This window comes from Talpa europaea, assembly GCF_964194135.1.
Source record: "Talpa europaea genome assembly, chromosome: 9".
Classification (NCBI taxonomy): domain Eukaryota; kingdom Metazoa; phylum Chordata; class Mammalia; order Eulipotyphla; family Talpidae; genus Talpa; species Talpa europaea.
Window position 1 is genome coordinate 101,069,744 of NC_140076.1, and position 72,089 is coordinate 101,141,832.

At 37.2% G+C, this 72,089-nt stretch overlaps 1 protein-coding gene across 3 annotated transcripts; it reads left to right on the forward strand.

Moving 5' to 3' along the window:
* Nucleotides 1-36,793: 36,793 nt before the first annotated feature.
* Nucleotides 36,794-54,565, forward strand: VCAM1 (vascular cell adhesion molecule 1; the record flags this gene model as incomplete). 3 transcript variants are annotated; one of them, XM_084243511.1, is made up of 9 exons in its annotated part: nt 36,794-36,863; nt 37,403-37,678; nt 40,182-40,502; nt 41,727-41,993; nt 45,766-46,041; nt 48,053-48,373; nt 49,246-49,512; nt 50,880-51,146; nt 54,377-54,565. In XM_084243511.1, 9 exons carry the CDS (start codon nt 36,800-36,802, stop codon nt 54,535-54,537), a joined length of 2,220 nt encoding a protein of 739 aa, XP_084099637.1. In that variant the 3' UTR covers nt 54,538-54,565. The 3 variants fall into 3 exon arrangements, with proteins under 3 accessions (XP_084099637.1, XP_084099635.1, XP_084099636.1); XM_084243509.1 differs by having other exon boundaries at nt 36,800-36,863; nt 37,403-37,492; XM_084243510.1 differs by lacking the exon at nt 45,766-46,041 and having other exon boundaries at nt 36,800-36,863.
* Nucleotides 54,566-72,089: the final 17,524 nt, after the last annotated feature.

Sequence of the window (72,089 nt, forward strand, 5' to 3'; positions counted from 1 at the left end):
TCTTTTCTTTCTGAATAGGAGGGGTAATTGGACATTCTGTTGGCTTCAAAATAATCTTAATTTCTCTCCCTCTTACCCCATATTCTTACTCCAAATCTTCCGCCAAATGGGCTTCTCATTTATTAAGTCTGTGCTAAAAACGGGAACTAGATTTGCTTTTTTCTTAAATTTCTCCCTAATAATTCTGATACATAGTCAAGCTGGGGAACTACCATATGTCTAAATAACCATGATGATGTCACATGAAAATAGGAGAAATTGTTGGAAGGTAGTAGACAAAATTTCTCGAATCATCTTACCTCACATCTTGCTGTTGTTAGAATTTTGGTTTAGAATATAAGATTAATAATATCCTCTCTAAATCTCTATGACTATCTAGATAAGACTGTCCTGTGAGCTTCTAGGTGATCTTTGCTTTTGTAAATTACTGAATTAATATTCAACTGAGGTTCTTTCTTTTGTTCTCAATTAAAATCATCTTCTTGTGAAAATAATGCTGCTTTTTATTGTTCAACTGGTTGGTGCAACTCTTTCACAGTTTCACAATGTGCCATGCTTTCTAGCCTCTGGGCTTTTGCATATGCTATTCTCTTCCCCATTTATTGACTTATATTCAAGTATCAAGTGTGGAAAAATAATATCTATGCACATAAAGCCTTGAAATAATTTTTATGTACACAAAGCCTTGTAACTTCCATGCATCTTGTCTTAGGAAGCTACTGGGGAAGGGTAAGACAAGAAAGAGGAAGACAGCACTTGGAAAACAGCTAACTAAGGGATAGCAGTCTAGGGAAGGAAGTCCCAGAATGATGCTTTGGAGAAAATACAGAAATCCAGAAGGTAGAGCTGCAGAGGAAAGTATGGAAAATGACCTCTTGAAACATTTGAAAGATACAATGGACTAATTGCTAGTCACAGAGCAAACTCTTTAAATGAAAAAAAAGGCAAAACAAAAGGTTGTTGATGAAGGAAAATGTAGTCCTTGCACACTTTTTGGCATACCTAGTGGGTAATATTTACATATCACTGTTATATAGCTCAGTCATTTCTTTTATCACAAACTGTGATATGACTTTATTGGGATGAGGAGAGAGGGGGACCAGTATGTGAACAATGGTGGTCTAAGAGCATGCAATCCTTTACTGTTGCCAAAATTAAAAAGGCGGAGATGTAAACTAAATTGAAAGGTAAGATTCATATGGGAAAGTAATATGGAAAAAATATACCAGCGGAAATGGCTGGTAAAATTCAAAATAGTTACCTAAATCAAGGATGGATGGAGAAGAGGGGATGTGTTCAGAGAATTTTATTATTATTATTATTTTAAGATTTATTTATTTATACAAGAACTGCGGTACAATCAGAGACACGGGAAGGTGAGAGAACCCACCAGAGACAGAGCAGGTAGCAGAACAGGCAGACAGACGGAAGACACTGCTGAGGGGAGCAGCGGGCGAGGCAGGAGAGGTCTGCTACGCCATATGGATTTCCCTCTGGCCGGTTGGGAATCGAACCTGCACTGCAGAGGCTATGTACAGCTTCATAGCATGGCGTTCAACCCGCTGCACCATTGGGGAGGCCCAGGGAATTATATTATTACCCTGTTTTTAATGAAAGTCTTGTAGACATTTACAATATTTTTGCCATCACTGGTGTTTGAATATCATGTTTGTTATCATTGTTGTTTGAAATATTTCTTGGTGAAAAACACCATATCATTATATACGTATTGAGCAACTACCATGTGCATGGCAAAATGTTTAATTCTACCCATTCTATATGTTATAAATCCTGGTTCTGACACCCCAGGACCCTAAGTCACTTTGGAGGATGTAATGTGCAACTCATATATATAAAGTAGTTAAAGAAATAAGAACCCAAGACCTTTGTATTCAAATTATATGTACCTTCATGCTTCCAAAAGTGTGCAAGACAAAAAGCAATTGCGAATTTGTAATATTTCCTCCTTAAAAATTTATTCCTCTGTTCCCACCCAACTCTGTCTCTGGTGAATCCTTTCACCTCCCCGCACCTCTGGTCTATACCCCAGTTCTTGTAGGCATAAATAAATAAAATAAATCTTTTTAAAAAATTACTCTGTCTCAGTTCCTCTACAAAGGTTTAAAATCCAGCCTTATTGAAGCCTTCCTGAAAGAAAGGCATATAGAAAGAGAAAAGTTTACATTGTCATTCCAACAGCTGCTTTTGCAGTCCTCAATCTTGACTCAATTTTTAAACAAAACAAAAAATAGTCCTTAAGTGTTTACTTTATAGGAGGCACATTGTTCTTAGTTGATGAGCCTTGAGTTCATGTTCCCTTTTACCCAATAACAATCTAAAGGATGCTACAGAGATGACTAAAGAATAAGCAAGTTAGAAAATCAAAACAAGGTCAGAGGAATAGAGGACAAAAGAGGGGGAAAAAAAGAATACAAATAGTGCGTCTGTCAGGATTTTGGGGGCAGTTTCACAAATGTAATTTTTGCCAAGGTTGCATATTTTACTTGAACATCCTGTCACTTCCCCTGTGCCCTGTGTGACAGAAATATTTGTTAGGAAGGTTAAAATTACTGAAGAAGTTGTTTATGTGATATGCTCCCCGGCCAGAAATTAATCTTCTGATGCCCTGGAAAATGTTTAATTATGCCAGACAATTAAGCCTACTCACGTTAGAAGGTATTGAATTTCTTGAATTTTTTTTAAAAGAAATCTCTGAACTAAAGAGGTATTGCAGAAATGTATTACTGTGTACAATCTGAGCTTTCTCCCCCAAAGTTAGTAAAACCACATTCTCAAAGCCTGAGAATTATTTCTTTAGAGTAGCATATTTTAAAGCAATATATACTTATAAAGTACATTTTAGAAGGAGACAAGTATACAGAAAGCACCCATCTCTTGGGATTACACTGCTTAGACTAGATGGCTATTAATTTTTTGTGACATGAATGTATATAAAGATCATATTTATGTGAAAAGGTATCATACCATGTATATAATATTCGGTTTGCTATCATGTTTTGTTCCACTGGCATTCTGATCACTCTTTTGTGGGTTTGCTGGATCAAACACTGCTATCAATTTGGGGGTACTTATTCAGGCCCGAAAGGAACCAGACAGTCTTAAAGAAACCTGGTTAGTTTTCATCTAGACCTGGAAATCTGAGGGCTTCAGTCTCTATTGGAGTTGAAGTCAATGTGGAGACAAATTAATCTGTAGTAATTCATTTAAATAAAGTAGATAAAGATATTCCATACGTTCTCCTTTAAGATGTTCGTTATTGAGATAATGTTGGTTTACAGCACTCCATAGGAATAAATTCATACCTTTTTGGGTGTGTCTCACCACATCACGCCCACCACCGAAGCACCCATGGTCCTCCACCAAAGTCTGTTGGGATACATATATTTAAAATAATGAAAAGTTAGGTGCTTTCTAATTACATATGACTTTTTCTAGAAGGGTTTATGACTGGTAAATATCTATTTTTTTTACACAGGACTAAACATCTTCATGAGCACATTATCTTTTTATTGTAAAAAATATAACCTACAATTTATCATTTTACCATTTTTAAGTTTACATTTCTCACCACTATCCACATGCCAAGCTTTTTCATCTTCTCCAGAACTTTGTACCCATTAAATATCAACTTCCTGTTCCCCTTCTCCAGTGTTCTAGCATTGACCATGCTACTTTATTTCTATGAACTTGACTCTACTCCAGGTACCTCATAGAAGGGGAATCATATGACATTTGTTCTTGTGTGATTGGCATATTTCATTTAGCACAACATTTTCAAAGTTCCTCCATGTGTTGGTATATGTTAGAATTTCCTTCCTTATATATAATATTCCATGTTATATATATATATATATATATATATATATGTATCTCACATTTTGTCCATTCAACTGTTGAAGGAAAAAGTTAAAAATGATCAATTATGAGTTTGAATTTGTCTTTCCTTGGTTTCTGTGGCAGAGTTGGTGGGGTGATAACTGTTTGGGGTCCCTTTCCATGGTATAGAGTTGCTGGGCAGCAGCTCCCAGACAGGGACTAAATTTCCCAGTCCCCTTTACGTCTAGTGAGTGCACGCCAGAGAATGAGGCTGATGTGGGAAGCTATGAATCTTATATTCCAGGGTGTTTCTCGCCTCTGAATCATTACTGAAACGGTCCCTTCTTCCAGAATGCCAGAGAATATCTACTCATCTTACTCATCTTGCATGTCTCAGCTCGTGAAATTTTTCCTGACAAGCTCCTCACCTCCTATTATCTGTTCCTTTGTGTCTTCTCCTAGTCTGAGCAGTGGTGAGAGGCAGAAAAACTTAGGTTTTTCCATCATGGGGTCCGTGTCCCTTGGCAGAGTGAGAACAGTTATTACAATGTCATCATTAGAAAGGAAGTTATACACTCTGATTGCACTGCATGCTGCTCTGTGCCTTATGCCCACAGAGCTGGTTGGTAATTACTCCCTACTGAAGCCTGAGACTGCAGCACATGGAGGCTGGGGAACAGGCCTGTCTTATGGGCTGAACACAAGAGTTTGAATGTCTGCTTTGAGCAGAGGAATGCCCATTTATCTTTTCCTCTTCCTGAATCTCCTTCTTCATTTGGGTGCAATCAATCATCCTTTTGTTAGGAAAAATAAATTAAATGCCTTCTAGTGAGTTTACCTGCAATCGGAGCGTAGAAGATTGTTCTTGTGCAGGAAATCTCTTTGCCATTCAAGATGTGACCCAAGGATCTATCTACCTTGAAAGTGGTTGGGCTGAATACTTAATGTTAAAGCTCTTTTTGACGAGTACACTTGAAGAACCTCACCACCTGCTCTATGGCCTGTGCTTAATAAATAGAATCTAGGTCTCAGGGCAGCAGACTTGCATCAATCATCCCTCTTCATTGAAGGTAAATGTAATTAATAGAATAACTTTGAGATGCCTGAGTTTAATTCTACTAAACTTTCTTTTATAGTGAAGACCTTAGGAGTTTTTTGTTCTTTGCCCCTTTTCCTAATCAAAGAAGTAATCACTGCACTTCCTTTTATGACAACGTAGCTTGGTGGGGGGGTCTCTTCTGGGTGTAGGTTTTTCAGAGAACATGTCTACTTTACCTCAGAATCTAATCTTAGAGTGAAGATGAAGTCATCCTCTTCTTGTCTGTCAATTTTCCTCCTCTCTCTCCTTGATATCTCAGTCCTCAAATATCCCTAGTTCACTCCATTAGGCTTTAGAATTTACAACCATGAAAATTTTCCATATGTGTACTATTCAATTTTGGCTTTTTTCTCCTAAAAAACTCCTCTGTAATCTCTCCAATCATCTTGCCCCCTTTAGTGGCATCACCACAATCCCAAGGTCATGTAGATTTTCACCTAAGTTATCTAGGCTTTTTATAGTTTTGGGTTTTATATTTAGGTTTAGGTCTATGATCCATTTTGAGCAATTTTTGTGAAATACTTATTTTTTCTTTTGTATATGGATGTCCATTTTTTCCAGCAACATTTGTTGAAAAGCCTACCTTTGTTCAATTGTATTGTCTTTGCTTATGTGTAAAAGTTAAATTGACTATATGTATGGTGGTCTATTACTGGTCTCTCTATTTCATTGATATATTTGTCAATTCTTTTCTCAATACCACACTGTTTTGATTACTGTTGCTTTATAGTAAGTCTTGAAATGGGTTTTGTCAGTCCTCCAAATTAATTCTTCTCCCCCTTTGTTCTCTTGACTTCTTGATTTTTTAAAAATTTATTTATTTATGCATACAAGAACTGGGGTACAGGCCAGAGGTGGGGGGCAGTAGAGGATTCACCAGAGACAGAGTGGGGAACAGAACAGGAGGATTGGCTGAAATACACTGCTGAGGGGAGCAGTGGGCAAGGCAGGAGAGGTCTGCTGCGCCAAGTGGGTAGCTCCCTGGCTGGGGAGCAAACTTGTGCTGCAGAGGCTGCAGAGAACTTCATAGGTTGTGTCTTAACCCCTTGCGCCACTAGGGAGGCCTTTAACTTCTTTATTTTTAAGGATTCTATTGCTATATCCTCTAGCTCAGACACTCTTTCTTTAGTCATGGTCTATGTACTAATAAGCCCATCAAAAATATCTTCATTTCTGGGACAATGTCTTTTTAATTTTCTTTTTTATTTCTACCATTTGATTTTGATTCTTTCTTAGAATTGCCATCTCTCTGCTAACATTGCCTATCTGTGTTTGCGAACTATCTACTTTATCCATTGTCCCCCTTAGCATCTTGATCATAGTTATTTTAAATTTCCAGTCTGATAAGTCCACTATCTCTGTCATAGCTGAGTCTGGTTCTAATACTTGCTATGTCTTTCTTCAAATTGTGTGTGATTTCTTTGTTGTTGTTGTTGTGTGTGTGTGTGTGGGTGTGTCTGTGCATCAAAAGCAATCGCAATTCTGTCTTGATAGTTGGACATAATGTATAACTGCTATAAATAGGCCCTTAGTGCTGTGGTAAGGTGCTGGGGAAGAGGACGTGTGTGACAGTCTTATGATTAGACCTTTATACAGTGAACCTCTAACTTCACAAGGTTGCTCAGTCCCCCTCCTTAGCAGGACCTGGGTTGCTAGAGTGGGCTAAACCTAAGGATTTCCCTTCATTCACAGGAAGACTGGAGCTGGCTAGACGTGGCTATTTCCTTTCATCAGCTAAAGCGCTGTTAACTAGTTTCCCCTGAATAAAGCCTGGCTAAGAGTAACAAGGTATTCTGGCATATTTAAAATATTTTCCTGGGCCTCCCTGGTGGCGCAGGCAGTTGAACTCAGCGCTGTGAAGCTGTCCGCGGCCACTGCACTTAGTTTGATCCCTGGCCAGCCAGGGAGCTACCCACATGGCACAGCAGACCTCTCCTGACTCACCCACTGCTCCCCTCAGCAGTGCATTTCAGTCAGTCTGCCTTTTCTGTTCCCCACTCTGTCTCTGGAGAATCCTCTCACCCTCCCGCATATCTAGCCTGTACCCCGGTTCTTGTATGCATGAATTAAATAAATCTCAAAAAAATTTTTTCCTTTCACTGAACTCCTATCTGAAGCAAGAAGGCATTTTTTCTATGAGGACTTGGTTGAGCCTCTGGAGGTAAATTTTACAATATTGTGCCCAGCCTCCCAATATCCCCCACTCCCTATCCACCAATGATTGTGTTCCTCTGGAGTTTTTAACTCCCAGAGCTGTCTTTGCTGAGCCTTTAGCAATTCATCATTTTCAGGTTAGGTTTCCCTATCCCAGAATTGGTTCCCCCGGTGGTTTCTGCTGGTAAGTTGTTGATCTCAGAGGCCAGGACTCACAGTCTCGGGGACTTCACTGTGTCTTTCCCCTGCTAATGGGTTGAAGAAGAGTTGTTGATTTTTTTTTCTGTCTGTTCAGTTTTTTGCTTTTTACAATGGATGGATTCACAACTTCTAAAGTGCTCACATGCTGGACTAGAAACCAAAATACCCCTCACCCCTCCATCCATCATTCTTTATTTTTACAGAGCTATCCCTGGGACTTCACAGAATAAATTTTGACAATGCCTAAATTTTCCTTCACCTCTTTTCCTCCCAAAGACAAATTCATTCACTCATCATGTACTGAACATTTGGACCGAGGGGGTGGTCAATATATCTGAATTACTGCTCTCTCTCTCTCTCTCTCTCTCTCTCTCTCTCTCTCTCTCTTCCTGCACTCATGTGCATGGAAGACAGCATTCTTCTTAGCCTTGGAAACTCCACACAGCTCACAGAAGCAACTTACCACTAAGTTGTTAAAACTTTTATACTCTTTTACATGCTGAACACTGAGTGTACAAACGTGAGCCATAGAGCCAAACACAATCAAAATTACTACATGCTAGTGGGCAAAAGAAAGCAACAGAGCGTTACCTCCATTCCATCCCAACCACACTTTCTGTCTTATAGAAATTCACAATGTGAATCATTTTCACTTTTATGGTTAAAGGTAAAAACTCTAACACAATTTATATTTTTTGTCTTACCTTTTGCTAAAAGGTCTAAATGAAATGCATTATTTAGTTATAAAATCACATAATTTGTGTTTTCTTCCTAGTTCTAGTTTAATTTCTTCTGTCCTAAAAATAGCAGAGCTGCATACTTCGCTGGGAAAAGATTTTATAATTTCCTCTTTGTGGTTGCTAAAACAGCCCACCTACCCTTAATGGGAATTTCCCCCCCTCCCCCATTGATAAGGTAACCACAAAATTTCCTCACCTAGTAAACCATGAGATTTAGAGCATACAGCTGGCAAGTGAAAGGAAATTGCCCACACTTTTGCCTGCAGTTCTAGGAGTAAGTCAGCTGGCCTCAACTCAAGGTTTCATAGGCCTGGAAGGACCCCCAGCTTTTTCCATACAAAACTCTTTCTCAGTGCCTTTTTTTTTTTTAAAGATTTATTTATTTATGCAAACAAGAGCTGGGGTACAGGCCAGAGGTGTGGGGGGTGAGAGGATTCACCAGAGACAGAGTGGAGAACAGAACAGGCAGACTGACTGAAATACACTGCTGAGGGGAGCAGCAGGGGAGTCAGGAGAGGTCTGCTGCGCCATGTGGGTAGCTCCCAGGTCAGCCGGCCGGGGATTGAACTCGTGCTGCAGAGGCTGCGGACTGCTTCATAGTGCGGTGCTTAACCCCTTGAGCCACCAGGGAGGCCAGCAAAACTCTTTCTCTTTCTCCCCAAAATTGCTTTGAAGCTGTGACTGAATTTGTCAACAATTAGAGATGAAGCTTGAAAAATAAAGAGGAAACAAGAGAAAGTTGGTCAGGAAGGAGAAGGGGAAATAGGCCTTCCTCAGCAAGAAGTTTCTGAAATAATGCAGATGGGGAATGAGGAGGACTTATAGCAGGGTCCTCATAAACATCTAAGTCTTGCCTTTCATTAACACTGACAGAAGGTACTCTGCTGATGCCAGGGGTATCTTTCAAACACCTCCACCACTGAGACTCTATTGTCCTGTTTCCATTGCGCATAGATGGCTCTTTCTTGCCCAGAAAACTAATGGGTTGTTGGATGCCTTATATAAACCAGGACAGAACAGAGCTCAGGGGTTCAGCTGCTTCTACTCCTGCTAAGAAAGACTGTTCCTTTGCGTCTGCATCTGGTTTCACTTGGCGCTTTCTGAGAAGGTTCCATGTGGGGCGGGGGATGCTGGGAGCAAGGAAGAAAACATCCACAAGCATTTCTTCTGAAGCAAAGCATTGTGTGGAATGGCTGACATCGTAAGGGCTTTCTGTACCATTCTCGGCTGCCATTGGCTGAGGTCTCAAGGAAGTAGATGCCTCACTTCATTTATGACCCTGCAGTTTCTCTCCTGCTCTAAGGTGCCATGAAAGCTGACCGCTGCTCTAATTACTTCCTTTCTTCCTCCACACCTCTTTAAGGACTAAAGGGCCATTTCCTCTTCTAGTTGTAGCGAAGAATTTCAGTGCATATTCACTATTTGGTTAGTAACTGCAAGCAGGAAAATTGATACCATTTGTAGAAAAGAGTATCAGACTTATACTTACATAATCACTTAGGAAACTACTTAAATGCAATAGAAAACTAAATATCCTTTTAGGATATTTTAAAAAATATTAACACTGACAGAAGGTACTCTGCTGTCAGTTTTAATATTTTAAAAAATTTTTTTAAAAAGGATATTTTAAAAAATATCCTAAAAATATCCTTTTTTAAAAAATATGTATTTTCTTACCATTTTGTACTTTATTAGCCATACTGCTAATAGTTTTAAATGTTACTTATATATAATAAGTGAGAATAGTACTATATTTTAATGTTGGTTCAGGATGATATGAGTTCAACATAGTGTCTTAAATCATCTAGCTAGATGACTGTGTTCAAGTTTCATGGCCTCTCTGAATAATAGCTTCATCATCTGTAAAGTTGTTTATTGTTTTCATCAATTTTTAAAAATTTTCTGATATCATTTCCTCAAATATTTTTTCTGTTGCACACTCTCTCTCCTCTCCCAAGGAGAAGTATTCCTTTTGCATGTATGTTCAGCATCTTCAAGTTGCCCTTACTGCTCACTGGTGTTTCATTAATATTTTCTACGTCTTGAAAACAATTGTTTTATATATTTTGTCCAAATCTGTGTCTGACGGGAGCATAAATCTAATCCTGGTTACTCCATCTTGTTTGGAATCAGATGTCACAGTGACTCAGTCTACCTTAGTAAATATTTATCTTTCTAACAAATCAAATTCAGCAGAAATGAGATTCCTGAATGATAATTCTGCATAGATCTCTTGCATTTCATCATATCTCCCAAGCAGAGGCAGTGACTACATTGTTTCAGGCTAACTTTAGAAGGGTATTTCTATAATGAACTGATGTAGAGGATAGAATAGTACCTCTCTATGAAACAAGGGAAAACTTGCTTAAAGACTTGGAAAATAGAGGTAGTGTCTCTTTCTAGAGCAAAGGACGAGCATGCTTATTATACAGTATAATATATTTGGGTTTCCTGCACTCAATGCTCCTCTTCTGTAAAGCAACCCAATATGTAAAAAGTTGTCTCTTGGCCTTCTTTACATCATTCTATGTGAATTGGGTCTTGGGAAATCAATGGAAGAAAATTCTAATTTTCTATCTTCTGCTATTGGAATGAATTATGTACTATCTCTTATCTCTGATCCAGGAGTCTTGCACCTTTTGCCAGCATTAATGAAACTCTGGCCGACTAATTTATTATCTTACAAGGAAGATAAAAATATCATACCCTTCATAGCTCTTGAAAGATGAGAATGGAATAGGCTAGATTAAAAAGCAATACAACTTGTTCGTGGTTTCTCCATTGAGGCATATGCCTTGGGAGTCCTGAGTCAACCTGTCACATGTTTGGCTGTCTTGGAGCCACTGTGCAGGAAAGATCATGAGGAAAGTCTCCATTACAACATCTTCAGAGATATTAAAGTAGCTCCAGTTTTTTCTAATCTGTACCTGGTTGAGTCTTTTCAGTCCACCTACTAGTGATAAGAGGGACTGGGCCTCCAGTTGATTCTAAACACCAGCCTTTGAGCCATACTGCTAAATAGATCAGCAAGAACTGTTTGCATAGCTCTGCCTGATTTGCAGTTTAGTTAGCAAAATAAATGCTGTTGCTATTTTAAATCACTAAGGTATGGCGTGATTTAATATGTGGTACTAGGTAATTGAAACACCATGTATTTTAAAGCACCCTTCAGGATTTCTTGCTTTTCTTGCTGGAGTACTGTCTTCAAAAGATTTTTAAAGAGGTTTTTGTGTAGTAAACTTCACTACCAATCATAGTGTTTCCCTTGTTTGTTTTCCGTATATCAGTATTATTATCATGCACTATGTGATTCCATAAAAGGATATTATGCCTAAAAGGATATTTAGTTTTCTATTGCATTTAAATAGTTTCCTAAATTATTATGTAAGTATAAGTCTGATATTCTTTTCTACAAATGGTATCAATTTTCTTGCTTGCAGTTACTATTGTAAAAATCTGATGGTGGTTTGATACTGATTTCTTTCTTGGTATTTTGCAACAACATTTTAGATGTCTTTCTGCCCTTTAATTTTTTAATTACCTTACTATAGGTTGTTAAGTGCACTTTTTAAAAAAATATGTATTTTCTTACCATTTTGTACTTTATGGACCTTTCGTTTTCAGACCTTATATCTTTTTCAAATCTGGGAAATTCTTGTCTTACACCTTCAAATATCCCTTAAATTTTTATAATTTTTCTCTCTCATTCTGTAACTCCTATGTGAATGTTGGCTTTTCTAATTCTATCTTTCACATCTCTATAAAGATTTACATTTTCCACAACTTTCTTTCTTCTTAGTGCATTCACAGAGTTCTTTACTCTCATCTTCCAGTTCTCACACTTGTTGTTCAACTGAATCTACTCTTCTATCATACAATGCATTTAGCTCTTGATTTCAAAATTCATATATATCTTATACTTGTGGTTAAATGACATTCCTCAGGTATAGATTTTAAATTATTTTTAATTCTGTTATTAGATATCCTTTTCAGTGTGCCTGTGCACCCATATTATCTTAAGAATATTAACTAACTTTTATAAAATGGCTAAATTTCAGGCTGTGGTCTTCATAGTAAATAAAGTGGGGAATTCTTAGTGGGAGAACCATGACCTCTCTTGCCGTCACCTTCCCCACAACCAGTTGATCCTCTTTCCCAGCAATTTCTTCATGCATTCACTAGGGGAGTGCCCTTTCTGAAATATTTTTCATTTGCTTTTAATATGTTACATCTCTGTTCATGTACACATAATCAATTGAAGGAAACCAATCTATTTCTGTTTTTTTTTTTTTTTTAGGGATTTTTTTTTTTAAATGAGGGTTTAAGCCTACAGACTTGAAATATGTGGAAAAAAAGTCTTTGCAAGGCTTTTGTCTTTATTTCTGATACTAGAGGTTAAAGTCTGTAGGGAAGTCAGTCAGAAAGAAAAGATAGGTATTAAGTCAGAGGAAGCAAGAAGTGGAACATGTGAGCATGAGTCAGAATGATGGACTGGAACCTTCAACCTTAAGGCAGTGAGAAACTGGAACACTTCATTTTGGAGATAAACACATCTAGTCCATGAGTCAGAAAAAGTTGAAGAAGGTTCTAGGGAGTTTGGGTCATTTGCATATCCATGAAGTAACCTAGCAAAATGACAATGGGCATGGGTTTAAAGTATTTCTGTTTAACTTGCTCTGATATCTGAATATAAAACAATAACAACAAAACACTCCCAGTACTGCACACAAAAAAGTCTTTAACTGAAACTACAGAGATAAGAGTTCTTGGAAATGTTGTACATCCTAACCAAGGTCAACACAAACTCAGTATGTGGAAGAAAGGAAGGCAAGGGTAGAGGAACTCTTGGGAACTGCTATTCTGTCTGAATCTGTTGTGACTACTTCTCCAACTAGATTCTGGCAACACCTGTTGTTTCTGTCTATTGGCAGGCTTTATGCCCTACAACAAGTGGCAATGTGGCAAACAGAAGCAGCCCTTCTAATGCAGTAAGAATGGAGAGAAAAGAGCACAACTCCCATCTCTCCTACAGCTTAGTTCTCAGCCATATTTCCCAGCTCCCTTCAACCCTTGACTGATGCCTCCATTTTCACTCCCCAACCACCATCATATCTTTTGCTACAATACAACTGCCTTCCAACTGGGCCTTCTCCTAATCCTTAGATTAGTGTTTTATCTCCATCTTCTTCTCTATCACATAGATGGTAACATTAAGGCTGGTGTGGGGTGGGGAAGCTACCAATCCATGTATTTACTATGCCATCAGCCGGTCCAATATTCAAAATGTAGATTTTTGGATTATCCTATAAGAAATTATTAGGGTAATACAGAGAAAATGATATAAGAAATTACTGTTTTTGTTTGTTATGTTACTTAACTTTTCTGGAGATTTGGCACAATTCTCTCTCTGTTGACAGATCTTTCAGATAGAAATGGGGTGCTTATAATTATGCTTTGGATCACAGGATTTTAAAAGAGTTGTACATTTTTGGCTTAGATGTCAAAGTAGAAATGCATTTAAAGAAAGCTTATTGCCTCCATTGCTCCTAAAGATGACAAAGGAAGGTTCTACCAGGACCAACATCTGCTCTTAATATTTTGCAGCATCATTCATCATGCCAATTCTTCCCTTTGGCTCCATAAATTACAGAAGTAGTTCCTTAGAAATCAAAAGGAAAAATACCCTTCCTCTGTCTCTAATTTATGACTGTGACTGCTCAGCAACTAGAGCATCCAACTTGGCCAATGCATTGCTATGTGTCCCTGAAATTAATTTTCCATACCCGGAAATACTAAGTCACAGGAAATCCAGACAAACAATATAGATTAAATTTCATTCTCATTTAAGCATCATAATAGAATTTAAACTCTCACAAATGACTAAAATTAAATCCAACCACTTAATGCAATATCCCAGAAATAATGGTGTCTTCAAATTGTTTATTTTCTGAGAAACTGACAACTCAATATCTGGATCTTTCTTGGAAAGCCTACATTATTCTGGTAAAATAATTACTATAGAAGAGAGAGAGAGAGAGAGAGAGAGAGAGAGAGAGAGAGAGAGAGAGAGAGAGAATATATAGACAATATCTATACTCTATTTTTTAATGCTCTTTCTGTAAACTATTTTTGGAAGATAAACCTCCTGAGGGCAGACCAGATACTATGCTTTCCATTGCCTTTCAAAATCCAGGAGACTGAATAATCAAGATCGAGCAAAGAACAAGAAGTGTGTCTGCAACACTTTAAACTTCACAAAGAAGTTACCAACCAGAATGGGACAAGTGCAGTGACTGATCTTCCTGACAAAATGACAACGTCTTGACAATGGCTATGAAAGCTTGATGACCCTTAACATCTCACGGAACAAAAGAGTCAGTAAAACAAGGTGAAAATGTTAAAGGGGGAATATAAGAAACACAAAAGAAAGATGACAAGGTGACAAGTTAAACATAATCCACGGAACAAGAAACGTCAGAAGCCTCCTCCGCAGTACACCTACAAACACCTGCCCTTTGTTAATACATAAAAGAGAGCCTCTCGCTGTAACTCCTTCACTTCCTTGGTGGGGGGAAGCAAATGCCAGGCACAGTGAGGGTGCCTGGTGGGATAGATAGTACTGGGCAGCTCTCTGGACAATGCACCCTGCAAGCTACACTTTACCTCAGTCAGTCTTTCATTTGTCACCAGATTATTCAAGTCTTCTAACTCTACTTCATTTCCCTTTTATCATACCACTCACAGAATCTCCAAGGTGTCAGTAGATTAAAGAACATATTTGGGCCTCCCTTGTGGCGCAAAGGTTAAGCACAGCACTACGAATCTATCCACAGCCTGAGTTCGATCCCAGGCTGTTCAGGGAGCTACCCCCATGGTGCAGCAGACCTCTCATGTCTTGCCCACTGCTCCCCTCAGCAGTGCATTTCAGTCAGTCAGTCTGTTCTGTTCCCCACTCTTTCTCTGGTGAATCCTCTCACACCCCGCACTTCTGGCCTGTACCCCAGTTCTTGTATGCATAAATAAATAAATTTAAAAAAAAATATTCACTAAATAATCCATGTTTTGGGAGGAGGATAATAATGGGAATGGACCATCTTGTCCTGAAAATTTCTATTGACCTAACTTTCAAAGAAAAGGCTAACCAGTCACTTGTAATACTCTTTTTAAAAGTTAAATAGAATTCTCTTTGAAAATTCAATCTGCATTTATGGATCTCTCAGCATCTTTGGTGTCTATGACCAGATAACCAGTGGTCTCAACTGGTTCACCCATTGCCTTGACCTTACAATAATTTTCATCTAGTAATAAAAAATAGTATTTGAGTAAATAAGACAATGGAATACAAAAACAATATAAGTTGTTTGTATTAGTTTCTCTCGTGGGAGAATTGCTATAGTGACTAAGTATTAAAGGAAGAAAATTTCTTCAATCAAGAGTTAAAAAGATGAAAAATTTGGAGTGGGAGACAGCAAATATCTTCTTAACACATACCATTTATATAATATTTCTTTTCCTTTCTGGATATCAGATGCAGAAGATTGAGTTAATGATTACCTCAGTTCATGGCCCATTATCATCCCTGGCCAAAACAAGATCTTACTTTTATTTTTTTTTTCATTTTATTTTATTCCTCATTTCATACCATCTCCCCACAGGCAAACTTTCTCTTATTATTAAATGTGTGTCTTTTTATTTGTGATTGTGCAGAATGCACAGGATGTGCACATTTAATTCATATAAATCATATCATGTTTTCTAGTTCTACCTATTTTAAAATTTTATTTTACTCAGGACCATATATTTTGTATCCATATCCATTTATGCTTGCTTCAAATAACCACCCAATGTGTACATTTTCTTTTTTTTTTTAAAGATTTATTTATTTATTTATACAAGCACTGGGTACAGTCAGAAGCGCAGGGGGGTGAGAGAATTCACCAGAGCCAGAGAGGGGAACAGAACAGGCAGACTGATGAAATATACTGCTGAGGGGAGCAGCAGGCGGCAGGAGAGGTCTGCGCGCCATGTGGGACCCTCGCCCGGTGGCCAGGGATCAAAACTGCGCTGCAGAGGCTGCGGGCAGCTTCGCAGCCCAGCACTCAACCGCTGCGCCACCAGGGGAGGCCCTGTGTAAATTTTCTTTATGATAAATTTAATAACTAATCTTCCCTATGTACTCTCTCAGTGATGTGTACCCTGATAACTCAAGTTACCTGTTCTAAAGGGGGCTGAAATCAATATCCATGTATAAGATCCTTAAGGATCTGTGTGAGAATCCTTTGAACTCTTTAATTCTATTCCTGGGGTAGAACCGAAGCTGAAAAGGCTAGACTATATTTAAAACATTGCAGGGTTTGTTTTTTTTTGCCACTCTTCCTTACATGTAAAGTTGGTATTACTATCCTTATCACCATAAGACAGGAGAATAAGTGGAGGGATCAGACATTACCCTGACTGTACCCTCCTATGCCTGCAGTCACTAAGTACATGAAGAATTGACCTTTTTCTTCCTACTACAGGGTTCTTCTTTATTCTTTGCACCACATCACATTTCCTACATTAAATTGTCTTATCCTGAAATAAGAAAGTGGATTAAATTTGTTGTATTACATTTACCATCTAGCCATTCTCTCCTTTGTGAATATAGAGCTATTAGTGACTTGCAAAGCTCAATAAATGATGTGGACTATGCAAGTTCCCTGTTGGTTGATAGCAACCCTAGTGACCTCACTGAACTGTTTTCTGGTTCACTAGGAATAGTACCTCTGTATTAAAATCAAGGACAGTCAAATGTCTGCAATTTGTTGGCGCACGTTTTAGAGTTGAAATCCCAGACGGTGACTGACTTCTGAAGATCAAAGTAAAAGAACAAAAGCTTTTAATTGGTAACCCTTTATGGGAGACCTGGGGAAGAAGTGACATCATGGCTTGTGAAAAGGGAACTGAGATTTAAATCTACAGGTGAAAGAAAGTGGAAAAAGTCATCTTATGACAGATCCCTCCAAAAAAGGTTGTGAACACTTGATGATAAATATTCCAAGTGTTTGAATAATTTTATTTTGTAGTTCACTGTCATTGCGTATTTTTTGAATGCTCTTCTGCACAACGCCCCACATTCTTCTGATACTGTCACCGGACAGCCCCAGTAGCTACGCTGCACTAGCTCTTATCAGCATCAGGCTCTCAGTCCCCAAGAAAGTCAGGCACAGTCATTCCAGACATTCTTACACAGACATTTCTATTTTTACAGAGGCTTTGAACTTCTACACTGAATGAATTCTCTTACGAGGGAAAATGCATTCTTTAAATCATGGTGGATACCTACTTCCTTAAGAGAAGTGATTGAATTTCAGCTTGCTTAGAGGGAGGAGACCACTCTCATAGTTTACTGGGATGCAGGTGTGTGTTTGGGTGTGGCAGGTTTTAAACACAACAAATCTTTGCCTATGAGGTTCTGACCCCTCCTCTATGAAACATCTACCCAGTGGTTCACTTACTCCAATGACTTTAAGATAATTTCCTCAATGACTTTTGGACTATCAGTCCCTATGGACAACAGTTATGTCACCAGTCACTTAAGCAAAATGTCTCTTAGAGGGCCTATAAAATAAGCATTAGGAAACTTGTTTATGTGCTACACCCTATTAGAATTTTAGAAGAAAAATTCTCTAGGTTTCCTCGGTTGCCATGACATTTTTATTTTTCAAAAAGTAGCATAGTGTACTAGTCCACTGGAAGTGTGAACCAATTTTTGGCCCAAGGGCTGCGTTGTAATTGAGCTTTCTGCTGCAAACAGCCTTATGTATTTAGAAACATGATGAGTCTTCTGGGCTTTAGTTGGAAAGGACAAATGCCAGGATCTTGTTCAGTTCATAAGTCATTAAGCTATTATAGCTAGAGGAAAAAGCAAACTACAATGGAAATTTACCTTCATATTCCTCTGATTGCCTCATTTTCTAATTTTTTGGATCAAGAACATAAATGTTTCCTTTCATCTTAATAGTTCTTTCAATGATTTAATATCTGCTAGAGCAAAATTATTAACACATATGGAGGCTTTATGCTAAGAAACAGGTTGGACCATAAGAATATGTTTCCAGTCTCTTGTTTTGGATATCTTAAGGAGAAAAGGGAATTTCCTTGAGTTTTTGGAGAATAGTGATTTTCATATTTAATCAGCATCAGAATCACACTGATTGATGGATCCCAATGGCAGAGCTGCTGATTAAGTAGACATGGGGTGAGACCTAAAAATATGTATTTCTAAGATGACTGGATCAAGAAGATGTGGTACATATACACCATGGAATATTACTCAGCATTCAAAAAAGATAAACGCATGCAATTTGCAGCAACATGGATGGCGCTGGAAGGGATCATGCTCAGTGAAATAAGCCAGAAAGAAAAAGAAAAATACAGATGGTCTCACTCATAGCAGGAATCTAGAAAACTTAAATAAGGGACCAGGAAAAAGAATAACTATAAGAAAGTAAAAATCAAAATCAACAAAAAACTATGAACCAGAGACACTCTATGGGGGGTGGAAGGCGGGGAGGGGAGGGATTGGGGTCAAACTAAGGGGATTGCAATTGTATGGGGAATATAAAAATAAAATTTATTTTAAAAAATGTGTATTTCTAACAAGTTTCTGGGTGATGCTGATGCTGTCAGTCTGGGGATGGTGCTTGGAGAACAATTGTTACAGAACATCCTTGACCAGTGTTGAGGCAGAGATTGGATCTCTCTGTGCCAGTTTTGACCCTGGATTATAGTAAGTGATGGGAAGTCTTTAAGCTGTTGTCCCAAATTTCTATTTCTGATTCCAGAAGATTCTGGTTTCCACTAATAATCAACACCCACACACCCCCACACACACACACTCCCACAGAAAATGGAAAATAAGGCAAACTCACATATAGCCACTCACTTTCCTCCATTTGTTCTCTTCGTGGCTTAAAACTATAGATACTAGTTCACATGATTGAACTAGAATAATAGAAAGATGGATGTATTTTGAATCGTGCCATATCAATATTCAGCAGAAGCCAATGGAGAGAAATCACAAATCAGACTTCAAATATGATCTCTCTTTATCTCTGGGGTAGCTGAAATTAATTGTTTTCTGTTTACCATGAAATATGTTATTAACTTTACTTGTATTATCTCATGTAACCCCTGTAACCATCCTTTCAGAAGGATGATGTTATTTTGGAGCTAAAGATAATTTTGTATCTTCATATGGTGATATAAAAACCAAGACTTAGAGAGAAAGGCAGTAACTTGACTAAGGTTGCTTGAAAAAAAAGTGATAAAATGAGAATTTGCTATATGCACTTCCACCAACTACATAATCCTGGAAAACCACTCTTTACTCTCTACATTCTGTAAAATGGGCCTGTCTTCCAGGAATAATGTGGGAATGAGTAAGATAATAGAATGATTAAGTGCCACAGCATAAGGATGTGTTGTGGCTACAAAATAAATACTTTTTGAAATTTAGAAGTGACTTTTTTCTGTAACAAATCAATTCTACATTCTCTGTCTTTAATATGACCTGCTTTGGCCTCTTTGCATATCTGATCCTTAAAGAATTTTTTCCTTCCCCTCAAAATGGTCAAGCATACCTCCTCCCTCTATGTAGTCAATGGAATGCCTCAAAAATTATTTCATTCTTAATGTGCAGTCCTAAAGGCAGATGCCTTTGTACTGTGTAACTCTCATGAATCCAGAAAGACTATTGTGAAACTCCATTGGCTATAAGTTCCAAAACCATTTCTATTGGAGGAGATCTAAAATTATCTACTCCTGTGGTTCTTAAGAACAGAGTAGTAATCACTACTCTGTTAGGGGTCATTAGTGCTATCAATAATAATTTATTAGTAGCAATAATGTGCTGTTATTTGGGAATTATGTATTTTTAAAAAATTAATTCGAGGGCCTCCCTGGTGGTGCAGAGGGTTGAGCGCAGTGCTGTGAAGCTGTCTGCAGTCTCTGCAGCACCAGTTCGATTCCAGGCCAGCCAGGGAGAAACCCACGTGGCATGGCAGAACTCTCCTGTCTCCCTGCTGCTCCCCTCAACAGTGTATTTCGGTCCTTCTGCCTGTTCTGCTCCCTGCTCTGTCTCTGGTGAATTCTCGCACCCTCCCGCGCCTCTGGCCTGAACCCCAGTGCTTATAAAAATAAATAAATCTTCAAAAAAAAAGAATTTGATTAGATTGCAAGAATTGGTAGAAAGAGGGCACTGTCAGGATTTGAGTTCCAGCGCTGGAACAGCTGCTGTCATTGTGTTCTGTCAGCATTGATGGCTTTATTTGTGTCTCATGGGATTGGGCTTGATCAGAGGGACTCAAATTTTTCTCCATCACAGTTCAGGATGGATGATTTTCATACTCATAAACCCAAATTTAGGCGATTCTCATAAATATTTTGCAGGCATGCAAAACAAATATGACTGCAGACCCTTTTTTTTTCTTCTCTAATGGCAGCTATTATAATAATTGCCAGAATGTCAGTTAATCTTACTTGTGGAGTCAAGATAAGATAGACTGAGGGTTAAGGGCAATTATAGCAGTGACTAGATTTAACTCTACCTCTTTACTCCTAATCAAGAAAGTTCTTCTATGTTCCCAAAATAGCTACAATGGAACTATTGAAGCTTGTGGGCAGTGGGAGGAGAACAACTTGTTAGCAACTTAAATTCTCTGTCTGCTGGATTAATACATTAAAAAAAAAATTCCTATCAGAACAAAACACTTCAGAATATAGGTGAGTAAGCCTGATGACTCTGCATGGGAATTACTTGCAATCTAATAAATTTTTTAAAAATACATCATTCCCAAATAACAGCACATTATTACTAACAATAAATTATTAATGATAGCGCTCACACCTAAATACTGCTCTATGCTTAAGACCACAGGACTAGATGATTTTAGAGTTCCTCCAATAGAAGTGGTTTTGAAACTTCTTTTTTTCTTTTCTTTTTTTTTAAATATTTTATTTTATATAATTCTTAAATCATTTTTCATTTTTGCACAATGTATGCATTATCATTTTGGTTATATTCCCCATACAATTGCACCCCCCCTTATTTTGACCCTAGTCCTTCCTCTCCCCACCCCACGCCAACCCCCGCCCCCATAGTGTGTCTCTGGTTTATAGTTGCTTGTTGATTTTGATTTTTACTTTGTATTAATTAGTCTTTTTCCTGGTCCCTTATTTAGGTTTTCTAAATTCCTGCTATGAGTGGGACCATCTGGTATTTTTCTTTTTCTTTCTGACTTATTTTGCTGAGCATGATCCCTTCTAGCTCCATCCATGTTGCTGCAAACTGCATGTGTTTATCTTTTTTGAATGCTGAGTAATATTCCATGGTGTATATATACCACATCTTCTTGATCCGGTCATCTATTTTTGGGCATTTGGGTTGTTTCCATAGCTTAGCTATTGTAAATAGTGCTGCTATAAACATAGGGGTGCAGGTGCTCTTTGGAATTAATGTTTCTGTGTCCTTTGGGTAAATACCTAGGAGTGGAATTGCTGGATCATATGGAAGCTCTATGTTTAGTAGGTCAAGAAATCTCCACACAGCTCTCCATAGGTTTTGGAACTTTTAACCAGTAGAGTTTCACAGCAGCCTTTCTGCTTTTATGGAGTCATGCTTTGTGGAGAATTACACAGCACAATTCCTTCTAAGTTTTATTTAGTTTGCTAATCTGGAAAAATAAAAGGTATTATAGCAGTTATTTGAAAAAAACTTTAAGAACAGCTCTGAAAATAATATAAAATTGCCAACACCATCATTTCTCCTGCAGAATCCTTAGAGGGATGGGAAATGTCAGCTTTCCGGGTGCCTGTGGTTTATGAAGGTTGTCCTCTGATGGCCTCAAGACCTGGGATGGAGGAAATAATAGATCCCGGTGATTTGTAATTGCCAGAATCTTTCAAATGGGAAATCTTTTAGATCAAAGCTGTCTACTTTGATTTAAAGTTCAGTATTTCTCCCTATTTATTTATTCTTCTTTGGGATTTATTTATTTTCCCATTGGAGTTCTTAAAAACCTGCTGCTAAGGGAATTTAAAAAAAAAAGTTTGAGTCTTCATAAGGACAATGCAGTATTTGTGTTAAAATTTCCTTTTAAAACATGTGAATTGCTTACTATTTACCTGATTCATCCTGGCACAAAGGTTTCAAAAACAGGATATTTCTGTTTAAAGCCCTGTTATAGCTAGAATATGGCAAATCACAGTATAAACATTTTAATTTCTTATATGGAAATCTTGGAATTTCCACGGCTAATGTACTAAGCCAACAAAAATATGCCCAGATGGAAAGTAGGGAATTTCTTAATTCACTTGATTTACTTCATCACATTCCTCCTTGCAAGTATATTTTGTTAGGAGGGCAGTTAATTCACAGTGTGAGTTGGAAAGTGGAAAGTTGGTTTTTATGAAATCAGAAGAAAAAAATGATAAAAATAGTTTGTATCTAATGATGCCACTTCACAGGAAAGGTTGATATTTAAGTTTCTACAAGGCTTTCCGGACAGCACCTAGCAGTTCGGGAAGAAAGAAAAAAAAGTCTGGGGTTCAACTGAATTGAGGCTGTTTTGAAAAAAAGGTAATATGTGAGAGCATAAAGAGCACTTGACCTGGAATCAGGACACTTTTAAAGTTCTAGTCCTAGTTTTCCTATTACCTAGTTGTGCGCCTTCAAGCAGATCTTCTGACCCCTGTTTCCTCCTCCATTCAACAGAAATAAAATTACTCACTCTGTGTACTTCCTAGGATTGTTAGGATGTGATAAATGATATTTAGGAATTTTTTTTAATTATAGAGCACTTGAATATAAGGGTTTTTTTAAATTGAGGGAGCATTGCATTATAACATGTAAAATTCACCTGTTGAGAATGAACATGTGTGTGTATTACACTAAAGTTACTGCTAAAAATTAAAAAAAAAATCCAAATACACCCTTCACCATACAATAGGCCCCCTTTTCCTGATTTACCACCCCAGCTTGCTTCCACTCTTTTGGGAACCAAATTGCTCATATAGCTCAAAGGTTTACTTTGTTTTACTAAGTTCTTTTTTTTGTTGTTTGCTTTTTTCTATATACCAAATATAAATAAAATCATAGTTATCCTTCTCCTTTAAAATAATTGCATTTCCTTTTTTTTTAAAAAAGTATTTATTTATACATACAAGAACTGGGGTACAGGCCAGGGGTATGGGGGGGTGAGAAGATTCACCAGAGACAGAGTGGGGAGCAGAACAGGCAGAAGGACTGAAATACACTGCTGAGAGGAGCAGCAGGCGAGACAGGAGAGGTCTGCCGTGCCATGTGGGTATCTCCCTGGCCGTAGTTGCCAATAGCTTTATAGTACTGCAACTTAACCCCTTGCAAGCACCACCAGGGAGGCTGCATTTTATTTTCAATTTTTTTTTTAAGTAGTGCTTGTCTCCAACACAGTATTTAATTTAGGGGTATAGGTTCACATCTCTCAGATGTATATTACATATCACAGAACCCATAGTCCTCTACAACAGGTCATGGAACCATTTTTCCTCCTTTTGTCCCCAACCCTCTCAGTCCCTATCTAGTTGCTTTAATTCTACAGTCAGATTTCTAGGGTCTGTTTTGGTTTAGTTTTGCAACTCTTTTGTTTTTCTTCTTTATATTGCATATATGAGTGAAATCACCCAGTATTTGCTTTCTCCTTCTGACTGCTTTTGCTTAGCATAATCCCCTCCAGTGCCACTCATGTTGCCAAAAATGGCAATATTTCATCTTTTTTTGTAGCATAGTAGTAATCCATTGTACTAGTGGATTACCATCAGCATTACCACATCTTAATGCACTCATCTCTCCTAGAGATTATTTCTATACTTGGCTATAAATGAACCACAGTGAACATAGGACTGAATAGATCCTCTGAAATAGTGCTTTTGCACTCTTTGGGGAGATACCGAGGATAGGAATTACTGGATCATGTGGCAGATCTATTTTTAATATTTTGAGAAACCTCCAAACTGTGTTCCATAAGGGCTGGGCCATACATATGAGTGATCTTTATAACATCTTTCTATAATTCATTTTCTCTTTAAACAAGCAATGTTCATGTTGGATGGAATAAGAAGATTAATTGGGGTGTTTTAGTTTGTCAGTTTTTGTATCATATCATTCACATAAATACTGGTGATACTCTTGGTTATACTCTTAGAAGTCTTTTCGGAACAAGAGCAGCAAATATTAGTAATTCTGCTGTAGGCTTTAAAGGAAGCCTGCTAACTTTCTATTGTTTTTCCTCCAAAGTTCAGTGAATTCCTGGAAAGACTGCCCTCCCCGTCCATCTTCCTCTTGCCACTACAAACTGCTAATAAAGTCAGACAGAGAATATGGGACTAATTATTTATGATCCTAGACCTTCCTCTAAGCAATAATTGGGTCAAATCTCATTTTTCCTTAGCTCTTTCTTGACAAGTCCAAACTTCTGGACTCTCTCAATACCACCCTGTACAGCCCTTATTATGAACCAATTCTGGGCCTTCTAACAATTATATTTTGACCTCTAGAATTTGTGATCAGTCATCTGCAAAAATCTCTGACAGTCAAGAGTCTCTACCTTTCTTAACCCTGTCCTTCATCTTGTTATTCTAATGGAAGCGTGTTTCTTTTCTTGTATTCTTAAAAATTTTTTTTATTTTACATCATTGTTTATTTTTAAATAATATTTGCTTCCCCCACCCCCTCAGGTATAGTCCCCAAAGAATTTCCTTCCCCAATGCACCTGTGCACCATCACCTCAGTCCCCTGTGCTCCTCCCTCCCTCCCTCTGATCCCTCTCCGGCCTCGTCTCCTGCAGGATGTCTCTGGTTTATAATTGTCTATTTTTACTTTGTTGTGATTTGTACTGTTATTATTTTTTAACACTGATGTCTTACTTGGTTCTCCTATATTCCTGCTGTAAGTGAAACCATCCGATAGTTTTCTTTCTGCTTCTGACTTATTTCGCTGAGCATAATTCCTTCTAGCTCCATCTATATTGTTGCAAATGGCACAAGTGTCTCTTTTGATTGGTGAATAATATTCCATTGTGTATATATGCCACGTCTTCTTGAACCAGTCATCTATTTTTGGGCATTTGGGTTGTTTCCAGGTTTTACCTTTTATAAATAGTGCTGCAATAAACATAGGGATACAGGTGTTCTTTTGAGTCAATGTTTTTGTGTCCTTTGGGTAGATCCCTAGGAGTGGAATTGCTGGGTCATATGGTAGCTCTAATGGAAGCGTGTTTTGGTTTGATAACACTCTCTCTACTAGAACTCTGTCGAATGGTGATGACTATATGCCACTGAACCGATAGGTTAGATTCGGGATCCTCCTTCTCATTGCCAATTGTAAAACATTTCTCTCTTCCACTATTGCCCAAAGCCCTCATTTTTAACCTGACACCTGCTGGTGGGTTCTTCTTCATTCATTATTGATTTTGACACCTGCTTCAATCTCTTCCTCTCTACCACTTCTATCTTTATTCCTAGTCATTTGAATATCCTCATGAACTTTGTCTCTGAATTCTTTGACCTGCTGCTGAGGATACTTATTACCTCTACTCTACTTTACTCATTCCTTGTCCTAGTCATTCTCGAAAACTTATCACCTCCCATAATATTCCTAATTGAAATCTTTGATTCAAGATTTCCATTTTGTGACTACCACCACTTATTTTTTCCCAGTTCATCTACTCTACTACTATATTTAGTTATTTGACTCTATCTTGTTGTTACATCCCATTTTCCAGTCTCACCCTGATCTACTCTGCCCTGTGTGTTCTCCTTTGTCCTCACCTGGAAACTCCCAAATTTGGTTAATCCAACATTGCAGAATCTGTACTACACTGGGTTGGGGCAAAACCAACTTCTTAAGATATTTATTCCATATCAGGGTCTCTCTGGTGGCACAGCAGGTGGAGCGCAGTGCTGTGAAGCTGTCTGCAGCCTCTGCAGCGAGGGTTTGATTCCCAGCCGGCCGGGGAGATTCCCACACGGCACAGCAGACCTTTCCTGCCTTACCCGCTAATCCCCTCAGCAGTGTATTTCATCAGTCTGCCTATTCTGTTCCCCGCTCTGTCTCTGGCGAATCCTCTCATTTCCCCCGCACCTCTGACCTATACCCTAGCTATTGCGTAAATAAAAGATAAATCTTAAAAAGAAAAAAGATATTTATTCCATATCATATTCTGTAGCTGAGGCTATTAACAACCTTTTTTAAAAAAACTAGGAAAGGGGAAATGGAAAACTTCTGAGAGAAACTCACCATCCTCTTGTTCAAACACTTTGTACTTTCACCATGTGTTTGCTTTTTTCCCTGCCTTTCCTAACTTATCTTCCTTTTGCCAGTTCATTTGCTCTTCGTGTTTCTTTGTTTAGTTCCATCGAATGTTAACTCTATGAAAACAGATTTTTTTTTGCTTTTTCAACTCTGTATTGCTGGGTACTACAAAAGTGCTTGGCACATGGGAAATGCTTACTAAATATTCATTTTGCCACCAACCTTAACCATGAAGGGGACATAGACATGTCTTGTCCAGAGCTCAAATAGAATGATTTAAAGACATGAAATGGGATTCCCATGAAGATTCTGAAAAGGAATAAGTTTCTTGCAAGTGGATTTATGCTGGTTTGCTTAGAGTCATAACTTCTGGACCAACAGATATTTGGCCAATTTGTCTAATTTTTTTAGCTGCTCACTGTTAGCCCAGAAACCATAATGATGAAGTTCTTTTTCTTCTGTCCCTTTCTGCTTTGCAGATAAAAAAGCTTGGACCCTAGAAATCAGATTTTTTTGCCATAGATTGCCTTTTTATTTACAGAATGGAGACAAGAACCCAGGTGTCTTTCCTCCTGACTACTTCTTTTGTCTTCATGGAACCTGCAAATATCAAAATATCTTCCTAAACAGTTTAATTGTACAATCCTGAGTTATAATCCTTGAGGGGTTTTAAGTTCCAAAAGAAAAAATTTATGTGTTGTTTATGAAAACTATAACTTTAATTTTGCACACACATTTGCACACTCAGCACATTTTTAAAGGGAAGTTTCCAAAGGAGTTGTGCTTTGGGGAGAAATTTCTAGGCACCCGTCAAATGGCAGAAAAATATGTTTTTTTATTTTTCTATACAAAACTCTGATCACTGTAATTCATGAGATCACTTCCAAATTAAACAAATAATTTATTAATAGCTCTAACACATTTTGGTTTAGGGTGATTTTCTCTCAAGGCATTTTCTGTGTTTTTCTTTTTTGTGCTGTTTGTCCCTATTTACTGAAAGCTCATGAAATGTCCTCTGAGTCTCCTTTCACAATGTGAACAGTTGCGCAATCATTTTGGAATGGAAGAGTCCTAAATATTTTTATCTTCTTGATTCCTTAATGTTGCAAATGAAGAATGCAGTTAAATTAATTTGGGGCCAGGAAATAAAGTTGGATGGTTTTATGGGGCTTGTTTCCAAGGGATTCACACTAACAGTTGACTAGAGGCAGCTATAAGGATGGATAGGAAGTGTGTTTTGAGGCTCAGAAGCACCATTAACTTTTATTCTAAGCTACAACAAAAGGCAGGAAGAATTACTTGTTTGAGCTAAGGACTTAGGCCTCTAAAATTGAATCTGAAGGTGTGTGTGTGATGGGGGGAGTGAGTGACATGGTTAAAGAGGATCAAAAAGTACAAAGTGAGGAGAAGAAAAGAGATTTAAGAGGAGAACCACGAGAGAGGGGGGGTACTAAAAAAAAAAAGTACAAAGTTGCAGTTATAAAATAAGTAAGTCATGGTGACTATATTTAATACTGTATTATATATTTGAAAGTTGCTCAGTAATAGACTGTAGAAATTTTCATCATAAGAAAAATTGTAACTGCATGGTAGATATTAACTAGATTTGTGGTGAGCATTCACAATATATACAGTTATTGAATCATTATTTTGTATATCTGAAACTAATATAATGCTATATGTCACTTCATTAAAAAAATGAAAATGAGTTATTCTGGACAAGGTGTTCTCAGGCTGTTTGCTCATCTCTTTCCTGCTTGTGCACCTGCAGCAATTCCTGATGTTCACCATGAGTTATTCAGTATTAAAGTTTTGTAAATGGTGCTGAAGGTGGTATTGAGATGTTTGTAGTCATCAACTTGAGAAGTGGTGCATTCACCTAAATCATTTGTGGTATTACAGGGTCAGATTAGAACTCATGCAATTTGGGGTCCTCTAAGAGACATTAATGGAAAAGTGCATCTTTTCTAGAAGCCCTGGCATGGAGGCAAGATGGAGTGGAAGCAAAATGGTGTGGAAGCAAGATGGCGTCGAGGCAAGATGGTGTCATACAGCAAGTAGTGAATTGGCTGTAAGGTGAGTTGGGTTTAAGATCCAGTTCACCATGCTTTTTTTTTCCCTCTAAATATTTATTTATTTATACAAGCATTGGGTACAGTCAGAAGCGCGGGAGGGTGAGAGAATTCACCAGAGTCAGAGCGGAGAGCAGAACAGGCAGACTGACGAAGTACACTGCTGAGGGGAGCAGCGGGCAGCAGGAGAGGTCTGTGCACCATGTGGGACCCTCACCCGTCAGCCGGGGATCGAACCGGTGCTGCAGAGGCTGCGGGCAGCTTCGCAACCCAGCGCTCAACCGCTGTGCCACTGGGGAGGCCCTTCACCATACTCTTGATCATGTTTAAACTTTTTAGTCTCAGTGTCCTAAAAACCTCTGTGAGGATAAAAGCACCCACTTGCTGCTCTCATGGGGCTGCTGTGAGGCTCATAGGTGATAATTGTAAGGGTCTTTGGAAAAGGGTCTTTATCTAAAAGTTAGACAAATGTGAGGTGTTGTTAATAACTGAAAGAAATATACTGAATTATGCTTTGGTCATTATCTGTTGACTCACCCACTTGGGCTGAAAACATGGTTTTTGCTTATTTCATAGCATTTCACTGCAGTTGGGGCAGAGAGAGCCTCAGAGTGGGTGATACGTGAAAATAGGAAAGATTTCTATACCTGAAGAGTTAAAATATATTTAGAAAGTAAAGCGCATACTGGAAATAGTAGGTAATGGAATAATTACAAGGAGATGTTTTTAAGAAGGCCAGAAAGGGGGATTAGCAAAAAAAGGAGGGGAAAGTCATTTCAACAGAACTGGCATACACAAAAGCCTTTTTGTCCATATGAAATGCTAAATTTATTAAGCAGGACAGTTGAAACATAAATTAATTCTAAATTAAAAAGGAAAAAAAAACTTTTAAATTTGTAGTGTTTTTCTTTACTATTATAATTTTATGTAATAAATCAGTGCCAGACAAAAATTCAATAGGGCCTGTGTATTTTATTTTTACTCTTAATGATAAGCAATGTTTTCTTCAAAATTCCAGAAAGTTACATAAATCCATGATGAAGAAGATTCTTTTTTTTTTTTTTTTTATTTCTTCATGAAATACCTATTTTATTTTTTTTTTTTTATTTTTTTTTTATTTTTTTTATAAATTTTATTGTTATATTCCCCATACAATTGCAGCCCCCCATTCTGACCCCAATCCCTCCCCTCCCGCCCCCGCCCCCCTAAAAGTGTCTCTGGTTCATAGTTTTTTGTTGATTTTGATTTTCACTTTCTTATAGTTATTCATTTTCCTGGTCCCTTATTTAAGTTTTCTAGATTCCTGCTATGAGTGAGACCATCCGGTATTTTTCTTTTTCTTTTTGGCTTATTTTGCTGAGCATGATCCCTTCCAGCGCCATCCATGTTGCTGCAAATTGCATGTGTTTATCTTTTTTGAATGCTGAGTAATATTCCATGGTATATATGTACCACATCTTCTTGATCAGTCATCTATTTTTGGGCATTTGGGTTGTTTCCAAAGCTTAGCTATTGTAAACAGTGCGGCTATAAACATAGGGGTGCAGGTGTTCTTTGGAATTGATGTTTCTGTGTCCTTTGGGTAAATACCTAGGAGTGGAATTGCTGGATCATATGGAAGCTCTATGTTTAGTAGGTCCAGAAATCTCCACACAGCTTTCCACAGTGGTTGGACCAGTTTGCACTCCCACCAACAGTGCAGAAGAGTTCCTTTTTCTCCACACCCTCGCCAACATTTGTTGTTGCTAGTTTTTTTAATATGTGCCATTCTCACTGGTGTAAGATGGTATCTCATGGTAGTTTTGATTTGCATTTCCCTGATGACAAGTGATGTTGAACATTTTTTCATATGCCTGTTGGCCATTTGCATTTCCTTGAAGAAGATTCTTAATCAATGATCCTTTCTGTAGTTGCTTTCCGGAACATCTCAAACTTAAATCAATTTGCTAATGTGTATTTTATTTCCTAATTATAGGCAAGAGATAAGTAAATGACTCCTTCCTCTGAGTCACAAGTAATATTGTGTGAAAATACTTTACTGATACTGCACAGTTCTTCTTTCTGTAGCAGGAACTCTGCTCATCTTCATTTATAGATCCCCTGCGCAGGCAAAGTGTTTGTACAGTAGTTTCTCAGTAAACATTTAATGAAATGAACTAAGTAAGGAAACTGGGATAGAGACTACTAATTGCTTACTTAACATCCGTTCTTCCCTTTTTTCTTCCGCAAAGAATTCTCATTTATTTGGAGCAACAAAATATGCAATATTCAATTTCCCTCCTGTTCAATGAGATATAAGTGGAAGTCACTCCCTGGGACTTTTTGGAAAGTTCTTTGAAAGAGGATAACCTCACTGCCTTTGTCAGCTTGCCCTTCGCTTTTCCTGGTTTTCCTGCCTGAAATACAGATATGTGGTTAGAGATGGAGCAGTCATCTTAGCATGTCGAGGGTTAGCCGCAGGCTGGACATGACAAAACTAAAAACTAGAATGACTCTTGGTGCTTGTTTTCCTCAAGGGGATGATCCAGACTTGACGTGCCTAGCCTAGGACCTCCCTTTCGTAAGTCACTGTAAAAAATTTCTGTTACACAGTGTTGTAAACCAGTGTTACCTCAATAAATAAATAATGAGTGAATGAAAAATAGATGACTGGATCAAGAAGATGTGGTACATATATACCATGGAATATTACTCAGCATTCAAAAAAGATAAACACATGCAATTTGCTGCAACATGGATGGTGCTGGAAGGGATCATGCTCAGCGAAATAAGCCAAAAAGAAAAAGAAAAATACCGGATGGTCTCACTCATAGCAGGAATCTAGAAAACTTAAATAAGGGACCAGGAAAATGAATAACTATAAGAAAGTGAAAATCAAAATCAACAAAAAACTATGAACCAGAGACACTTTTAGGGGGGCGGGGGCGGGAGGGGAGGGATTGGGGTCAGAATGGGGGGCTGCAATTGTATGGGGAATATAACAATAAAATTTATAAAATAAATAAATAAATAAATAAATAAATAAATAATGAGTGAATGAATGAATAAATTAAGATTTCAGCTATGTGGAAACTAATGGAGTCATACGAAATAGATCCTTTGAATCTGTGTTGAGCAATGATTCTCATGGAGGGGAGGAATTGACATTTATAGAATCTATGGGAGGGAGTTGTTACTTTCTCCACCCCATTCTGATGTGCCTTTTTAAAAAAAGGGATTGCTTTGCAGCTCTCCTCCCAAGACTACCTGCCTATATCTACACAGGCATCTTTTCACCAAACCTGTCCCTTTCAGAGGCACCTCTCTTGCCTATCTGGTGTTTCTTTTCACAAATGTTTCCCCTTTGCAAAACAAGCAGCAGCTCTTCTGCCCACTTGTGATGATGCAAGTGCCTCTCTTTTACACCTTTTCCTAATAAACCTGTCCTTTTAAAATGTTAAAGAAAAAAAGGAAAGAAATTGCTCCTCCTATTAGCCAGTAAGAATCACTGCCCTTATGAGCCCCTGTTACTACTAGGAACGTAACTTCCCTAAGATCTGTTAGGTCATTCAAGAAAAAATGATAGGAAATTCTGCCTCAGGGATGTCCTTAATAAACTGACTACTTGGAAGTCTTAAAAACGTTGGAGTTGCTAAAAATTTGGGAATTATTAAAAAGACTGCAAGATGTATGCCTGAAGCCTTTCTGAGCAACCTCAGAATATGCTGTCTTGGTAGAGACAGTGAGGAGATTGGCAAAGTTAGACTAGAAAGGATGAACAGCACTGCCCAGAATAATGTCTTAACATTGGCAGGCACCTTACTGGTCATGCAGTGGGAATTTCTTGGTCCCATATAAGACAAAAAGACCTCTACCACATTTTAGAAATTGTCATCCAACCTTGCTTGACAACTTCCAGTGACTAGGAGTTGGTGAATTAACAAGACAACACATTTCATTATTGAAATTATTTCATTACTCGAAAGTGGTTCTTCATAAAGAACTTTATATGGTCATATGTTAATATTATTACATGTTAGCTATTAACACTTTGCTATATTTAAAGAGATTTCACATGATCACTTGGTTTCATGGTCATAAAAATACTGTGAACCCTTTAAAAGATACTACACCCCAAAGGACACAGAAGAATTGGCAAGCATGTACTGCCAAGAGCAGGACAGCACCCAGGGACTGGATTATGGGGGTGCTTAAGCAAGGGGCTGGAAGGTAACAATGAACAAACAGGAAAACACTGACTTGGGGTCACAATCTGGGACATGAGATTAAACACCCTGGTGAGGATCAAGGGAGATGGAAAAATACATTACTATGTGGTTTTCTGAACCTAGACAGCACAGGTGAAATGCCTGCTACCATAGCAGATGGCAAGATAGAAGCGAACAAGTAGAAGGAAAATAGGATCCGTTCACATTCCTTGGAATGAACAACAATATTCATTTACAGTTTTGTTCCAGGGCTATGTTAGCTCACCCACCTTCTGTCTTAATATAGTCTGAAGAGATCTGGACCATCTGGACATCCCACAGAATATCACATTGATCCATTACATCAATAAAATAAAGGCATGTATAATGTGCTAGGGATCTTGGTAAGAAACATGTGTTGCAGAAGACTGAAGACAAACTATGAAGATTCAGGATTGGGCCACTTCAGTAAAGCTTTCAAGAACCCTAAAAGCTAGGACTGAACAGAAGAAAGTGCCCATTTTTAGGTCAGGAGCATGCCAGGACATTTCCCCAAAGGGAAGACACATTGCTGCATCTTGTATTCCCTTTGACAAAAAAGGAAGTGCAATACTTGGTAAATCTCTCTAGATTCCGGAGGTAACACATTCCACACCCAGGACTCTTGCTCTGGTCCATACACCAGAGGACATGCAAGGCTGCCAGCTCTAAGTGGGGCCTGCATTAGGAGAGAGCTGGCTAGCAGATCTAGGCTGCAGGGAAAGCAGCCTTGCCCACTTAGGTAAGAATGTCTTGCAGATCCTATATAATTTAGACTAGACTGTTAAATAGGATATATAGTTATAGAATAGCACATATATCATGATTTTATGTAATATGCTATATATGGAACTGTGTATGTGTGTGAATGTATTTAGAGATCTTGAAGGATTACTTGAACTATTAGTAATTGCAAAAAAAAAAAAATAAAATGGTACTATTACCCCTATTTGAGCATGTGTAAATAAATACAGATGGCTACATGTATTTGTCAAAGTTTTCTAAGTCCTAGGTGGAGTCACTGCATTTGAATTCACGACTATTGGTCTCTTTGAAAGAGTCAAGTACTCTTTCAAATCGTCATCATTTATTTATTCAATATTGATTTTCTAGGCCCCTCTTACCTATTGTTCACTGTGATAAAACCTGAGGCTCTAACAGTGAACAAGACACCCACATTCCTGGATTCCTAATCTAGTAATCACCTACCAATGAATACTGCTTTCAGCCTTAAACATAATGAAGTGCAGTAAATATAATCCTTCCTCTGCACATCATTCAGTTAACGTTCTTAGTTGTCACTTCTTAGTTGTCAGTTTTCCATACTAAATGAACTGTTCTTTCAATAGCTCCCCTACGTCAGGGATTTTGGTGCCATCTACTATCCTCATTGCTTTCTTCTGGATACCCTCTTATTTATTTTATTTATTTATTTTATTTATTTATTTATTTATTTATTTTGTGGGACCCTTGCCGGTGGCCGAGGAATGAACTGGCACTGCAGAGGCTGCGGGCAGCCTCGCAGCCCAGCGCTCAACCGCTGTGCCACTAGGGGAGGCCCAATACACTCATTTTGTCCATCTCTTCACTCATAAGAATTGATAACCCCAATCAGATACCTCTTTTAACATCGTGGTCTTGGAGACCATGGCTTCAGATGATTAGAAAGTTAATACTGTGAGTGCAGCTTTAGTTTTTCCCATCGATTTTGGTTTCTCGTGGCAGTGTTGGCTCATACTCACTTTCTAGTTCACTAAGACCACTAGAGCATCTTTCTATGGATGACGGTCAAATCAAAAATCCATATTTTACTTGGGTCTTTGATGTTTTATATTTAAATATTGGCCCTTAATGCATTTACATAGAATTTCACTTCACTATCTAAATCATTACTACATTCTTTAAGATCTTCCTTCTCTTGATTCTGTCACTTTTAAGGTTGACTATCTTTCTGGATTGCATTATGAATAATTATATTAGATAATCATGTCTTCTATGCTACTGACAAAAATGTCAAACTGAACAGTTTCAAAGACAAAACCCAGTAATGCTCTGTTCAGGGAGGTTAGTCTCAAGTATAGTCCCTATAATTGAAATTCTGTTCACTCATTTTCTCACAAATTTTAGTGACCACCTGATTCCAGGCTAGACAATAAGATTAAAAAATAAAACCACCCAAGTGTGCAAGTTATAAGAGATGGGAAACATTAACAGGTAAATGCAGCAACAAAGGTGCTTTGTGGCTGGTGTAATCTAGTATATGGAGGCCACAGAAGAAAGTGCAATGAGTTCAACCTAGGAGGAGGAGGTACGACCTCGAAGGCATCCAACTCAAAGTTATAATGAGAGATTTTTCAATTGTTTGCTGAAATCACTACAAGCTTAATAGGTTAGACATTTTCCCCACCGTTCCAGATTTAGGATCATATCTGAACTCAGAACTGAAATTATTTGCAACTGAAGTCTCAGTGATCCCATTTTGGATCCTATATGTCACTTGTCTCTCACCTGAAAGATCTCTTCTAAAGTTTCTCAGTCAACATAAATGATTCTGATAATCTTCCATGACACCAATATTAACAAAAGACCCCCAATATTAACAAAGGACCTCTAGCTGTTTACTAGCTAATTTTGCCTGAAGTCACTTTTCTGATTCTTTTCTCACCTTTTTCCTTAATGGGAACCTCATCAGTATTCAAGAAGAAGTCCAGATGCCTCCCCAATCTTGTAGGGACAGTTGTAGATTCTCAAATTCATTTATGGCCTCTGTTGCATAGTGCAGGGCTGTTTATTATATACATCCTTGTGATTCTAAGAGATTGGGATTTTCACTTAGAATTCAACATATTTCTCATGTAGTATTTATATATCATTATAAATATCATTTATATATATCATTTATACATCATTTTGTAAATTTCCTTTCCAAATTTTATTGATTAGTTTATTTATTATTACACTTCTGTACTCACTGAGTGCAAAATGATGGATTAGATGTTGGGAAGCAGATACAACGATGAGCAAAAACTGGTCCCATCAATGAAAGGAACTGATAATCCAGTGGGGGAGATAGACCTCCCTGTTGATAATACAAGGAAGTAGCTATTCCGGTTTCATTTTGATGGGCTAGCGTTTCGCAGACTTGAGCTATGTGTGTGCCAGGCCAAAACTGCCATTCAAAAATACCTTTTAAAAAGTCATTTCTCTGGAGGAGGAAAGAGCACAAATTGGTTATCATCACCCCCCATATAACAAAAACAAATTACTTTTCATGTTTTAACTGTGTTTGTGTGTTTGTGTAAAACATTTACCAATTCAGATGAATTCCATACATTTGTATTTAAGTCTGCAAAAGACTTCTGATTATGCAGCAATTAAAGCAAAGAGTTAGTAACTTTTCTAAATATAAGAAAGAAGGAAAATGATTTCTCTTGTTTTAGTAAGATTCTTTTTCTTTCCACCCAAAAGTAATTTCAGAGAGTTGATGTTTATCATCAAAATTACCATTTTTATGAATAAGATATGTAAAGCTGCAAAGATATACTCTCTCTTTTTAAAAATAACTCATCAAAAGAAAGGATTTTTTTCTTGTATGAGAAAATTTAGTCTCTATTTTAGAATTGCAAGTGTATCTTCTTAATGGAGAAAAATCAGTTCACATGACATAGTGGTAACTTAGCCACTTCAGAAACTGGAGCATAATTGACTGTTTTCTTTCTCTCTCTCCTTGCTTTCTCCTCTCTTTCCTCAAAAAACCTCATTTTGCATTAAGCATTACCTGATATCTTTCTTGCAAAGGTATTCATTTGAAGTGAAAATGAGGAAAAACTTTGGAAGTGTTTCTTTTCTAGAGAAGAGAGAGTAATTTCAGCACTGAAAGCAACTGAGGGGTTAATCCTGGACTTGGCTGGGAGTCAGTTGAACTTTTTTTCTGGCTCTGCTCTGGGTTTCCCCTTGAAGGGATTTCCCTCCGCCTCTGTGTCTCAGCAACAAGACCCTTTATAAAGAGCAGACTTTCTATTTCACTCTGGTCTGAGCCTCACTGGTTTTGGAGGTCAGGACTCTTCCCAGGCTCTTTCAGGTGGAATAGAAAGGACAGTTTGGGACTCATTATTTTCTTATCACAGCAGCAACTTAAAATGCCTAGGAAGATGGTGGTGATCTTTGGCGTCTCAAATTTACTTTGGATGATGTTTGCAGCATGTAAGTCCTTCTCCTTGATCTGTTCCAAATGCTTGCATTGCATTTTAGCCCTGGTTTTGGCTTCAGTCAGTTTTGCAAGAGTAGGGAGGAAAGGCACTCGTATTTTTAAACAGTGGACAAACAATTTAGCTTAATTTTTAATATACTATTGAGTTAGTTGTTTGGAGAGTTAGATTTGCTTCCTGCCTATGTACCATTATGCTGTAATAGTTTTGAAGTGTAAATTAATGTTTTTTGGATAACTTTTTTCAAATGTCAAAAGAGTAATTGGATTCATTCTCTGTACTTGACAATGAGATCCAACTTAGCAAGTAACAAAACAGCACTGAGAAATGGGCATCAATTCAGAAAAATTGGTCCTTTGAAGTGAAGATGCATCCAACACCTTTGCTGTAACTCCAGGACTTTGCAGTTAGTTCAAAGCAATTTAGAAAGAAAATCAGCCAGATCCTATTTTGGAAATTATACTCAAACAGAGAAGAGAGACTGGATCCTAAACAAACCTGTTATAAGTTTGTTTTCTGTTTTTGCCTTCACAGCTCAAGCTTTTGAAATTGAGATCTTCCCTGAATACAAAATTTTTGCTCAGATTGGTGATTCCATTTCACTGACTTGCAGCACAACAGGCTGCGAGTCTCCATCTTTCTCTTGGAGAACCCAGATAGACAGTCCGCTGAATGGGAAGGTGAAAAATGAGGGGAGCAAGTCCACACTGACCATGGATCCTGTCAGTTTTGAGAATGAGCACTCCTACTTGTGCACAGCGACATGTGGTGCTGAGAAGCTGGAGAAGGAAATCCAGGTGGACATCTACTGTGAGTACTTTAGAGAATCTTTGACTCTCTCTCAATTTTGCTGGAAAATAGTTTTTGTAAAAGGATATTTTAAAACAATTTTATAAGGGATATTCGTGTTCAGATTCTTGGACATACTGCATCTAGAAAGATAGAGACAGCTGAGCCTAGCTATAGACCAGGAAACCAAATCTTGACTTTTCTTTCCAACTGTTTCCCCAAAATGCTGATCATCTGTGAGAATCAACCTATGTGGGCTTTAGTTTTCTTGCAATAAAATGAAGATCTCTAAGATTCTTTGTATTTTATATTTTTTAAAGTGTTATTTGAGTATATGCTTACATGTTTACTTAGTCATGTGTCTAAATGATTTATGAATTCCATCCCTCAGGGATTTTCCATTTATTTCTTCTTACACAATTTGGTGCTGATAAATAGTTGAAAAATTCAGTAGATGTTCCATAATTTAGCAACAGACTTTTATAACAAAGTTTCCCCCTTAGACATAAGAAAACTGCCTACAAGCATTCCACTAGTTTGACTTTGGGACAGATAAATTGTGGAGGCTTTTGTTTTTGTTTAGTGTCATGAAGACTTACTAGTCAACCGCTCAACCTCAAGTTAGTTGTTTGAAGAGTTAGATTTGCTTCCTGAACGTGAATGAATGCCCCTTGCTTACCAACCTACCAGAATATATTCTAGTCTATTCTAAATCCAGCAAATAAATCTAGTGAAAGGGTTAAGCAATGAACCTGAAATAAATCACTGGCCTCTGGTAATTGATGACTACTAATTCCAAGAAAACAAAAACAAAAACTGGAATTCTATGGTCATCTCTTCATAAAGAGCTCATTTGATGATCTTATAACTATGGCAGGTCTCCTCTGCTATAATGGAGTCCAACTTCCCCCAGTAACCTTAATTGAGTCACCAACAATCCCCATAGGTGGCCAATGCTTCTCAAGAAACTGTGTCTGGCCGGCTGCTTTCAATTATGCTGATTGTACATGCATAGTTTATGTCTGAATAGCCTCCTGAGCCCCTTAAACAGTCCCCTTATATAAATACAGAGAAAAGAAGCAAGTTCTTATATTACCTAACAGCAAATGTTTGGATTATTGGCATATTTGTTAGCTCCAGAACATGACGGGCGGAAGTTATTGGTGGAAAATAAAAATAGTGTTTTTTCACACAGCAAAGCATTTTCAGTTCCTTTGCCTTTGCTCATTAAGTACCAAATAGCTGAAGATTTAAACAGAAATGAAGACCCTTCTGGCTTTAATTATCTTGCCTGCGATTGTTCAAGAACATCTGTCTCTTATAATGTTTAACTGTCCTGTCTCCAATCCACGTTCAGTTGCAGTATTCTTTACAGTTGGGAACTTTGTGTTCTTCTTATTTCATAGAATCTTGAATCCAGTCAATTTGTTTCAATCCTGAAGGTTTGTAATGAAAAGGTAACCCTTGCAAAGGAGACAATGGCTAACTGGAATAGTGTGTTTCCTTGACACTAAATGGTTCAAGTGGAATACTATTTCAGACTGTGAGTTAGGTATTTCAGGAGGCAAATCTGCCTTTCAGAGTTTAAAGATTGCACACATGTATCTTTCTACTGGATGAATTCCTGTCAGAAACACCATTGTCAGAAGTCAACTATTTAAAGTGGCCCTTTTCACTTAGCATATCTTGCCCATTAACTGTCCTTTACAATGGTATTCTAAGCCTCAAATTCCTTACCTGTCTGAAATAAAAGAATGTGATATAACATAATATAAATCTGTAGTAGCAATGTAGAATAATAGAAATCCTGGATTTAAATCCCAGACTTACCATTTACCCAGGTGTATGACCTTAGGAAAGTTATATAAACACACTATGTTTTCCTGTCTGTGAAATGTGGTCTCTATGGCTTAAGATTATTGTGAGGATAAAATAAGCTCATTTGTGTTCATGAATAGCACAATGGACCAGCACATATAAATTCAGGAAATATGAATTTCTTCTCCCTTCTTTTACTCTAAAACGTGCAACCCTGGGGCCTCCCTGGTGGCATAGGAGATAAGTCTCAGCACTACTACCACTAAGGCACACTGAGATGACCTGAGTTCAATCCCTGGCCACGGAGCTAACCCACATGGTACAACAGACCTCTTTTGTCTCATCTGCTGTTCCTCTTAGCAGTGTATTTCAGTAGATCTGCCTGTTCTTTCCACTCTGTCTCTGGTGAACCTTCGCACCCGCCTCCAACTCTGGCCTTCACTCCAAATCTTATAAGCAAAAGTAAATAAAATCTTTTAAAAAATGCAACTCTTTGAGTAAATACAGGATCAGTACTGAAGAACTCTGTAAAAAGTGATTCCAGTTCTTGAACCCACCCCAAGCCACAAACTGTTATTGAAACAATTAATTTGTAGTAATTACATATTGATTAAAAAAAATCAGTTTGCATTGCTTTAAATCTGTAACAAACTTTATATAAGATGAACAAAAAGCCTACTCTCATGTATTCATTTGACCTTTGCAGCTTTCCCCAAGGACCCAGAGATTCACTTCAGTGGCCCTCTGGAGTTTGAGAAGCCAATCACAGCCACATGTTTGGTCCCGGATGTTTACCCATTTGACAGACTGCAGATAGATTTACTGAAAGGCAACCAGCTCATGAAGAATCAGGAATTTCTGGAGGGTATGCTCACAAAATCCCTGGTAACCAAGAGTTTGGAGGTAACCTTCACTCCTGTCAATGATGATATTGGAAAAGCCCTTGTTTGCCAAGCTAAATTACACATTCCTGAACTTGATGATAAGTCCACAGAAAGGGAGACTACCCAAATCCTGCAAGTCCACAGTAAGTATTTGTTGTCAGTCTTTATGAGAATTCAGTTTTGTATGAATACAGCAATAAACTTGAGCTAAGTCAAGAAGAAACTTGTTTGTAGTGGCTTTTTTTTTTTTACCATTTTTATACATTGAAATATGTTTGCCAACAGCGTAATTCAATTAAAAGAGTCCTAGATTTGGTTACTTAAGTCAAGGTTCCATTAACTGTAGACTTGGGTCAATTCTCTATTTCCTATCTATTAAAGGAAAATAACAATATCAACTAGTTGGATAATAGCAATTGGGTTCAAATGATAAAAGGTTTTTATCATGTTTTGTAAATTCTTATGTCTTGAAATATCAAGGCATAGAGATTTTACAAGGTGAACACTTATTTTTTATAGGTATATGCACATGCATTTGCTTACCTGTACACATGTTCACTGGGGAAGAGATGAGGTTTGATTATCTTCATATTCCTGACACTCCTGGGGAATTAGAAACTGTCTGCAGTGTCAGAATTATATAGATGTAGACTCACTATGCTATGCTCTCTTCTAGACTGAAATGTGTCCTAGACATCATATTTAAAAGGACCATTGTCTACTATTGCACATTTAGCTAGAAAAGAATGAGATGGAAAGGTCTTTATCAATATTTTCAGAGAAATATTCAAAATAAGGAATATTTTTCCTAGAGAATACAAAGCTTGGAAAATATCTATAATTAAGTATTTGAAAGACAGTCATGTGGCTGAGGGACTTGATTTATTCTGTCACAGCAAAAGGCTGAATAATGACCAATATGTAAAAGTTAGTTACCAAGAGAAGATTTCAGCTAATAATGAGAGCTATGCAAAAATCAAATGGACTGTTTTTAAGGCAGTGGCTGGATTGTGTTATTCCACAGAATGGAAGCTGACTTAGATATAATTGCCAAGAATGCTGAAATGGGAGATTGTTTGAGAGATTGAACCACATTGCTCTGAGGGTCTTAATTCTGAGTGATTTTGGCCATCTGAAAATACCAAACATCAAAAAAAGTAACTCAATCAAGTTAATTAGAAACTGGATTGACTACTTTTTTATTTTTTATTTTTTTTTTACTATTTCGGCAGAGTGAATTTGTCAAGTTTGTTTGGCAGAGTGAATTTGTCAAGTTTGTGAAAACACATAAAGACAGTCTATAAGAAATATATTATCAGTGTTGGATCAAGGTGAGGCTTAGCAATTTCTAATACCATCCTTTTCAGGTTCACCTAAGAACACAATCGTATCTGTGAATCCCTCCACAAGGCTACAAGAAGGTGGCTCTGTAACAATGACATGTTCCAGTGAAGGTCTACCAGCTCCACAGATTTACTGGAGGAAGAAATTAGATGATGGAAATGAACAACTCCTTTCTGAGAATGCAACCCTCACTTTAATTGCTATGAGGATGGAAGATTCTGGAATTTACATGTGTGAAGGAGTTAATCCAGTTGGAAGAGACAAAAAAGAGGTGGAATTAATTGTGCAAGGTATGTAAAATGTAAACAAGGAATGACAAAGGTGTTGTTGCTGGGATTTGATCAATAGCATGAGAGTTTCAATGTCAAAATTGCTTCCTTAAGCTTCATTCATGACCCACCTGATTGTCATTAATTATGACATTGTAAGGTCTTCCAAAGAACACAGCCTTCAAATTTCCTCAAAAAACTGATATACTATAAAATTCTGTGTTCATCTTCTGCATTCTGGAAGTCTTTTCTCCTAGAGTTTCCTTGGCTCTACTTTTCTGACTCTTCCATCTGTCATCATTCCTTTACTGCCTCATTCCTTGACTTTCTTTCTTCCTTCTGCTTATGGCTATCAGTAATCCTGCATTATGCATTACCATGTCAAGTCCTCTTCTCTTCTTACTCTAAATTTTCAAGATTTGATTACTACAATGTTGTTTACTCTGAAATTCATGTAATCATTACAAATCACCAAATCCTGTCAGTTCTACCTCAAAAGTGATCTCTAGAATATGATCTCTTTTTTACTAGCCCTATTGCCATTACAGCCTCATTGGTCAGTTGGACTCTTGCAAGATGTCCTTCAAAAACAATATTCATTGAATACAACTATATTCCAGATACTTTAAATGTGTTGGCTGTAATTTTCAATAAACAACTACAGAATACGTATTTTATATCCATTTTACAGATAAGAGAATGGTGTTTCACAGAAACTAACATGGGCTGTGATTCATTGTACACCAAATATTTGCCAGGAAATTCTGCTTTCCACATTACGTATGTGTCATCTCATTAGTTTTTACCACAGTTTGTGAGGTGAATAAAAACTCAGACTCAATATAGTCTATCATTTGCCTAGACTCAAATAGCTTATGAATGTATTTACTATGATTTTAACACAGGCCCATTTCAATTCAAAAACCCATGACTTTTCAACTGTAGCTTATTGTCTTTTAAAATGATCACTCTACAGTCCCTCTTTCCCCAAGATAATCCTATGCAGTACTATAGGAGTTATCTACTTTAAACAAAACAGGCACTCTTTTACATTACCTCAACCAAATCCTAATTGCATATAATTAAAATCCACATTTCTTACAGTAATTTTATAAAACTCTTCACATTTTGGTCAGAAACCACCTTTGCAGTTTCTTTGGTGATCTTGTGCCTCTGTTCACACTTCCTCCTGACTAGAAGATCTATTCCCTTCCTTCACCCAGCAAATTTTTAACATCTTTTAAAACCAAGTCATTCACCCAATTCAGATTATGTCAGGCAAAGTTGGTCATTCCTTCCTCAGCGAACATTCAAAACTTATTATATACAATAGCTAAGCTTTGGAAACAATCCAAATGCCCAAAAATAGATGACTGGATCAAGAAGATGTGGTACATATACACCATGGAATATTACTCAGCATTCAAAAAAGATAAACACATGCAATTTGCAGCAACATGGATGGTGCTGGAAGGGATCATGCTCAGCAAAATAACCCAGAAAGAAAAAGAAAAATACCGGATGGTCTCACTCATAGCAGGAATCTAGAAAACTTAACTAAGGGACCAGGAAAATGAATAACTATAAGAAAGTGAAAATCAAAATCAACAAACAACTATGAACCAGAGACACTCTATGGGGGGTGTGGGGCAGGGTGGGGAGGGATTGGGGTCAAAATAAGGGGGTTGCAATTATATGGGGAATATAAAAATAAAATTTATTTTTTAAAAAAAACTAAAAAATAAAAAAAAATGTCCATGGGAAAAAAATCACTTTTTAGGTTTGAATAAAACTGCTAATTTTGCATTCAAAAAAAACTTCTTATAAATAATTAATGTATTTTTGTTCATTTTAGTATATGTTAAGAATCCTTGAATGATTATGCTTGGTGCTGGAACTACAGATCTAAAAAGTTATGGCACCCACCCTGGAAGAGCTTGTCTTGCTTTAGTGAAGAGAGTTAGACATATAAATAGATAATTTAGATATTATTTAGTAAGAACCAAAATGATATATCTATTTAAACGTGTTTTTCATTAAACTGCAAGCTCCTTAATATCCCAACTATGTATTCATGTATATTAATACTGGGTGTGTGCCACATAACAGGTACTCAGTAAATGTTGAATGAGTAAATTATAAGCGTGTACAACACAAACTTAAAATATGAGAACATGGAGCTTCAACTTGAATGGTTAGAAAAATGAAATTCAAACTCACTTTTAGTAGATCAACTCAATTGGGTGTTAGGCTAGTATTTTCGCAAAACCTATTACAGTAATAAAAAGCATGTAAAGTTAATCATCCATCCTGGAATAACTCCACCCTGTGATAACTGTATCTCATTTCCCCATGAAAAGGAAATGCATACTGGGTTTAGAGAGGATACTGAATGGAGAATTGGACTTTCAAAGGACTTATCTGTTGCCACAGTTACTTCCAAAGGAGCCACAGGTTTCCAAGGAAATACAGTGAGTGGCCTGGGAACTGGTCACAAATTCTCATAGTATATCAGTTTTTTGAGGAAATTTGAGGGCTGCGTTCTTTGGAAGACCCTACAATGTCAGAATGAAATAACCCAACCAGAAAAACTGCTCTTTTGGGCATAGAAGAGAACCCTGAAAATGTACTCTTTGGATTGTATCAATATATAATGTAGGTTGAGATTTCTTTTTTCCATCGCCAATGTGCTATTTCCAGGGATGATTTTAATTGACTTTTCTGTGAAGTCTCAGCTGGTACTTTCAGAGCTGCCCAACTTCCCTCAGTTTCTTCAGGGAAGAAATCTGGAATTTCTTCAGAGTGAGATTTGGAATTCCCTTTCTCTCCAGACAGTAGTCACCTCAAAGCAGCCCATATGTCAGGCAGGGATAGCACTGGCAGTCAAAGAATGTTCCTGGACACTTAGGAGTTTGCCCTCAAATCTCAGTTTTCTGACCCTGAGTTAACAGTTAAATACTTTCCTACCACATCAACAAACGTTAGCCGTAGCTTATGTATACCTTAATGCTTAGATGTTGACTTTGCTTTCAGTATGATTCTGTGTGACTTTCAATGGTATAACCTTGTATTGTTGATTTAGAATTTCTTAAGTGCTAGTCTATTAGGGTATTGTGTCTAATTAGAAGACATCTTTTTGTAGCTTTTTCAGTATCTCTCTTAGACTTGATCTCCTCATGAGGATGACTTGATTTAGCTGTTTAAGTAACCAAAAAGTTAGAATCTTAAAACAGACCTGCCTTATTTCAAGCCCGGAACTTGCCACTTGCAAGTTGGGTGACATTAATTAGCATTTCTGAGCCTCATTTGCTCAAGGAGGAAGAGGAGACTTAAAGGAAAGAAGCAGAAGAATGCAAAAATGGAGAATGAATAGTACCAGTGCAAGATGTTGTGAGGATTAAATGACATGATATATATCAAGTGGCTTACACAATGCTTGACACCCTGGAACTTCTGAAATTATTTGAGCAGCTTTTCACTATTACAGAGATTTGATAAACTACATTTGATCTGAGACTGAATTATTGTTATGAAAAGATGCCAATCTCTGTCTCGACAAATTTTTATCTATATTCATTTTGTTAAATGAATGAATCAACAGCCTATTGTGAGTTCATTTTTAAAAGATGGAGTTTCATTCTTGATGGTCCCAAGGTGACAAGAGGTAATTTCTTCTTGGCACAGATGTTAACTGAAAGGAGGTCAGGAAAAAAAAAAAATCTTTTACTGGAGTGTGGTGAAAGAAGAAAAGAATCTTATCTGCTTTTTATCTCATTTTTTTTTTTCCTTCCAGAGAAACCATTTGCTATTGAGCTCTCCCCTGGACCCCAGGTTGCTGCTCAGATTGGAGACTCCCTCGTGTTAACATGCAATGTCACAGGCTGCGGGTCCCCATCTTTCTCTTGGAGAACCCAGATAGACAGTCCTCTGAGCGGGAAGGCCAGGACTGAGGGGGCCAAGTCCACGCTGACCCTGAATCCTGTCAGTTTTGATAATGAACATTCTTACCTGTGCACCGTGACGTGTGGGAATAAGAAGCTGGAAAAGGGAATCCAGGTGATACCCTACTGTAAGTAGTTTTCAGAATTGTTTACTACCCCCCAACCCCCAATTTTACTGGGAGAAACAGAACATTAGTCTGTGATATATGTTGAGATCCATGGGGTTAGAAAGAGAATTTAGCAATGTGAAAAGTTCTTAAATCTCTGCACCAGAATTTTTGATGCAACTTAATTCATTAAGTGTCTGTTACATATGTACACAGCATGCATGACCCATACTTTGTATCTTATCAAGACTCCTCGGTCATGCTCTTGAACATGTTGCATGTTCATTGCTTCCTGTCTGCTCTGTGTACATATATGGGGTGTATAGAGGTGGTAGTGAGTAAGGAGTGGGAGGTCAGCTTCCATTCAGATAATTGGGTAGAGGTGACTGCTGCTCAATTATTCCAAATTGGGAGGGGGGTTGATACTTGAGTCTATTGTTTTGAAAGCACATTTGGAAAACTGATCTGCTGTGTGTGGAAAATAAGGCAGTGGGGACCAGGAGAAAGTCAATGATGAAGATGGAGAATTACATTGATCATAGGGGATGGTGAGTGGCAGCCCAGGTGAAAAACAGAACCAGGAGATAGCACTAGATCATAATATCGATGTGCATTGTATGCATACACTCCACTTTTCCTTTCTGTCCTTGTTAACTTAATAAAAAGTTAACCTTCAATCTCTCTGAATTTGACATTGCTAGAGTTCCTCAGTTTATAATGAATGAGAATCAAAATATGCAAGATCACAAAGTTGAGAGGGTTTTCTGAGAACAAATTCAAGAGAACAACTGTAGAGATTTTCTAGCAGAAAACCTGCCCAAACTTGTATTACCCCTGAGGAGTTTGTTCAGAATAGAGTATGTCTATAAAGGGACTTGAATCTCTCAAAAGAAGGGTAAATTTTACTGTGTTATCATATTACCCAGAATCCAGGATGTGCTGATGTAAGCACATTTCCAGCAGAAATGAGAACCAGCAGTGCAGTCTTATTGCAATATTAAAATTTTAGAGAATGTATAACTTCAACAACATTTTGCCCAAGCAGTAAGTTTTTAAGCATTGCTCTTGCTCTTGATAACTATTTTGGTTTCATTTTCATTGATTTGCACCAGATGTATTATTTAGAATCTAAATCTCTTATAGCTTTTCATAACTACAAGTTTTAGCTGAGAAATATTTAAAGTTTGCTGTCTAAACTTGGCTATTGGAAATTAAAATGTCTAAATTGAGAATGGCCCTGTGGGAATTGATATGGAGGCTGCAAGGCTCTGTAAAACCAAGCCTGTGTTCTGAGTTCAGAGAAATACAAGTTCTGATCTCAGCTCAGTAACTTATTAGATAAGCTGCCTAGTGAAAATCTTAGCCTTTATAAACTTTACAGGTTTTCCTAGCATTAAAATGCATTTTCTATGTCTTTCCAGCTGTAAAATATGTTAAATAATACCCATTTCATCACACTGTTTTTAAGACTGTGATAATGAATATTAAGAGACTGGCATATAGTCAATAGTCAATATATTATAGCAAATATTAAAATTGTAGTTGCTAAATAAGATAGTGGAAGCTGACATGACAAGCAGTAAGATTGCATCACTAAAAGAAAAAATAAGAAGTCTTTTTTATTTGATAAGTGATGTGCTTAGCCTTTTTTCCCCCTAGCATTTGTTTATTTTTTATTTATTGAAGTTATTTTGGTTCACAACACCATATGTGGTTCAGAGTCATGGGTCATACCTCTTCACGTGTATGTATGTTCCCACACCATACCCATCACCAATTCCCATAATCCCCCACCATAGACTATTGGGTACCCTGTTATATTTAATACCATAAATATATACATATTTATATACACATATATATTAAATATATTAAATATAATATATATACCTAATGTTTTCTATATATTTGTGATTATTCTATCCCAGGTGAGTTAAAGCTGTCATTTTTGAGAACTTTGCTTTTATTAAAGAATAGTTCCATTGTCCAATCAACTGACACTTGCAAACACCATTTTGCTTGGTATTTGCAGCATTTCCTAGAGATCCAGAAATTAAGATGAGCAGTCCACCAGTGAATGGAAACCCGGTCACTTTAAGCTGCGTGATTCCAGACGTGTATCCTTCTGACCGGTTGGAGATTCAGTTACTGAAGGGTGACAGTGTTATGAAACATCAAAACTTTTTGGACATGGTAGGGAAGAAATCTCTAGAGACCAGGAGTTTGGAAATGACCTTCATCCCCACCACTGAAGATACTGGAAAAACTCTTGTTTGTCAGGCGAAGTTACATATTGTTGAAGTGGAATCTGAACCCAAACAAAGGCAGAGTTCACAGACACTTCATGTTAATGGTAAGTACATATGTGATATCTCCACAATTTAACATGAATTTTTTTTTTATCATGGTTGCTGGGCAAGAACTAGCATGAGGCTAATAGTTAAAACATTTGTGAAAAAAACCCTGAAATTTCAGAATATGATTATTATAGCAAACCATCCCTAAGAGTTAAAACAACAATTGCTTATTTGCATATGAGTCTATGAACTGGTGATTTGGAAAGGCGGTGGCTGCTCCACTCAGCGTGGTATCAGATGAGCTCACTCATGCATTCTCGGTTAATTGGCAGGTCTGTGGAGGTTCCTGGTCCTAAGTGCAACCTTCTCTGGGGTGTCTGGACCTCCCTTTCTCCAGGCAGTGTCTCAGCCTCAATGGAGGTAGCTTAAGCTTAATCACCAGACTGTACTGTTTCACGAGGATGATAATGAAAGAATCCTCTTAAATCTAGGTTTGGAATGCCTATTGTCACTTCTTCCAGGTTATATTAGTCAAAGTGAGTCATAAACTGTGATTCAAGGAGTGTGAAAAGAGACTCCACTTTTACATAGGAGATTCAGATAATTTATGGTGATGCTTAATGTGCCACACATGTCATTACACACTGTCCATGCACACCCATCCATGAGCACCCACCCTTTTTGACAGTAAGAATGATTCTACAGAATGATTTCTGTTACAAAATATCTATGATGTACCCCTACTCAGCCCTATCATTCTGTATCTGCTAAAGTAAATAGGGACAGAAACCTCCTTTGGTATAAAGTTATCAAAGTTTATAAACTGTTCTAATCCACTGAATCCATGGCCCAGTTTGGCAATACCATTAAAACTCTTGGGAGTAAAGGGTTTAAGGGGTTAAACTAACAAGTGTCCCTACCTTTTTAGTCTCTCCCAGGGTTCCAACCATCTTGGTCAGTCCCTCCCCAACTCTGGAGGAAGGTAGTTCTGTGAACATGACATGCTCTAGCAATGACCTTCCAGCTCCCAAAATCCAGTGGAGCCGACAGCTAAATAATGGGGATCTACAGCCACTTTCTGAGAATACAACTTTCAATTTAATATCTACAAAAATGGAAGATTCTGGTACTTATGTGTGTGAAGCAATTAACCAGGCTGGAATAAGCAGAAAAGAGGTAGAATTGATTATCCAAGGTGAGCGGAGTGTGATTAATCAGTTACTATTTGTCATTTTGGTCATGTTGCTGCTTTGGAACAAAATCCTCTTTAAATACAAGATTTTTAGTAAAAAAGTGTGTTTAGGGTTTTGAAGAGCTCATGAGGTTTCCTATGCCTAGAAAGATGCCAGAGTGATACTTTCTCATGAGCCATTCCAAATCGTTTAACCTGAAGTTCTTTTAGTTCACGTGGAACACTAGCTCCAGGACCTATGTCAAGAGTTCTTTACACTTAGGAGGAAATGATGATGGCATTGAAATAAGGATGGGAAGAGCTCTATATGTATTTAGAAATTAAAACTAGCACATCTAGATTTGCCAAGATGCCTGCTAGTATTTGCTTAAAAATCTAAGAATGCATTCCCCTGCCCTCCAGCCCCAGAATATTCTGAGATTAAGAGTAGCTATGACAGTGCCCTCTGGTTCATATGTTTATTGACATAGAATTCTTAGAATGGACTAAGTGATCCAATCTAGGAAGTGGACTTTCCTCCTACACACACATACACACACACACGTACTTCTCTTCAGGAGGAAGAGCCAAGACTGACAACAAAATTATTCCTAGTTAACAGGATGATGCAAAACCATGAAGTAATCAATTTGGATTTGCCCCCATACCTTCCAGGGCCTGAAACATCACTGGGGCTGTCATTTTCTCTCTTAGCCCTTGATATTATTTCTAATAAACTATTGGTGACTTTCTTATTATCTCCATAATAATAATGTAATTTAAATGAACAACCTTAGGAAAAGCGCATAAGATGGTTGTCACAGCACTGTAGCTGTAGTTGGGGAAAGACTCTCAAATCAAATCAGAAAACTCATGGATGTAACAGGAATGTCAATATTAAAATGGTGAAATGGCATCTCTGCCTGTAGGCCATGTTTTAGTAGAGATGCCATATGTGAGATATTTATCCCAGTGGCTGGCAACTCGTAAATGGTATTTGTAACCCATTTTTGAACAGCTTAATTTCTTGGGCTGGGAGGGTCCAACTCAAAATTCAGAAGCCTGTACAACAGCATGACGAGAAAAAATGTTCTATTCTACATTGGAGTCCTATAGCTGTTTTTATACACCTATTGTTTGGCTGGGCTAGGGGAAGAATTTACATTAAGGGACATGAGAGAAAGGAAGCATGTCTTCTTCAATTAAAAGCATCATCGTTTAAACAATCCAGTAAATGCTTAAGTGCTTTACCTCTTTAATTATACCTCTAAACACTTCATGCAAACAGTAAGCATAAATAACTCCTTGACAACTATTGATAGTTATTAAATTAATATGGAATTGTCTTATATTTCACTTAATCGAAGGCGACTTTTAAATTCTTTTTACAGTTGCTCCAAAAGACATCCAACTTACAGTTTTTCCTTCTGAGAGTGTTAAGGAAGGAGACACTGTCACTATCTCCTGTACCTGCAGAAATGTTCCCAAAACTTGGATAATCCTAAAGAAAAAAGCAGAGACAGGAGACACGGTGCTGAAGTCTACAGATGGCGCATACACCATCCACAAGGCCCAGTTACAGGATGCAGGAGTGTATGAATGTGAATCTAAAAATGAGATTGGCTTGCAATTAAGAAGTCTAACACTTGATGTTAGAGGTTAGTTCATTTTTTGTTTTTGTTTATTACTATATTTTTATTATAGGCCATAGTTTTGGTGCATCATAAAGAATTTCTAGAATTAGGTGTATGAGTTGGCAAAGTGAAATTGAATTCCATGTTGATGGTGGTTATTTCTTAATGTTTTCTAAAATACTCACACACAGCTGCTCTGTACTATGGAGTTTAGCCAGGAGGCCAAAATTAATCATTGACGAATATAGAATTCCCATTTGCTTTTTCAAAGCTGACAATTCATCATTGGTCTCTGAGGTCTTGCGTTTTCTAAGTATTTAAACATATTTTCAAAGCTTTTCCTTGGGGGTTATAAGGTAGCTAAAGAAATAGGATTGGTATATGGAGAAGGAAGGGTCTATTCTGACTCCTTCCTACCAGAAGTCACTCTTGGAACATGGGGTGACTACATTATTTTCTAGATTGATTTGTTTCAGTATAATAATCAGGAATGACTATCTTGATGCTGAACAGTATAAAAGAATCTCTAGATCATTTCCTCTGTAAAAACCCAACCCCCTTGTTCATCCTACTCTATTCTGTTGGAAAGAAAGGAAGGGACCAACCAATGGCCCTAGCAGAGAAACTTCAGGGCCCTTTCTCTTGTAAGCCCTCTTATGTATGCACAGGAGGATCTGTTAATCTCATCGGTGTGAGCAGAATGTTTCAACATTTAGGAATCAGTCTCCCACTCCTTACACACTAATGAACCTCCATTGTGTATTTGAAGCCAAACTCGGAGTGGAAAGTCCTACAAACAAAAGGCAACTCTTAGAAACCACTGGTGTTTGGCTATCAGTTAGCAAGCAATGTAAAGAAAATTTGGAACTCACTGAGGAAAAAAGCAAATATTTTGTTCATCTGGTCAAATTTCTCAAGGTTCCAAATCTTATTGTGTTTTCTGCCTTTATAGTACATCTTCAAAACATAAAAATATCAATATAGCCATCTAGAAATGTTCAAACAGGGGGAAAATATTACTATTGCATGTAAAACTTTTATTCATCTGTCTGAAATGATTATCCTCTAAAGAGGTAATCTGGTCAGTAAAATTACTATGTGTTCAAAGAACAGAACACTTATCTGTGTCATGTCACTGAAAATGACACAGGGGTGTATGTAATCAGTGCTTCCCAATGAAGTTCAGGATGATGATTCTAGACTGATTGATATCTCGGTGATGAATAGGTTGAAATTCATTTGTTCCTATTTTCTTTAATCCTTGATGTCTCCAGACCACCCTTAGTCATGCTTAACCCCAGGAAATTAAATTTCTAAAATTTTGGTAATGACTTTTGTCCTTAATGGTTCTCCTTAAAGGCATGTCAAAGCCTCTCCATTTTTAAATCTTTCCTACACATTGTATTTTCTAATGGCTTTATTAGATTACTAACTTAATTACTAACATAATTGTCATGTTTTACTCATTACTTAAATGACCAAAAAGTTAATCTTACCTAGTCAAAAATCTAGAAATTCAGTCCTCATACAAAATATGGTTTAATATAAGTAGACATAAATAGAGACCAAAAATTGGCATTTGCAGGGGCATTTGAATGAATTTTCTTTTGCATTTAGTTGCATTTTTTAATTTGTTTTGTTTTGTTTTAGTTTGAATGTATTCTAATGATAGAAATAAGATGGAAGCCTTTCAGAATTTCATTGTTTATACAACTAATAGAAAGCCATATTTGAAGATTGCCCTGGTTACCAACTGAGTAGCAAATTTGTGTTTTACGACAGATGTCTGTGGGGAAAACTGAAAGGCAAAAGATGATATTGATTATATTGGACAGGAGGAGCAGAAATGCCACTGTCCAACAAGTCATCGATATTAATGCCTCTCTATAGTTATGATAATAGACAGCCTATTAAAATATTACCCGTGTACTTTTTCTAGTTCTGCTCTAGCAAAGTAGAAAAATGAGTCAATTGTCATTTTGTTTAGGGTGAAATTATTTCAACTTCAATAACTTAAATATTTTTACTTCCTATTATCATATTTTTTCTATATGGTTAACCTCCAGTGATTAGAAACTTCTAGAAAGAATGTAGTGATTACCCAAGATTATTCATTTCTTCTGGGACTGAGCCTAAATATATGCCTTTTAAAGAAATTTAATACTTGTGAGGTCGTACAATGCTATACAAACATAAGAATAAAGATGAATCTCCAGTAAATGCCATGCTGTCTTCTGCAGATGTTTTCAAAGGGTTAAAATATTAAATGGTATTGTGGTTGTCAGATGATTTTTAGTAGAAAGAGTACTAATTTTGAAGTTTTTTTATACTGTTACCTTCTATATCAATTTTGCACCTATATGATAAAATAACCTGATGTAGAAATAACAGGATGTAAAGAGCAAAAAAGTTTTAATATTAAAAACAAATGATTGCATGTCAACTACTCCAAACAGTGATCCAGATGTACTAGCTATTCAGTAGTGGATCTAAAAGAAAATAGATATATATCCTTAAGTAATTTATAGTCTGGAGGAAGAAACCAAATTTAATAAATAAATGATTAACTTCAAGTTTTGATAAAAGCTATGACATGAACATGCAATGGTTACATAAAAGTATTTTAGGGTTCCTAATTTGGACTGGTGGAGATGTGGGCCAGACAAAGTCTCCCTGAAGCATAATACTATCCAAATAACTGCCAAGAGATAAACATATATTAAGATGTCTTCCTTCAGAGATAACTGTATATTTCTGAAAGAGTTATCAGGAAGACTTCCTTCCCTTACTACATTATACATGGTATTTAATTATAATGGTGGCACTCTAGATGTTAAAAGGATTTTCTTGGAGAAATGTTTATGGTTTTCCATTCAATGTGATCAGAATCCTAGTTCTTTAGTAAATTTATAATTCCCAAAGCAAGTCAACTTTCCAATTCCTCCTCTTTTAAATGAGCCTTAAAAAGTTGCCCCTTCTTTCCATTCTACAACTGACCTGAATCTATTTGAATCCAAGTTTGGGTAGGTCAGTAACTGTCAACTTTAGAGTTACCATGACCATTTCAACTACCAGCTGCTTATTTGGATAATTCAGGAAATATGCATTTTGGGTTATGTTGGTCTTTATCACTGCTTCAATTTATGTCTCTTTGGAGAACTGATCGTACTGTTAAAATAAACCATGTAACTGTTATTATTAAACAGTTTCTTTTTGTCCTAGACATTAATTGCATCTATTTTGTTATTTTCTAGGAAAGGAAATTAACAGGGACTATTTTTCTCCTGAACTTCTTGTGCTCTATTGTGCATCCTCCTTAATAATACCTGCGGTGGGAATGATTATTTACTTTGCAAGAAAAGCCAATATGAAAGGGTCATACAGTCTCGTAGAAGCACAGAAATCAAAAGTGTAGCTCATGTTTGAAATGTTCACCCAGAGACACTACTTACCAGTCAGAATTCTTAATACTGCTCATCATTCCTTGAGGAAGACAACAGCTCAAAGTCCAGACTTTCCTAATGCCACGAACTGTTAGAGAGAAATGGTTGCCTGTGCCTTTTGCAGTCAACAATAAGCCAAAGAGAAACTTTCTGCCTGAAAAACAGACACCACCGAGGTGTGATTATTGGAGTGGTTCCTGAAGGTGTACATACAATAACAAGCTCTGTATATATGTAAAGTAAAATTATGCCATAGCAAGATTCATTGGAATAACAATACTCAATAGACCTCTGAAACAATTGGACAATGTTGCTTGAACTGATATAACTTAATGCATCATAGGAATATTTAACATCAATATTGACTGGCAGATGACCTATGTCATCTTTTTAATATATTATTTTCTTACCAAAATGTTATTTCTATGAAGTTATTGATAACAGTTTCATGTTTTATAAAGATGCCGGTGTTTTATTTTTTTTGTAGTCAAATGAGAAATCAAGAGGACACTGGGTTTCAGGTACTAAACTCTTCAACCTCCAGTATAATGGTTGATTGGATTTCTCTGGATGGTACTGATTTGGTACGGAAATGTTTTATGATGTTTGTTCATCAGACTCTGTAACTTTCCCAATGTTATCTGAAAATGGATTTTCCTTTGACTTTCCTCTGTAAATGTTTAGTTTTTATGTATAGTAAAGTGATAACTTCTGGAATTGGAAGGTTGTGTGTTTATTATAAACTGCCTCTTTTAATCATGTTGCTGATATTTATGAAATGCCAAGTTTTAAGAGTGAGGGGTTCAAACACATAGAAATAATAAGCAGATACTCAAGAGTGGTTCTCAGACTACTTTATCAGACTCACCATAGGAACATGATAAAAATTCAGATTTCTTATGCCACCCTAACTAGTTGAATGGTGATAATCTGGTTTTATGACCTTGGACTATGTAACTTTTTAAAAATGTATCATACACAAAAAGAGTGAATGTAGATGAACATGGCACACATTAAATAGCAGTAAATGAACACCTATCTAAAGAGATAGACCAAGAGATAGAACATTACTATTCTTCAGAGCCTCTTAGATGCCATTCACTGTTACAATTCTTCTACTGAGCTGTAACCAGTACCTTAAATTATATATCAACCATTCCCTTGCTTTCTTTAGAGGTTTTATACCCATATAGGTAGACCTGAGCAGAACATTATTTGGTCTTGCCAGGTTTTGAGATTTACATAAACATAATCAAATAGTGTATTTGTCTTGTGATTTTATTCTGACACTCAAAATTATGCTTTTATGTAATCCATCCATGCTGTTATAGCTAAATATCACTCATTTTTATTACTCTATAGTATTTCATTATAAGATTTTGCCACAATTTATCCTTTCTATTGTTGATGGACATTTGGACAGTTTCCAGTTTTTTCTATTATGCTCCTGGAAACATTATTTTATCTGTTCCTGGATAACATGTGTAAGAATTGACCCTGCAATAATTTTTCTAGAGTTTATACATACTAATGAAATAGCTCATTTGTAGGAAAGATCTATGTCCAAGACATTGGGAAAGCCAAGCTAGTTTCTGAAGTAACTGGAATCATTTATACCCCCACTAGCAGTAAATAAGAATTCCCATTCATTAAACAGCTTACCAAATTTTGGCATTGCCTGACTTAGATATTCTTATCATTTTGGTACAGAATGATTTCTCATCATTTGTGTTTCTTTGACTACTAGTGAGTTTGAAAATCTTTTCACACATTTAAGGATCTTTTATCTTTAGGTTCATTGGAGCTTGCTCCTCTGAACTATTTGAACATTTTTAAAAATTTATTTATGCATGCAAGAGCTGGGGTATAGGTCAGAGATATGGGGGCTGAGAGGATCCACCAGGGACAGAGTGGGGAACCGAACAGGAGGATTGACTGAAATACACTGCTGAGGGGAGAAGCGGGTGAGCCAGAAGAGGTCTGCCATGCCATGTGGGCAGCTCCTTGGCCGGCCAGGGATCGAACTCATGTTGCAGACGCTGTGGATTGCTTCACAGTATGATGCTTAACCCCTTGCACCACCAGGGAGGCCCTATTTGAACATTTCTTTAGCTGTTTTTGTTGGTTTTTCTTTTCTCTATTATTGCAATTTTATTGCAATAATGTTGGTTTACACCACCATGTATGATTTAGAGGTATAGGTTCACACATCAGATGTAAGTCACCACACCTACCCACCACCAAAGCACCCATAACACATTGGGATCCTTCCCCTTTTTTGCTCCCAACTCTCCCCACCCTCCCTGGCTGGTGACTTCAATTCTACAGATAAATTTCTGAAGCTTGTTTTGGTTTAATTTGGTATGTTCCTTTATTTGTTTGTTTATTTCTCTATATTTCACATGCGAGTGAAATCATCCAATATTTGTATTTCTCCCTCTGACTTATTTCACTTAGCATAGTCCCATCAAGTTCCATTCATGTTGTCACAGATTTCAAATTTTCATTTTTTTTATAACCGAGTAGTGTTCCATTGTGTGCATGTGCCACATCTTCTCAACCCAGTCTTTGTTGTTGGGTGTTTAGGTCATTTCCATAATTTGACTGCTGCAATGAACGTAAATGGTGCTGCAATGGACATAGGACTACTTAAAGCCCAGGACAGATGGTTTCACCAGTGAGTTTTACCAAACTTTCAAACTTCACCTAATCTACTTAAACTTTTCCTAAAAACTGGGATGGAGGGAGTGCTTCCAAACATGTTTTATGAGGCCAAGTTTGCGTTATGAGAGAGAGAGAGAGACAGAAGGGAGGTTGGTGAGAGAGAGGGAAGGAGCAAAGGAAAGAGAGAGAGAACTACAGAACAATACCCCTAATGAACATAGATGCAAAAATCCTTAATAAAATCTTAGCAAACCAAATAATTTTGCTGATAATATAGTGACTTTTCTATTCTTATTCATTCTTGGTAGATTTAAAGTAGAGAAGTTCTAGATATTGGTCTTGTGTTGGTTTTAAGTTTTGCAAACATCATTCATTACCCAGTTTGTGACCCAACTTTATCTTTACTCTGTCAACTTTCTCTTCACTCAGACTTTAGTATCTTTTGATGAATATCACAATTTTTATAGAGACCAAAATTTAATCTTATGCCTTGTATCATCAATAAAAAAATCCTTTTTTATTATGAAGTAGAAAATTACACTGTGCAATTTCAAAAAAATATAGAATTTTAGTTTTAAGTTTTGAACTCTCACCCCATTGGACTGATTTTAAATACAGTGCAAGATAGGAATCCAATTTTCTTGTTCAGATGATAAAATAATTGTCCCAGACCATGGATAACTATACCATTTGTTGAAAAACCCATAATTTCTTCCCTCAGCTCTGTAAGACCATTTGTCCTTTATCAAGTAAACTTGTAGGTCTGTTTCTGGACTATCTATATTGTTCTCTTAAGAAAGTTATTACTTTGATGTCAATAAACATTGTGTAAATTCATACCTTATAAGACAAATCTCTCCAACTTTTTTTAAAAATATATTTGGGCTCCCATGTAAATTTTAAGGTCATTTTGTTAAGCCCCACAAAAAATATTGTTGAGGTTTTGACAATGATATTGAATCTATAGATCACTTTGGATAGAATTGACATTTTAAAATTATTGAGTTTTCCAACCACTTAACAAAGTATAGTCCTTTTATATTTAGATCATCTTTGATATATTGCAGAAAAGTTTTATTATTTCCTTCATTTTAAATCTTATTCCTCTTATATTGGATTTATTTCTAGGAAGTTTATATTTATATTTTATGATATTAAAATTATATTTATTTTTTGATTGCTGAATAATATTCCATTGTGTATATATGCCACATCTTCTTGATCCAGTCATCTATTTTTGGGCATTTGGGTTGTTTCCAGGTTTTACCTATTGTAAATAGTGCTGCAATTAACATAGGGGTACAGGTGTTCTTTTGAATCAATCTTTTTTGTCTCCTTTGGGTAGATCCCTAGTTAGTGGAATTGCCGGGAGCTAGAAGGAATTATGCTCAGTAAAATAAGCCAGAAGGAAAAAGAAAAATATCGCATGGTTTCACTTATAGCAGGAATATAGGGGAACCAAATAAGACATCAGTGTAAAAAAATAATAACAGTACAAAACACAACAAAGCAAAGACTATTATAAACCAGAGACATCCTGCAGGGGAGGAGGTGGGAGAGGGATCAGAGGGAGGGAGGGAGGAGCACAGGGGACTGAGGTGATGGTGCACCGGTGCCTTGGGGAAGGAAATTCTATGGGGACTACACCTGAGGGGATGGAGGAATCAAATATTGTTTAAACATGAACAGTGATGTAAAAAAATTAATATAAAAATAAATTTTGATAGGCAAAAAAATAAAATAAAATTAGATTTATTGAGGTATAATTTTCACTTACTAAGCTTCATTGATTACAACCGCAATCACGAAATAACACATTCCCATCACGTTAGACCCCATTGCAATAAAGCTCTTCTCCACCTCCATCTCCCTTTGTCCCTAGTGAACACAGATTTGCTTTCTACCACTAAAGTCTTGCCTTTTTTTAAATTTCTCATAACTGGATATAGTCTCTTATGAATGATTTGCTTCATTTTGTTCAATGCTCCTGAGGTACATCTATGTCATTGCTGTATTAGCAGTCTGTTCTTTCTTATTGTTAAAGCATACATTGCAAGGTCATAGCAAACTTTATTATCCACTCACAAATTGGATTGGACTGTTAACCATTATTAATAAATTTGGCATAAAGATCCAGATACAAATACATTAATGAGCAAGCGATTACATTCCTAGGTAACCATCAAATGCAAAAATATTAATTGGAAGGGATATAAGCACAGTGCTGTTTATTGCAGCACTGTTTGCAAAAGCCAACTTATGAAACAGCTCAAGGACAGCCTAGTGGATTAAGATGTGGTTTGTATACACAGTGGAATACTACTTGGCTATTAAAAAAAGATGAGTTATTCCTGCCACTTGCAGCAACATGAATGGAAGTAGAGGGATTATGCTGCATGAAATAAGTCAGAAGGAAAAATACAAATATCCCCTGGTTTCACACATATGTGGAAAATAAAGAAATAAAACAAAGGAAGAAAGATAAACCAAAACAAATTCTTGAAATTTTGGCTATAGAATGGAGGCTACCAGAATTGTAAGGGGTGGTTTTGGGAAACAAAGGAGGAGGGTCCCCATGGACTATGGTAGAGATTTATGGGTGCCTGAGTGGTGAGCATTGTGGGTGACATATATTTGAAAAGGTGTGACCCTATACCAAAATCAAACAGTTCTGTAAACAAATGTTATCTCAGTAAAAATAATATAATTAATAAAAAAGAAAGCTTTTCTTAATGTAAAGGATGTTTTAGTTCACAATTTATAACTACTTTATTATTATCTTTCTTTTATACAACTTGCTTTGAATGAAAATGTACACAGTTGTCAGAATAATGAACAGTCATGCTAAAAACTCAACAAGAAGTAACACTAAATACAGAAATTTAAGAGAGTGATAAAAATGAGCAGTCTTGCTTTAGCTTAAGGTCACGTTTGGTATTTAGACATTTAGGAATACAGACATGAAGTCCACTTAAAATGCAACAGACTTGAGGAGTTGCTGTTTAATGAAGTTTCTATCCTTGTCTGGCCAAATTTTATAGATACTACACTACCATGAAAATAACTTCAGTTCCCAGTCAGAAAACTGAACAACCAAGTTCAGTCTCACCAGACCCTGCTTCTCCTTATTCGTTTGAGTTCCTCTTACTTAAGTGTCAAGTCATTTTAGAGTTGGCCCTAAAAGTTGCATACTTGCATATTCTTTAGCCATTTAGCAGTGTCCTGGCAGAAATTTCCCCAAATTTTCTTTATTTTTTTAAAAGATTTATTTTTACCCATGCATACAAGAACTGGGGTCTAGGCTAGGGGTGCAGGGAAGGGGGACAGTGAGTGGATTCACCAGAGACAAACTGGGGAGCTGAACAGGCAGGTCTACTGAAATACACTGCTAAGGGGAGCAACAGGCAAGACAGGAGAGGTCCGCTGCACCATGTGGGTCAGCTCCCTGGCTGGGATCAAACTCATGCTGCTGTGGCTGCAGATAGCTTGATAATGCTGAGACTTAACCCCTTGTACCACCAGGGAGGTTTCTTTATCATAAGAATTTCATGGGGTACTCATAAAATATAGAGAGTCCTGGGCCCTACCCAAGACCACTAAATTAGAATCTCTGGAAATCAAAATTTTGAATAAGTATCTCTGGTGATTCTTCTGTCTATATTGGGGACAAAGTGTCCTATAAAAATAAGGATTTAATTATTCTATGAGTTTTCCGAATGCTTCAGAAGGTTTTGCCTGAGACTTGCATTTTGGAAGGATTTCTTCTGTCTGCAACCACCTCCTTTCACCTTCTTTCACCTTTTCTGGAACCTTGGTCTGTCATTCAAACACTTTTTCTGTCTTCAACCTCCTATACCTGTTAACTCTTTTAAGAGTCTAATCCCTCCATCTTAGGAAAAAAAAAAGTTTTTTCTTAGTCCTTCATCCCCTATTAACTATAGTCCTATGTCAACTTTCTTTTCACAGAAAAAACCTAGAAGGAACAGCTATATACGTCACTGTTTGTCAAATATTGTGTAATAAACTTACATAGCTTCTGAATCTATTCCTACCAAAATCAGTAATAATCCCTTAACTTATACAACAGGGATAATATTGAAATAGGAAGTCAGTTTATTTTCGTTTTTGATACCTTCCAATTTCTACATTCCCATTCATTGTTTCTTGGAGGCAAAGAGAACTCAGTTGAGAAAGATTGAATCATTACTCAATTTTAAACATCAAGCCAGATGTAGTTGAAGGCAATGATTATAAAAGGCAGACTATCTAGAGCAAGTAAAGCACTTTCTACATTCCAAGAATTCCCCTAACATCAGACGAGCTTAGAGATGTTAACATAACAAGTTATATTACGGAAAAGACAAAAGATATGATGTAAGTCTCTGACACACAGATGGGAGAGAGCTTTATCATGGCAGAGAGGAGGAGCCAAGAAAGAGAAAGAAATGGAAGATAGAGGAAACAAATATCTTTAGCACTTTCTGCTTTGGGGTCAATATTATAGAATTATTCAGTAGAATTGTTATTATTCAGTTATTATTATTCAATTACTACTATTATATTATTCAATTATTATTTTTCAGTAGAATTATCCAAATAATTTTGAGGCACCAGAGCTAGTATCTCCCTTTCCCAGGAGTTGGAGCCATTCAGAGGAGACTTGGGCTTAGCATTTTCTTTTTCTTTTTTTTTTTTAAGATTTATTTATTTTATTTATTTATGTACACAAGAACTGGGGTACAGGCCAGATGTGTGGAGGGTGAGAGGATTCACCATAGACAGAGTGGGGAACAGAACAGGCAGACTGAAGTACACCACTGAGGGGAGCAGCGGGTGAGTCAGGAGAGGTCTGCTGTGCCATGTGGGTAGCTCCCTGGCTCGGGATTGAACTCCTGCTACAGAGGCTGCAGAGAGCTTCATAGGTTGTGTCTTAACACTTTGTGTCACCAGGGAGGCCCATCATTTTCTAATATGATGTAGGAATAGTAGAGCATCATTAGAAAAGAGGACCCTGGAGTATAGTGAACTGGAAGTTGTTTGGACGTAGAATTAGGAAACCACATAGGAACATTAGGGCCAGACACAATGGCAGAAGCTACTGTTCTCAGAAGTTAAAAATGTGATGCCTGAAAAAGACAGGCAGTAGCAGCTATACCAGCTCTACTGACCAAAAAAGTCATCTAGGAGAGGCCAGAGGGTTAGGGTTCACAATGCTCCCACCACCTCCACATGCTTTGTGACACCCAGGAAGTGGAAAAGAAGGCAGGGAAGGAACCCTGAAAGGCTGAGTAAGCACAAAATTATTTTTCAGTAAAGGGGAATGACTTCAACTCATTAAATTGAATTTTTTCCTGATATCAGCAGAAGGGGTGACTCAAGGGTAAGTGCAAATCAATATTAGATAATAAAGTTACCTTTTTTTGTACTATGAATTATAATGTGGAAAGTTTGACTTTGTTCCAGTATGAAATGCAATGGATGATTTTCTGTCCGTATTCAACCTCTTTCCATTGACATTTGACCCCAACTTCAATTTAAAGAGTCTCTCCTTTTGGTTTCCATTGCATGACATTACACTGGTTTTTCTCCTACTTCTCTGGCTCTTCCTCCTCATTTTTGTACAATTCTTTTTTTAAAGATTTATTTATTTATGCATACAAGAGTTGGGGCACAGGCCAGAGATGTGGGAGGTGAGAGGATTCACCAGAGACAGAGTGGGGAACAGAACAGGCAGATTGACCGAAGCACACTGCTGAGGGAAGCAGCGGGCGAGCCAGGAGAGGTCTGCTGCACCATGTGGGTTGCTCCCTGGCTGGCTGGGGACCGAATTAGTGCCATAGAGGCTGCAGACCACTTCCTAGTGTGGTGCTTAACCCCTTGCGCCAACAGGGAGGCCCATTTTTGTACAGTTCTTTCACATGTCCTTTGAATGTTGCTGAGTTGTGAATTTTGTATTGACTCTTTTCTCATTTTAGATACTCTCTCTGATGACTTCATCCTTTTTGGAACTTATGTGCTCATCATTTCAAATATACATTCCAAGACTCAATCTGTTTTCTAAGGTCTGTTAGACAGCCTGAGAGATATCTTATAAGCACATCAATCCATATTTCTTTATACTTCAGTCTTCTTATTCTACCAATTATTGACAGATGGGTACTGACATTTCCAACTATAAGTTTGTATTTGTCTATTTATTCTCTCAATTCTATCATTTTGGATTCATATACTAAATTCTGTTGTAAGGGGCACAATTGTTTAGACTTGACCTTTTGAGCACTATGTAAAAACCTTATTCCCTTATGATAAAATTTTCTCTGAAATTTAACTTAGGAACATAGGAATATCGTCAACTTGGATATCTTTTAATTAGCAATAAGCATATGATATTTTTCCCATCTATTTTTAAATCCATTTACTAACAACCTCTCTGTATGTACAGTTACAATGGATTTATTGCATGTGGGTCTTGGCTTTCTGGCCAACATAAGTATCTCTCCTTTTTTAACTAGAATACTTAGACTATTTGCATTTGTTGTTATTGGTGTTTGGGTTAAAGCTAACATTTGTTATTTATTTCTTATAGGTCCCATCTGTATTATTAATTTTATTTTTTTATAGTGAGAACACTTAGCATAAAATCACCCACAGATTTTTAATTGTGCAATATAATCTTGTTCACTATAACCAAAATTGTACAGCATAGCTAGAACTTGTACAGCATATCTAGCATATCTATACTGTACAGCATATCTAGAACTTACTCATCTTGCTTTATTGAAACTTTGTGCCCATTGCAAAGAAACTCCTCTTTTTCTGTCTTCTTTTGGGTTGATTGTATATACATACATATATATATATATATATATATATATATATAATATATATACTTGCAATTCCATTTTAACTTCTTTATTGGTTTAATAGCTATTCCATGATTTTGCTTTTGGTAGTTGTTTTAGGGCTTAGAATATGTCTTTTACTTGTCACGGTTTACTATTATACCACCTCACTTGTGAGAACTTTATAACAGTATTATTCTTCTTCTCACCCCTTTCTGTCTTGTAGAATAGCAAATAAGACTTACACAATAGTTTCACTTTATAGGTATAATAAACTCTACAATACATTGCTATTTTTATTTTAAACAATCAATTATCTTTTAAAGATATTTGAAAGTAAAGGAAAGAACTTTATACTTAACCACATATTTGCTGTTTCCAGCATTCATCATGTTTTCTGTAAATTCAGATTTTCCTGTGTTATCATTTTCTTTCTGTTTAAGAAGATTCCTTTAACATTTCTGATGCTACATGCTTGCTGGTGATGAATTGTCTCAGCTTTTATTTTTTTTTATGACTGAGAAAGTCTTTCATATATCTTTCATTTTGATAGATATTTTTATTTGTATAGAATTCTAGATTGACATGTGACTTTTTTTTTAGTTCCTTTAGAATGCTCCATTATCTTCTGAATTACAGTGCTTCCAATGAGAAACCTCTTTATATTTGTTCCTTTAACATTTTTCTATTTTCTCTGGTTGTTTTAAAGATTTTTTTGGGTTTTTTTGTTTTAAAGATATTTTAAAACATTTCATGTTTAAGAAATTTGACTATGACACACCTTCATGTCATTTTTAAATGATTTTTTGTGTGTTTGTGTTTGTTAAGATTCTTGCATCTGCTTTATAGTTGTCCTTAAATTTGGAAAAATTACAGCCATTATTACTTCAAAAATTTTTCTGTACCATCCACCCTCTCCTTTTGTGGACTTCAGTTATAGATGCACAAAACATCTTGTATCCTCACACAACTCACTGATGCTCAGTTTATTTGTTCCCTTTCTTTTCCTATTTGCATTTTAATTTAAATAAATTAAACTGCTTTGTCTTTTTAATCTATTAATATTTTCTTCTGCATTGTTTAATCTGTTGCTAATCACATCCAGGGTGTTTCTTTTATATCCCAGACATTGTGTTACCTTTCCTAGTAGTAGTAATTTTACTCATGATGCTCAAGTTTTCTTACCTTGTGGAATATATTGGAAAATGTCATAATCATTTTAATGTTCTTGCTTCCTAATTATACACATATGTCATTTCTGAGTCTGTTTCTTTTGATTGACTTACCTCTTCAATATACTATATTTTCCTGCTTTTTAATGACAAAATTTTGCTATTAGATACAAGATACTGTGGTTTTTACCTTGCTTGGTACTAAATATTTTTGTATTCTTGTAAATATTATTGAGGTTTCTTTTAATAAGTCATAGTTAAGTTACATGGACATATTTTGACCCTCCTGGGGCTTTGTCATTGTTATTCGAGACTGAAGCAACCGTTAGCCTTTGGCTAATTTTCTTCTGTTGCTGAGTTAATACTCTTCTGAGTATTCTATCTGAATCCCATGATTTCTTTCCACTTTTTGTGGGAGCACAGACACTTCTATGGCCCTGTGGAACTCCAAAACTTGTTCTCTTCGTTCTTATTGGTTCTTATTCTTCCCCAGCTGTGGGTAGTTTCCTCTTCTGCAACCACTGATTATAGCCCAACTGAAGACAGGTGGAAGATGTGAGAAATAGGAGGACCACTTTCCTGATGTCATGCATGGCTGCAATAGAATATTATTTAGCTAGCACATCATTTTAAAAAATATTATTTGGCTAGTAAAATGACATTTTAAAAAAATATATTAGTTGGTATGAGGATATGCCATGTTCCAGTAATGAAATAAAATAATAGGTTAATAGATATTTACGTTTACATTTTTACATATTTTATATAAAATGTAAAATTTTAAAGCATCATAAAACTCTGAACATTGTGTGTCTATATGTATGTATGTATGTATGCGTATATATATATGCAAAGAAGTAATCAGTGTTAATATCAAAATAGGTAGGATGCATATTTTTTATTTTCTTATTTCTACCAGTTTCTTTTTTTCCAAATTAGAATATATTGCAGTTATAATTAGAAAAGTCATTTTCTAGTGAGTTCACTATAGTATACAGCTTCAAACAGCAAACAAGTAAAAATAGCATCCTACCTGACCTTGAGACTTGAGACTCTCAAAAACCTATAAATATTCATGGCTTTGAGACCTAGACATGGGGTGAGGCAGCTGCTTTGCCTTTCTCAGTATTTGAATGTTTGTTCTGAAGAGAATTAAAAAAGAGAGAGAGAAAGGATTTGAACAATCTTTCATCACAACGCTGCCTCTGGAATTTCTAAACAAGACCTTGGAGTGAGGGAAGATGACATGAAGTGCCTGTGCACCATCACTCCACACTCTCATGGGGCTGAGTGGAAAGGATCCAGCCGTCAGCGTCTGGTGCAAACACTGAGGGAAACACTGACGTTTAGTCTCCAGAATTCACCAACTATCCTGGCTTCACCAACTATCCAGCCAGGCACTGGTACCTCATGCAATTTTGACTTTATGCCTCGAAAATCATTTCTTCACTCTTTTCCGGTTTGCATATTTTACTATTGTAGGAATCTGGTAATAATAAAGCAGACTAGGAGGGATTTAAGGAAACCCTGGGAAAAGTGAAAAATCATAATATTTTAAATCATTGTATTTGAGCAACTGGATTTATTCATTCATTTGGTTGTCTCTGAAATTTTCAGCCAAGTAGCTCTGGAATTTGGTCTGTGTCTTTGACATAATGAAATTATTCTATTATCTGTCTCCTTCAGGTTTATACTGGCTAACCAAAGTTTGCTTTTTGGTTCTTATTTCTGCCATGGTGTCCTCAAGGATTTACCTGAATAGTGGTAGCTCTAAGTTTTTAAACTCTCTAAACAAAGTCTAGAAACTTTTAACTCTTTTTTTTCCTGTGTATAAGAACTAGGGTGTATGTCAGAGGTACTGGGGGTGAAAGGGTTCAACAGAGACAGAGTGGGGAGCAGAATAGGCAGAGCTACTGAAATACACTGCTGAGGGGAGCAGCAGGGAAGATAGGAGAGGTCTGCTGCGCCATATGTGGATTATCTCCCTGCCCAGGTATCGAACTCAAGCCATAGAGGTGATAGCACTGAGACTTAACCCCTAGGCCACCAGGGAGGCCCCTTTTAAGTCTTTTAAAAGGAGTTTTTATAACTTTACCAGGAAAAGAAAGGAGAAACATGACAAGTAGTAACAGAAAAATTCTAGAGGGCTAGATCTTTCTTTTTCCTAAGAGTCTTCAGAATCTTAAGATAATGATGGTGCAAACCAGCTTTTTTCTTTTCAGTCAGTGAGTTTGAGGCCAACATCTATGAAAAACTTAGAAAGAAGATGGGCTTTGAAAGTTTCCTTTTGTCAGTGGTACCATTACATCAGGCAGACTGTTTTAATAGTTTTTCAAGCTGACCAAATCTGGGAGAAAATTTCTGAAATGTCTGATACAATTTTCATGGGACCTGAGAAAAAGAAGTGCTAGTTAATATTTATTCAGAACTTACTGTATGCCTGTCCTAGATTAAGAGTTTTGCATGAATTACTTTATGTATACAACAATCCAGCTAAGTTCTATTAACTCATGGATAAAAAAAGTTAAACTGGAATGGTTAAGTAATTTTCCCAAAGTCAGTAATCTATGGAGCTGTGGTTGACTACAGTTTGTATGATTCTAGAACCTGCACTGTTATTCTCTATGCTTTGCTACCTTTAATTCATACACATGAAATAGACTTCCACAGGCTTAGACATTTTGGAAGTACAGATGACCAGTAATCTTAAAAGCGAAATTTCTTATGTCCTCAGTTTGTTATGGGAAGAAAGAAGGGCTGATAATATTGGTCAGATAAGTTTTTGCTGTGTGTTTATGTGATGAGCATAAGAATCCCAGATTATTTATGTGAACTATCCAGGACTGTTCCCTGGACACTTATCTTCTTTCTATTGAATTTAAAAGAAGCATATGGGTCACTGTATATAAACCACCATCTGCCATCATGAGCAAATTCCTAAAGAAAATTCTTTGGACCTAAAATATAGCCCAGGTTTGAGCTTGATGTATATTTGTACTTTTGATTTTGGAAACTTTGGAAGAAATAGGTAAAGAGACAGGAAGAAGGAAAGTAAAAAAGAAAAAAAAATATTTTAAAAGCCAAATGAGTGCTTCAAGTGTTCTGTACTAATGAGAATAAGGAAGGAAGAAAGAATTAAAATTGCCCAAATGGCCTGACACAAAATTGGTGTATTGCACCAAAACAAACAGAAAAGGCAATAAGACACAGATAGCAAAGACAATCTAGTTAATGGTGCTTAACTGAACCTGATCATTTTGGAAAAGAGAAGCTTAGCTCCAGTTTTGTTGGACCCATTAATGATCCACCTCTCCACACACCCCCCCCCAAGAAATGATGTCATGCCCTAATTCCTGGAACCTGTGACTATATTACCTTACATGGTAAAAGGCATTTTACAGACATGATTAAGGATCTTGAGGCGGGGAGATTATCCTGGGTCAATGCTGAGGGTCCAATGTGATATGCAGGGGCAGGATGGGCACTGAGCAGGTTTCTTTATGATTCGAGGAGATGGATAAAAGAGAGTCTTGGAGCACATTACATTGAGCTTTATGTGTAGTGTGGCAAACGGGTATTCAGCAGGGAGGGGTGCTGGGGGCCTGGAGGCCTTCATTCTGGGATTCTCTGGCCTTCTTTCTCCCCTTCTCTCTTTTCTGCTTCTCTTGGTGACTATCTCCATACTCCTGGCCCACACAAGTAAATAAGACAGCTTGCAACAATGTAATAACTGCAGGTGCCCCATCAGGCAGGGCAATCCCAATGGTAGGAGGGCAGAAAAGCCTGAAAACCATTTACTCTACAGTCATGTAAAAGGAAGATAGGAAGGACAGAATCAGTAAAGATGTGACAGTAGAAGCAAAGGTAGGGGTGACTCAGTTTGAAGATAGAAGAAGGAGCCATGAGTCAAGGATCACAGGTGACTTCTAGAAGCTGGAAAAGGTAAGGTATTAGATTCTTCCAAGTTTGCAGTGCAAAATTTAGATTGTTCTAGACCACAGAAAAACGATGGAAGGCTCTCCCAATTGATCTTCTAAAGCCAATAAAGTTTAATAACAAAACCTAATAACTAATAAAAATAAGAAAATTATAGAGCAATCACCCCTTAATAAAAGTGCAAAATGTCTAAATAAAATATTAGCTTGTAGAACTCAGCAAGGTATCCATTGGGGCAGGATAGGCACAGAGCAGGTTTCTTTATGATTTGAGCAGACCTGATAGGTAAAGGAGGAGTCCTGGACCCCTAAGTGACTTTCTCAGGCCTTTATTGAGCTCTTACATGTAATGCAGCAACCAGGTACACGGCAGGCAGGGGTGCCCAGGGGGCCAGGAGGCCGGGAGGGTGGAGCCCTGGGCAAGTCTCCACTCTGGGCTTCTCTGGCTTCTCTCTCTCCTTCTCCCTCCTGCCTCTTTCTCCTGCCTCTGCTTCTTTTGGTGACTACCTCAATACTCTTCCCATGGCCCACAGAAGTAAACAACACAGCTTACAACAGTGTAACAGCTGCAGGTGCCCATCAGGCAGGGCAATCCTGATGGTGTGAGGGCAGAAAAACTGGAAAACCATTTACCCTACAGTATCAAAAAACAGTCTATGACCAAATATTATGTATTACAAAAACTTAATTTAGCAAGGCTCAAACTCAGGAATCTAACAATATAATGTGTTACAGCAACATTTTAAGTGAGAGAAAACAACAGGAAGACAGTGGTGAGAAGACACAAAGTTAGGAAGGAGGAAAGGAAGTTAAGCCAAATTAAATTAATTTTCAATTTTAATGAAACCTCTAAATAAGAGGAATGCAGTTGACATGGCAAATCAGAGTTTGGGCAAAGGTTTCATAATTTTCTTTAATCTTTTGGGGCAGATCTGAGTTTCATGATTTAGTTCTGAGATGAGGCTGAAGCTGAAGCAGAATGTAGTTCATATATTGATTCCAGAACAAGCATTTTAAAAGATCACAATCAGCATCATCAAAAAGTCTAGGTACAAGTTAATCACAAATTATATAAAACCCTTTTCTAGTCCAAGCTGGTCAGAACATAATTGGGACACTGGTAAAATTCTGTCTACCATCCAATATAAAAAGGGCACAAATCAACTGAAGCTAATTGAAAGGAAGGTTGGAGACAATTAGGTTGGAGACAGTGTATAAAGGAACTGGAATGTTTAGAATGGAAAAGGAAATATTAGAGACATGAAATCTGCTATCTAATATTTGAAATATTATAAACAATGGCAAAATAGTAATAAGAACATAGGTTTTTTTTAACTCAGATACAGTTTGTACTGTTAGAGAATTTAGGATTCCTTTCAAACCTGCGATTCTAGGAAAAAAATCAAGAAAGTTGGTTTGGAATGCCCAAGACCCACCCTCTGGTATCAAAGCCAAAGAACAGACTAGAGCCCAAATTGCTGGGGCTGGTGCCAGCAGGGCTTCCTGTAGTGGTAATTCTAAGCAGGGCATCCAGAGGACAAGCCAAAGGTTAGTTAACAAACAGGAAAGCTGGGCAAATGTCATGATGATCAGAAGACGGAACGCCAAAAAATATGATGGCAGAAATAACTAGAGAAGCCAAACATTAAGGATGCCACAGAGAGACTGGATTAAAGGGAAGTAAAATAAGGGCTGTGGGTGGGTGATGACGTGATAGATCAAAAGTCAGATTAGGACAGGGATTACTTTTTTTTTAAAGATCTATTTATTTATTTATACAAGCACTAGGTACAGTCAGAAGCGCGGGAGGGTGAGAGAATTCACCAGAGCCAGAGCGGGGAGCAGAACAGGCAGACTGATGAAATACACTGCTGAGGGGAGCAGCAGGTGTGGCAGGAGAGGTCTGCGCGCCATGTGGAACCCTCGCCCACGGCAGGGGATCGAACCGGCATTGCAGAGGCTGAGGGCAGCTTCGCAGCCCAGAGCTCAACTGCTGCGCCACCAGGGGAGGCCCAGGACAGGGATTACTTTAAGTCAAATCTTGTGACCATGTTAAGGATGATTTGTGCTTAGTACACAGTAAATATCAATAAACACGATGTATTATTGGTTGCAACTTTCACCGGATCAACTGAGTTGGAATTAAATACTTAAAATGACCAAGACTAGTCAGGGCCAGATCACTGAAGGCCTTGAATGTCATCCTAAGGCACATGAAACATTATTCTGTAGGTAAAAAGAAACACAAAGTTGACATGAATTGGGATGTGCTTAGGGATATACTCACTCTGCATGATGAAGTCTGCAGATACTCTGAAAGATGAAACAGTCATTAGGTAAAGATTCTTGCAAAAATAAAAAAGGATGCAGTGATGACCTTAACTAGTGGGTGGAGGATCAGAATGGGGAACACAGGAGACAGCCTTGAGTGGGAATCTAAGCTTATGTAACCTAATTGAATCACCAAGCTAGCCATGTATAAAGCCAAGATGGTTAATAAAAAGATATGCTGTGATGTAATTAACTTTATCAGGAAATAACAGAGCAGGTTGAGAATAACTACTAAACACTTTTTTCTCTAGCCAAAGGGGAATCGAATAACAAGATGTTTCAGGAGCTTGAAACACAAGGCTTTCTTTCTTTTCATGGCTTCTTTCCTCATTCAGATGCATTCAAGGGGCCTCCCTGGTGCCCAAGGGGTTAAGCACAGCACTATGAAGCTATGCACAGCCTCTGCAGCACGAGTTCCATCCCCAGGCCAGCCAGGGAGCAACCCACATGGCTCAGCAGACCTCTCCTGTCTCGCCCGCTGCTCCCCTCAGCAGTGTATTTCAGTCAATCCACCTGTTCTGCTCCCCGCTCTGTCTCTGGTGAATCCTCTCACTCCTTGCACCTCTGGCCTATACCCCAG